This window comes from Dermacentor variabilis, chromosome 8, assembly GCF_050947875.1.
Source record: "Dermacentor variabilis isolate Ectoservices chromosome 8, ASM5094787v1, whole genome shotgun sequence".
In the NCBI taxonomy this organism is placed as follows: Eukaryota; Metazoa; Arthropoda; class Arachnida; order Ixodida; family Ixodidae; genus Dermacentor; species Dermacentor variabilis.
Window position 1 is genome coordinate 109,417,324 of NC_134575.1, and position 72,089 is coordinate 109,489,412.

The window sequence follows — 72,089 nt, forward strand, 5'->3', positions numbered from 1 at the left end:
CCTGTAAACAAAGCAAATTACCTGCTTTAACGAGAAAGTTAGGCAGACGGGGTGGGAATAGAACTTGGCGTGTGAAACAAGGACACTTCTGTGGTGCCACAATATCCATGTGCTTTTGAAAGTAATCGTTGCAGATGTAAACGCTACTGAGGGTGAGCTTTCGTCGCGCCAAGAACTAGGTCTTTAAAAATTGGTTGTCAGGTGTGCCTTCAAGGTGTGCCTACTGTATGTGTCCTATTGTGCACGTCACATTGCAGCCATCTGGTTCACTAAAGATGCTTTCACAATCCCACACGTAAGCAGTCTTAACGTGTCTCTGCCCTTTTATTGCAGGTACACCTAGGAAATGTATACATTGACGAGGAGTAGGACCTGCTCTAGTGCCATGGCTAGGACTCCCTGTTCTGCAAAGAACTGGTGAAACTGGTGTGGGGAGTTCTGGCACTCAGGATAGGAGCATCAAAGGGGCTTTTTGTTGGTGCCTCCTGAACGACCGCAATGTCATTGAGAAGCCTGCATTCATCATCATCATCATCAGCCTAGTTACGCGCACTGCAGGGCAAAGGCCTCTCCCATACTTCTCCAACTACCCCGGTCATGTACTAATTGTGGCCATGTTGTCCCTGCAAACGTCTTAATGTCATCCGCCCACCTAACTTTCTGCCGCCCCCTGCTACGCATCCCTTCCCTTGGAATCCAGTCCGTAACCCTTAGTGACCATCGGTTATCTTCCCTCCTCATTACATGTCCGGCCCATGCCCATTTCTTTTTCTTGATTTCAACTAAGATGTCGTTTACCCGCGTTTGTTGCCTCACCCAATCTGCTCTTTTCTTATCCCTTAACGTCACACCCATCATTCTTCTTTCCATAGCTCGTTGCGTCGTCCTCAATTTCAGCAGAACCCTTTTCGTAAGTCTCCAGGTTTCTGCCCCATATGTGAGTACTGGTAACACACAGCTGTTATACACTTTCCTTTTGAGGGATAGTGGCAACCTGCTGTTCATGATTTGAGAATGCCTCCCAAACGCACCCCAGCCCATTCTTATTCTTCTGGTTATTTCAGTCTCATGATCCGGATCCGTGGTCACTACCTGCCCTAAGTAGATGTAGTCCCTTACTCCTTCCAGTGCTTCGCTACCTATCGTAAACTACTGTTCTCTTCCGAGCCTGTTAAACATTACTTTAGTTTTCTGCAGATTAATTTTCAGACCCACCCTTCTGCTTTGCCTCTCCAGGTCAGTGAGCATGCATTGCAATTGGTCTCCTGAGTTACTAAGCAAGGCAATATCATCAGCGAATCGCAAGTTGCTAAGGTATTCTCCATCAACTTTTATCCCCAATTCTTCCCACTCCAGGCCTCTGAATACCTCCTGTAAACATGCTGTGAATAGCATTGGAGATATCGTATCTCCCTGTCTGACGCCTTTCTTTATAGGGATTTTGTTGCTTTCTTTGTGGAGGACTACGGTGGCTGTGGAGCCGCTATAGATATCTTCCAGTATCTTTACATATGGCTCATCTACACCCTGATTCCGTAATGCCTCCATGACTGCTGAGGTTTCGACTGAATCAAACGCTTTCTCGTAATCAATGAAAGCTATATATAAGGGTTGGTTATATTCTGCACATTTCTCTATCACTTGATTGATAGTGTGAATATGGTCTATTGTTGAGTAGCCTTTACGGAATCCTGCCTGGTCCTTTGGTTGACAGAAGTCTAAGGTGTTCCTGATTCTATTTGCGATTACCTTAGTAAATACTTTGTAGGCAACGGACAGTAAGCTGATCGGTCTATAATTTTTCAAGTCTTTGGCGTCCCCTTTCTTATGGATTAGGATTATGTTAGCGTTCTTCCAAGATTCCGGTACGCTCGAGGTTATGAGGCATTGCGTATACAGGGTGGCCAGTTTCTCTAGAACGATCTGACCACCATCCTTCAACAAATCTGCTGTTACCTGATCCTCCCCGGCTGCCTTCCCCCTTTGCATAGCTCCTAAGGCTTTCTTTACTTCTTCTGGCGTTACCTGTGGGATTTCAAATTCCTCTAGGCTATTCTCTCTTCCACTATCGTCGTGGGTGCCACTGGTACTGTATAAATCTCTATAGAACTCGTCAGCCACTTGAACTATCTCATCCATCTTAGTAACGATATTGCCGGCTTTGTCTCTTAACGCACACATCTGATTCTTGCCTATTCCTAGTTTCTTCTTCACTGTTTTTAGGCTTCCTCCGTTCCTGAGAGCCTGTTCAATTCTATCCATATTATAGTTCCTGATGTCCGCTGTCTTACGCTTGTTGATTAACTTAGAAAGTTCTGCCAGTTCTATTCTAGCTGTAGGGTTAGAGGCTTTCATACATTGGCGTTTCTTGATCAGATCTTTCGTCTCCTGCGATAGCTTACTGGTTTCCTGTCTAACGGAGTTACCACCGACTTCTATTGCGCACTCCTTAATGGTTCCCATGAGATAGTCGTTCATTGCTTCAACACTAAGGTCCTCTTCCTGAGTTAAAGCCGAATACCTGTTCTGTAGCTTGATCCGGAATTCCTCTAGTTTCCCTCTTACCGCTAATTCATTGATTGGCTTCTTGTGTACCAGTTTCTTCCGTTCCCTCTTCAAGTCTAGGCTAATTCGAGTTCTTACCATCCTATGGTCACTGCAGCGTACCTTGCCGAGTACGTCTACATCTTGTATGATGCCAGGGTTCGCGCAGAGTATGAAGTCGATTTCATTTCTAGTCTCACCATTCGGGCTCCTCCACGTCCACTTTCGACTAACCCGCTTGCGGAAAAAGGTGTTCATTATCCGCATATTATTCTGTTCTGCAAACTCTACTAATAATTCTCCTCTGCTATTCCTAGAGCCTATGCCATATTCCCCCACTGACTTGTCTCCAGCCTGCTTCTTGCCTACCCTGGCATTGAAGTCGCCCATCAGTATAGTGTATTTTGTTTTGACTTTACCCATCGCCGATTCCACGTCTTCATAAAAGCTTTCGACTTCCTGGTCATCGTGACTGCATGTCGGGGCATAGACTTGTACCACCTTCAATTTGTACCTCTTATTAAGTTTCACAACAAGACCTGCCACCCTCTCGTTAATGCTATAGAATTCCTGTATGTTACCAGCTATTTCCTTATTAATCAGGAATCCGACTCCTAGTTCTCGCCTCTCCGCTAAGCCCCGGTAACACAGTACATGCCCGCTTTTTAGCACTGTATATGCTTCTTTTGTCCTCCTAACCTCACTGAGCCCTATTATATCCCATTTACTACCCTCTAATTCCTCCAATAATACTGCTAGACTCGCCTCACTAGATAGCGTTCTAACGTTAAACGTTGCCAGGTTCAGATTCCAATGGCGGCCTGTCCGGAGCCAGGTATTCTTAGCACCCTCTGCTGCGTTACAGATCTGACCGCCGCCGTGGTCAGTTGCTTCGCGGCTGCTGGGGACTGAGGGCCGGGGTTGGATTGTTGTATTCATATAGGAGGTTGTGGCCAAGTACTGCACCAGGGTGGCCAATCCTGCTCTGGTGAGAGAGTGCGTTACCGGTTCTGGTCACCGGGATCAGGCCGCACTCCAGGCCTGTTTGTGCAATTTCTCAACACACGGTTTCTTTTTTCTTTTTTTTTGTATTTCCCGGAGGAGAATTGCGCGGCACCGGGATTTGAATCACGGTCCCCTTGCACTGGAGACGGATACGCTACCGTCCCCGCAGGAGTTAAATTAAAATTTGAATTATGGTGTTTTGCGTGACAAAAACCACTTTCTGATTATGCACGCCGTAGTGGAGGACTCCGAAAATTTCGACCACCTGGGGTTCTTTAACGTGCACCTAATTCTAAGTACACGGGTGTTTTCGCATTTCGCCCCCATCGAAATGCGGCCGCCGTGGCCGGGGTCCGATCCCGCGACCTCGTGCTCAGCAGTCTAACACCATGACCACTGAGCAACCACGGCGGGTCCTGCAGGAGTTGTACGCCTCATTTAACCTACAGTGGCGCCCTATTTGATCAGTCAAGGTGGACCAATCTGAGCTCGGTTATACCGCATGGATGGCACTCGGCTAGAGAACCTGGTATTTATGACCTGCACATGTGTGGCCACATATAATTGAGGATATAGAATTTTTTTTTTTTAGGAGGGTTTCCGTACTGTGATAAAAGGAAGGAAAATACATTTAAAAAAAACGGAACATAACATGTGATTTGAACTCGTGATCCTTCAATGTTGCCCGGAAAGGTAGCTCAGTTCGTTGGTTCGTCAAGCCAGCGGTTACTTTCAAGCGCTATAGCTCCTGCTCCGAGCCTCATACTTATGTGGAAAGGGGCTGGTGTTGTCCGCGACAGTCGATTGGAAGGCATAATTTCTTGGAAAAATGGCCGCCAGAGGAGCAGCGTGAACTCGAGCGGCTTTAGAGACTAGGAAAACTGCCTTAAGGTATTTAGAATTGAGGGGTAGTTTCGTTAACAAACTATAACACGGCAATCAGCACTTGAATATAACTATAACCCTAATAATAATTGTAAATATTCATCTCATCTATAGTATCTAAAGCGCGCGTTGTTTCTTGCCTCTGCGTGTAGTAGTTAAGAGAGCCAGTTTAAGGGCGGAGAAGAGGGAAGGAAAAGAAAGCAAACTTGCAGCGCCGTGGTTTTAAGGCGCAACCGTGGTAGAGAAACGGAAAGGCGATATAAGCATGCGTGGCCATGATACGCACACGACAAACTGCCTTACAATATTTAGACTTGAGGGGAAGCTTCGTTAACAAACTATAACACGGCAATGAGCACTCGAATACGACGAGAGAAATAATTGAGACGTGGAAAATTCCCTTGAAATAAATCTGGTTTGCGAGACAAATGCTTGTATGTATTGAATCTCTTAAAAGATGAGGGGGGAAATATGCGCTCACCGAGAGGGCATCGTCCGCACGAGACCACCGCCAGGCTCCTTACGGGGATGTGGAGAGCTTCGCGGCCGGAAAGAAGCCCCCCCTCTCCGCCGGCCAGGGGTGGAAAACGCGCTTTCCGATCGCTCAAGGTTGCGTAGGAATGGTATAGTTCTAGCGTCTAGGAAAAGATTTAACAGGTGCGAGGACGGCACGCATAGCGTGGGAAGCTAGCCGGCGGAATAGCTATCTTCGAGAGCTATTCTATATTATATTATATTATACTTCGAGAGCTATGACTGATGCTTTTCTATATATATGTATTCATCTCATCTATGCGATCGCATGCGCGTGCTGTTTCTTTGTCTCTGCGTGTAGTAGTTAAGAGAGTCAGTTTAAGGGCGGAGAAGAGGGAAGGAAAGGATATGCATCAAATGCATCTGGAAAATTAATCATTTCACTGTAATACATGTATTGTTACAAACATTACACAAACAAATTTGAAACAATGGCAATGATACGGTCCACAGCTTCCAATTTATGGAGGCTCAATGCAGGCTTCTTGCAAAACCACGGCGCTGCAAGAAGCCTGCATTGAGCCTCCATAAATTGGAAGCTGTGGACCGTATCATTGCCATTGTTTCAAATTTGTTTGTGTAATGTTTGTAACAATACATGTATTACAGTGAAATGATTAATTTTCCAGATGCATTTGATGCATATTTTTCGAGATGTAGTGCCCCTGAGGAGTACAAATCGCGGTGCTCAAAATGAACCGTAGCCTAGCAGGCATGCCGAGAGAAATTAAGTATGCGTGTAATTGTAAACATGTGCACATGCAGTAAACCTCGTTAAGTTGAAGTCGTGGGGGCCATGCGAAATGTCACGACTAAGCAAACGCAACCAAAATGGTTAAAATATATATTTATGTTCCGGCTTCCCACGGGAGCCTTGTTCACAATGAAACCAGCAGCAGAGTAGGTAGCATTCTTACGTGCAGCTTAAAATATGATTAAGGTACTTGGCATACATGGACATGGATGATTAGAGATTCAAGATAAAGACACGGAGAATGATTTCATTCATTAACAAGCAATATTTTCCCGAGCAAATTGTATATAACGTAGTTGGGCAGTGTTCGGCCAGGGCATTCGATGGAAAGTTTCGTTTCTGGACATCATTCCTGTGCTGTTTAAGTCTTTTTTTGGTGTTGCCGGTTTCTCCGATGTAGACATACCGACAGTTCGCACACCGAAGGGCCTACACTACGCCTGGGAGCTTGTCCTTTTCCGAACGGTCTTTCACATGCATGAGCTCGTGTTTATGTTTTGGAACGTGCACAGCCTGCACATCATACGACCACAACACATGCAAGGGTCTCGCTTATGCAGGGGACATATGGTATTGAAGCCCATTTTTGGGGGGTGCAGGGTGGGTGGGTACTGCGCAAGGCAGCTGGCACCCGACTGTGTCAATGGAGTACTCAGGGTATCCACAAGCCATCAATTCCCGCCGCACAAGTGCATTGTCTGCCATGTGGTCTTCTGCTGTTGTGCACACATTTTTCACCCGACGAAGGAGAGAGCAGACAACAGACCTCTTTTGCGAAGCAGGGTGCACCAATGTGTAGTTGGGGTAGCGCCCGGTGTGAGTTAGCTTCCTAAACACCTCGCATAACAGGCTTCGCCCTTTACGTTGCACGAGGCTGATGCCACTTCTATTGTGAACTCAATTGCTGTTTGCATCACTGTTTAGGGGAGCCGGGAAGAGGTGAAAAATCTCTTGTTGCAAAACTCTGACACAGTCGACATATCTGAAGAAGACTTAGGTGTCGATGTAAACGAGTTCACCTTGACTTAAACCTGGACGTCTTCACGGCTCACTTAAACAATATGCAAGCAAAATTAGGTTCACCATAGAAGTGGAAGTTCACCATAGAAGGTCAACTGCCATTCTTCGCGTGGCACAAACGCTTGTGCCACTTGAAGGGCCGAATCTGTTATTCAAAATGTTTAGGAAGCAAACTCATACTGATCGCTACCTCAACTACACATCGGTGCATCCTGCTTCGCAAAAGAGGTGTGTTGTCGGCTCTTCGTCGGGCAAAAAACGTGGGCATAACAGCGGGAGACCGCATTGCGGACAATGTACTTATGCGGCAGGAGTTGACGGCTTGGGGATACCCTGAGTACTTCATTAAATAAGTAGGGTGCCAGCTGGCTCACGCAGTATCCACCCACCCTGGACCCCCCAAAAAACGGACTTCGATACCGTACATCCGTGGCATAAGCGAGATCCTTGCTCATGTGGAAGAGCACCGCAGGAAGAACAAATCCTGACAGGCTCGCCAACTGTCACGAATTTCACCGCTCCAGGAATAGACAGAGACACAATGCGAATATGGTAAATATTATTTTCAAGACTCAATCATAACCCAAAACAAATGAACAGCAAGGTAAGTGCGCACAAAATGAATCCTGTACACAAAAGAGATATTCACAAACCTAGGTATATACATAATCAAAACAAATGAGATATTAGCTGCATAATGTTTATAGTCTGACTGGCCAAGTGACGCAGTCCCCAAGAATTTCATGTTCAGACTGTCAGAGTGGCAGTGAACGTCGGCACGGCGTGGTGCAAGATGTCAGCCTGCGTAGTTCCAACACGGCGTAGACATAGCCGTTCGTTGTGAGTGACGAGGTTGTAGCCCCCTTAAGAGATTTGCATTGCACCGGACGCGGTCTGGACTAGTCGGGCATTGTGTTGCTGACGTGGTCAGGTGATTGTGGCACTGGACAAGGCCGGTTATGGTAGCGTGGCGTTGGACCGAGGTCGCAGATCACAGCCATGGCGATGTAGTCAGGTCTTGGAAGCTGTTGCTGGCCAACTCTCGGATGTCCTCTCGACTGTCCGTACTCCCAAGCTGCTACTTCCCCTCTCCAAAGCAAATGCGACTGCCTTGCTTCTCATACATGTCAGCAATGCGCGCTCCTTGGCCTTCCTCCCCTTTTCCTTCAATTTTTCTCTGACACTTCGCATGCTTCCTCACCTCATGTATCCATTCTCTATTTCACTGCCCGATGTCGTCTGCTCCACATTATCGCACATGCTCTGCTGGTGACTCGTGACAGTGTGAAAAGGGAAAGCATGGCAGTAAACGTATCCACTTCTCAGTCAGCACTGTGTTTGTCTTTTGTTTTATCTCATCTGTTGGTACTGTTCCTTCACAAGGTGGTTTGTATTCAACATATGAAAAGAGTGCAGTGCAAACCGGAAAACAGATAGTACCCTGGCTTGAATGGAAGCATACTCCGTTGACTTCAGTTGCACAAATGGCCAGAAGTGCACACCTTCAGACACTCTAGTTTATGGCATTGTAGGTCTTGGAGGCCGTGGAATTGGCTAACATGGCTAACACTTTTCTGCATGCTTCACTTGATGATTCTCGTAAACCACAAGTGTTCTCAGCATTATGTTCAAATGCATGATGCCATTTTAATGTGATGTTTAACATGCCTCCCTTCTCTGCTACTAGTGCACTTTCTATTTCGTTGCTTATATGTACCTTTTATTTACTTATTAGTCATGTGCAATATCTGCAGTGTCATTGTTTTACAGCGACACTGTAACGAGGAGTTTCACAGTGGTTACAGTCTATATTCTTTATTTAATTATGTGCAAAATATGCAGTGCCCGTGAGGCTTCCAACACCTTAAGCGATACTGTTAAGTTACACTGAGGATGCGGCTACAGTAAATGTACATGTAACACTGGTTCGGATCCTTGAATTTTTTTGAAACGTAATTAAGAACAGTTATAAAATAAAAGTTACCTGCATATACCTTGTTTGAATGCATAGCTTGTTTGCACGATTTCTTAATAAGTAATTCATAATTTTTGTTTCTCACATTTTATTATACTGGCTTTGTGTTAAAAGTCAGCAAGAACCTTGTATCGCTGCTGCCGTAAAAGCAGATGCCAAGATGCTACTAGCCTGCATGCAGGTTAGCACTAATACAACCAGCCTTGGCCATGCTCGAGCGCAGCAGCACTTGGTGTGTGCAAGCAAGGCAGCGAGCCAGCAATTAGATCCCTTATTCCTCTAAATGGTGTGAGAAATCCCTTATAACAGTATTGTCAGATTGGCACACTTTTCTGAAAGATTTCTTTTACTTTTTATTCTTCCCAAGATATTATGGAATGAAGCTTCCAAAAGTTGTCATCTCAACTAGTCGACATGTTCATTTATGATGCAGTCTGCAGCACTGCCTGTTTTTTGCCTTTAATCATCAGAAGTGACCTCAGACGGTGGTTCTAAGGCTCTGTAAGCCTTCTTGCACCAGGAGCATTGTCCAGGTGGAATATCAGTAAGGAAGCTTGGATGATGGCCATCAGAAGCTCACTTCTCATTATTCTGCCCCTGTTGTTGCTGGTCTTCAGACTGCTTTTTTTCTTTTTCTTATTGTGTTAGGAAATTTAAGCATGATGTATGTTCGGAGCTAAGGGCTTGATCAACCGGCTTCAAATTTCCTAGAGTCAGTCTGTGCAGGAATTCTGATGGGGTGCTGCTATTAAGGGCATGTACTTTCACCCGCTCTTAAAATCGGGGTACAATACAATGAACATTTTACCATCCCTTACGACTCTCTCTTAGCCACTATGTTTGCCCTTCTGCAATATGGGCGAAAAAGCAAAGCTGAACCCTGCTTTATTTAGTCCACTCTGCCAGCTTGTTACAGTAAAAATGGCTCAGTTAATGCCTACCAAAACTTTCATTTTCCTAATCATTGAATTTTGAAGTGGAATAAGTGTTTTGGCGTCTTCTCAACTTTCTTCTGCTTTAACTGTTGCACATGTCAATATCAATGAGAAATGATGTCCTCTTTACTCTTTGCTTCACATTTTGTAGTACCACAGTCTAGATTTCTCAGAGAATGCACTGTTATAGCTATGTTATTTCTGCAATGACTGCATTGCACCTTGTTTAGGCACTTGTGGCTGATTTCCATGTATTTTTTATATGTACTTCATAAGGTCTTGGCTTAAACCTGTCGCTGGATGAGTTGCTTCTATTCTTACTGTTTGGTTTGTGCAGATAACACATGGGCATGAAAGAATCAACCAGTTGAGAGTTTGTGCTTGTGTCGTCCATTTCTTCCTTGCCTCTGCTTCTGCAATAAATTTATTTTCTACAAAGCACTACTTTGCTTACTTTTGTTTGCATCTTCCAGCTTGCAAACCAATATATTGTGCATTTCTCAGTATGGAAAATTAATATTGAAAATTTTTAAATTGGCATACTAGCCGAGTCATGTAAACAGATACTCCCATATGTTCCTGTAAAACCTCCATGATAAATGTAAAGAAAAACTATGGTACTTTGAAAAGCCTCCCTCGATTGTAAAAAAGTATTCCCATATTTCCCTACAAAAGCTCCGCAATGGAGGTAAACACATGCTCCCATGGTTCCCTGCAAAAGCTTTTTGATGGAGGTAAACATATACTCCCATAGTTCTCTACAAAAGCTCCACGATGGAGGTAAGCACGTGCTCCCTTAGTTCCCTACAAAAGCTCCGCGATGGAGGTAAACATGTGCTCCCATAGCTCTCGGCAAAAGCTCTTTGATGGAGGTAAACATGTACTCCCATAGTTCCCCGCAGAAGCTCCGCGATGGCAGTAAACATATACTGCCATAAGTACATTCACAACCTCCTTTCTGCAGCGGAGTAAATATTTTACTCCGCCTATCCGTGGTATATATACCTCCCATCAGGGAATGCGCTAGAAGACAAGTCATTTATTCCCATCTCGGATCATTTCTGCTAACAGTCCAAGCAAGAAATTTTTGTCGCACAAGCGAAACGAAAAAGAGGAATCTGCTGCGAAGACCACTATTATATCCACCACCTAAATGACCTTAAAACAATGCTAGCAGAAATGGTGACTGATGATAATGATAGAGAAAAGATGGCTACCAAGCAACGATACATACTAATAGAAATATTTTAAAGTATTTTATTGGGGAGCCATTATGATCAGATGCAGATGAACTTTTCAATTTTCCAAGTAAAGATGAAATACCGGCATCGCCAATTATTATTTCAGTCATTAATACAGGAAACAACATGAATGTTAGAGCATTTAGTAATATCCTAAAGAGTAAAAACTGATGAGAATGAATCATTTAATAACTTGGCGCATTCGGATTCAGGAACAGGAGAACCATTGGTATTAGCAAGAGTGACATCGGGGTGGTTGCTGGGATTTATGGTGTGCCAAAAACAGTGAGGGTTAGTTATTAGCTAAGATGGCAAACCACGAATGAATAGCGACGACGAGTAGTTTTTAAAAGCTGTTGATATTCCTTGTCACATATTTTATAGCGACACCACGCAGCCGATAATCTGTTTTTGTCTGCATTCTGAGCAGTCGTTTTTTTTAATTATTAAGTCGACGTAATTGCTGATTGAACCAAGGAGCAATGGTGCTTGTTTTGGTGGTCATAAGTGGAATATATTGGTAAATTAAGTTTGAAAGAGTATTTTTAAAAAGGTTGCCGTTATCTTTTATGGAACGTGACAAGTGGGCATATAAAAATGTCCCGAGAAATGCGATAATTCAATACTCGCCTCAAACTGAGCTCGCTTACAACACCTTATACACTTTCCAGTAACGCTCTTTTGTTAAGTGAAGAAGTTGAGCTTCCACTAATTATGTCATGATCAGAAAGACCACCGAGGTGGGCTATGTCAGTACACAGGTCAGGATGAGAAGTTAAAATTAGTTCACGAATGTTTGCGCATGTGGTTGAGCAACGTGTTGGTTTTTCGATAAGGTGGGACACCAAAAAATAAAGGCAAGAATCAAGAGATTCCTGTGTCTGGGTATTGTTGGCTGAAACAGAAAGTGTAGACGATTGACTATTGGGTAGTTGAAGTCTCCAAAGAATATAAGAACGAAATTGAGAAACCACCCGCATATTTCAATAGCGCGATGAAATTCGCTTTGGAATGACGCATTCATACTTGGGGGGCGATAAAGAAACACCAGCAATTAGATGAGTGGAACCAAGCCTCAGGAACACAAACACGCTTTCAATAAGTGAGTCAGAAAGTATAGGTAAAGAAATGAAATTTTCACAAGGTGCAGTAAGCACACCACCGCCCCTTTGATCCTTTCTAGCGCAGCGAAAAAGTTAAAATCTATGTGACTGAGAAGAATATTACTATTACGTGATGTAGCTATGCGCACGAGATGTCATGCGTCTATTGCTAGATGCTAGATGACCTGCTAGATGCATTCGCCACAGAAATAAAAAAAGAGATGTAGCCAAGGTTGAGGCTTCAAGTACTGATTTCCACACGGAACTTGGTGGCATTCGTAGCTCCATTGGGTTTATGAACGATAGTTTTGAATAATTTAAGAGGGATATTGAACGTTGCATGGAGGAACTTGCAGAAATGAAGGCTGAAGCTGCGGAATGTCGCGCGGCGAACGAAGAGTTGAAGGAGGAGCTTAAACAGGCAAGGAAGCAGATAATACGGTTGAAACAATATAGTAGAAGCATGAACCTTCAAATTCAAGGACTTCCGGTTGCAGCTAATGAGGACCTAGGCAAGGCTGTTGCAGACATTGCAATATGTCTGGGCACAAGTGTTACAGACCGTGACATTGATGTAGTTCATCGTGTGCCTTCGAAAGATAAGAAGAAACCTAATGTTGTGGTAAACTTCGTCTCAAGCACTGCTCGTGAAAAGTTGCTGTCAGCTGCTCGGAAGAAAACTCTGAAAGCAGATAGACTGGGATTTGACACAAGCAACCTCGTGTACATAAATGAGCATTTGTGTGTCGAGAACAAGATGCTGCTGGGTAAAGCTCGAAAGCTCAAAAAGCAGAAAAATTGGAAATACATGTGGGTATCACAAGGAAAGATTTCAATGCGCAAAAGTGAGAACTCTTCAATACTGCATGTTACCTGTGAGGCTGACCTGGCGAAGGTCACTTAAGTGTTTTTCTTATCAGCACATGGATCACTAAAATAGAATGTTACTTGACAAGTATAACAACTGGAAGCATATGAATATGACTTCTCTTGTTTGTGTTCTTCGGTATAAATATATTGACACTTTGACATTTAAAACAGCTATTTACTGCTTCGTGAACTTAACCCTTGTTCCTGCCAGCGACGCTAGACTAACCAATAATGAGGTTTGTAAATACCTGTGTGATGGCTGTACTAAGACAGTCTGTAGTGCCTTCTTCCTGGGCGTAGATTTAACATTTAGTGACTTTTATGCCGTGCCCTGTAAAGTGTACAACTTGTGCACAGACGTGGTGAAAAAATTTGTTTCTGAGCCATGCTATAAGTATGCCCATTGCAGTTTACATTGGCATTTCTTTTTCAAAGCTTCGTTCTTTAAACTATTTTGGCTTCTTCCTATGGCCATCGTTAATAAACTGCAACATACCGCTTCTCCGAGATCATGGCATCAATGAACGCTTCAAGTTATGATTTCTTGACACCTTACGAGCTGACCACACGTTATAAGACAAAAAGCGGTAATATTTCGTTTCTGCACCTGAATGCTCGATCAGCGCGAAACAAAAGCGATCATACATGTGCCTTTCTTTCCAGCTTTAGCTTTACGTTTTACGTTGTCATGATCTCTGAGACATGGTACGAAAGCCACTCTGCTGTTCTTAATCTGCCAGATTACTCCACATTTTTCCTTAACCGGAGCTCTAAGAGAGGTGAGGGCGTTGCGATGCTGTCGAAAGCGTTTTTAAAATGCGAATTACTTGACAATTTCTGTGTTGTAACCGATGACTACGAGGTTACAACACAGACCTACCAACCTACCCTACCCTAAAATCAAATTCCTTGCTTTTTACTGTGACCTACCGCCCACCCAGGGGAAGCAGTAACATAAATTTCTTCATTTTATGGACGAGTAGTTAAGCTGGGTAAATGATCATAAATACACACTAATATTGGGCGGGGAATTGAACATAAACTTGCTTGCAAAGTCAACACTTCAACAAGAGTTCTATACTATACTAGAGGTCCAACACATTCTTCAATATCATAAATCAACCAACACGCATTACGCCCGAAATATCAACGTTACTAGACGCCTTCATTACTAATGCGTGTGATGAATTTTCAATATCCGGTGCACTGGCAGCTGATCTTAGTGATCACCTACCAATTTATTTAATTAAATATCTCACAGTTCCCCCTAACAAACCTGCAACAAGGTTTGCTATGCGGGTTCAAGACATGAAGTAGACTACTTTACAGACGTTTTATGATAAACTGTCGCAAGTAAACTGGAGCAGCGTCTATAAGGAAACCAATGTTGATGAAGCTTATGGTACTTTTATTTCCACCTACAAGCAGCAGTATTGTGAGTCGTTTCCATAGAAAACAAGAGTGCGAGCTTCGAAGGCGCGTAAGCCGTGGATAACTAAGGAATGCCTAAAGGCTGTACGAAATGAAAGCATACTTTTTAAGTGCCGTCTGAAAACAAAAGATATTGACGATTTGAAGAAGTTTAAGGCTGCGAGAAATAAAGCTAACAGTATTAATCGGCAAGTCAAAAGAAAATATATGAGTAACCAATTTAACGACGAAGTAATAAAGCACTCCGATAATGTTTGGGGGAGGCTCAATAATTTGCTAAATTTAAAAGAGGAGACTGTAGTAAATGAAATAGTCACACATGGCACTTACTTGTCCGGTTCTCAGCTAGCAGATGCTTTCAATAATTTCTTTGTGTCCATTGCAGACGGCACGCAGCCCAACCAATACCGCAACAGCATGAGTCAAAAGGTTAGCGAAACCGCGTTTTTAACCCCTGGTACAACTAACGAAGTTCTGTCGGGTCCTAGAGTCGCTGCAAAATAGTAAAAGTAAAGATATTGACGACCTCCAAATATTGCCAGCGAAGTACGCATCGCACATACTTGCACCGATATTAGAATACATAATAAACTTGGTATTTTTCTCAGGAACTTTCCCGAAAGAGCTACAGGTTGCCAAGATTGCTATAATTTTTAAAGGAGGAGACGAAAATAATTTCTCAAACTACCGACCTATATCAATCTTGCCAGTTTTTTCGAAATGTTTTGAAAAGTTTTCACTAGTGCGCATTACAAGCTTTATTAACAAACACAAAGTCATATCAGCTTCCCAGTTTGGTTTTGTCGCAGGATAAATCAACAGAAACAGCATTATTAACCATGAAGGAAATTATATTAGAGTCATTTGAAGGGAAAGAACTAACTCTCGGGGTTTTCGTGGATTTTTCCAAAGCGTACGAGTCACTAAATCACAAAATATTATTCCTTAAACTTGAGCACTATGGATTTCGCGGCACATTCCTTCAGCTTTTAATAACATATTTAGAACACCGCCAGCAACAGGCAGTAATTAACAATTCTTCATCGCACCTTAGAACCATTCATTCTGGTGTGCCGCAAGGCAGTATTCTGGGACCTACACTCTTTAATATCTATATTAACGACATTGTGAACATTGACAACAGCGCTAAATGTATAATGTATGCAGATGATATCAGCATATTTTTAGGACTAACACACTTAATGACTTGACAATATACGTTAATGAAACTCTGCGCAAATTGGTCGAATGGAGTACTCAATCTTTATTGGAAATATAATGCTACCAAAAACTAAAGCTGTACTTTTTAGACCTAAGAACAAACCACTAGAACATTTACCTACACTAACGCTTGGTTTTCAAAGCATTCAAATAGCGGAGTCAGTAAAGTGTCTAGGTGTGACACTGCAGTGTAATCTCTCATGGGACATACACATCGACAACCTGGTTTAAAAACTTGCAAAATGCACAGGCATATTATACATAGTCCGCCTTCTATTACCTCTGAGTGTTCGACTTTTAGTTTATAATGCACTGTTCTTATCTAACCTTTCATATTGTCATCTGGTGTGGGGTACAACATGGTCAAATACGTATAGGTTACAGAAAATACACAAAAAGTCATTCGTAGCATTGCGAATGCCCCGTTTACTGCTCACACTCAACCTCTTTTCGCATCATTAAAAGTAACACCAATTAATGACCTATATATTTTAATGCTAAGTAAATGATATGAAAGAAAACGGAAAAATCATGACGCATTCTTTGATGACACAGCTAACTTACGGCCCAAAGCTAATTACTACCCAACACGTAATAATGACGTCAGGTATGTGCCATCCTTTCGTACTAATTACGGTCGTCAAATGCTTCGACATATGATTCCAACTCTCCTTAATCGGTGCAATGAGCACTGAGGACCTAACTATACGGTTTTCTTGTTGCTTTTTATTTTTACTGCAAGTATGCACCCCCTTTCTCGCTTTTTCTTTTCTTACTGTTATTCTTTGTTTTGCATTCTTTAGCGTTCCTGAGTGTTCCGTGTCAATTCTGCCGCCTTCATTTCTTTCATATTGCAAGAGGATGTTCACTAACTTTTATTGAATATGATGTGTAGTTATGCACTGCAGTCTTTTTTTATTGTTCTGTCCGTATTCTGTTGTTGCCAGCTTTTATTTACGAGGGTGCGCCCCTCTGTCAAGCCAGTCATAGGATTTTTGGGTGCACCCCTTACATCACTGATGTTGAAATAAAGGTATTTATATTTGTATTAGGCCCTCGTAAAGACCGTGCTTTTTTGTGGACACGATCAGACCTTGCTTTTCTGTCTTTTCGTTCTATTTTTATTATTGTTCTTTTAAGTCCTGCTTTTGCGAGGTGTTATCCATGTGTATTTATGTAGTATGCCATGACTCCATAGAAGCTTTGCCTAAGTACATCTGTATGTGTATGTGCATATATTGCACCGCTCAGGACGCTGTAGAGCCGCCACTCATATTGAAGCGTGGAGTAACACATCTATAACTTACCGACGATATTTTACTAACGACATACTGCTAATGCCGGTTGTGGTTTCAATACTGACTGCTATTTTTAACTTCTCTAAAGCATTTCACACGATTTCCCACGCTTTGCTTGCCCTAAAACTTAATGAGCAACAGCTTCACCAAACGCTATTTATTTTATTCACATTTTTCTGCAAGGTCATCCAGAACACGTAATCCCGTAGAATTATTTATCCTGATGTTCTCCTGTAACATTTGGGGCTCTACAAGAATTTGTTCTGGGCCACTAGTATTTTTTTTATTTTTATTGACGACTTCCCTGAGAGTGCTCAACTTTCTTCTCTTCAAAAATTTTAAGGAGATTATGTCATGCGCCACAAAATATTTAGCTGCGATGGCTCTTGTAAACTGCAAAGTAATCTTCACAGAATGTTTCGTGCTGTATACCCGGCGCATGAATCGAAATATTACCGATGTAAATCTACGCATGCATCTCGTCGTCTAAACAATCATAAGAACGCGCTTCTTTATGACATAAATGGTACCAGGTTAGAGTTTGTTGACCTATAGAAGTAACTTATGCTACAGTAAACTTACATGAAACGAAAATTTTGACTACGTGGTTAACAATGCCGATCGTGCATTAGAGTTCTACGCCATAGGTTTAAAACTCTACCGAGCGAAATTAAACTAACCTTTTGCAAGAAACTTGTTGCCTCTAGAGTATGCTTGGGTATTTCGGATCTTTCACAAACTAGTGTAGTACATATCTTTCAACGTGTTCAAAATCGCGCTGCTCGTTTTATCTTGCCTAAGTATCCACTTTACGCCAGTGCAACGTCCATAAACCTTACCTTTAATTTGCCTGAACTCTCATCCCGCGCAAATGCGTATGATTGTGCCATTGTCGTCAAACTTCTACGTGTTACAGGAGAAAGCGACTGCTTGCAAATGGAAGTACTTCATTCAACATGTAATTGTTTTCTGTTACGAATTACTGCCCTAGGAAAGTAATTGACGAGTTACTAAAAATTAATTCATTTATTACACTTTACTTTCCTCCTAGCTCTTAACCATCTTGCACAGATTCAGTAAACAAGAGGAACTGGCTTGACACTTTCACTGCGTCCCCTGCAGCCATTCACACAATTCTTACTTTTGCAAAGCATTGTTTTGAAAAATTGTGTTGGTCACCTCGTTTTTGTAATGAAGAAATCAGCAGTGACACAACTTTCTGGTTATGCGTGCTTGGGAGTAGAGCGTCGTTCTAACGTACGGACAACATGCACAGAATATTGTTGTTACAAAACATCTTGCTCCTCTATGAAACGCTGCGCCTTCCCAATTCTGAGAGTATGTAATTTATTGGCAATAACCTCTTCAGTGTCCATCGCCATAGAAAAAGTTTGGTCGACAAACTGGTTCAGTTTGTCGACCAACATCGGTGCAGCCATCATCAAGAGGAATCAAAGACTAAGCTCCCGGGTTTGCATGTCTGAACATGGGCATCGTGGCACTATTTCGAGCACTATGCTGTAGTTCCCAAGAAACTCGGGTTCTCGAAGCTGTGTCCAGCTGTTTCAGTCTGTCTCTTCAGTAGTGTAACTGCTTAAATGACATTGTAAGCAGTTGAAATACAGTGGGCATTACCGAGGTGAACATAGAAATTCGTAAAGTGCAAAATAGAAAAAGTACCCAAAAAATTTATTTACCTAAAAAGTAAACGAGAATATGTAATTCGTTAGGTGTGAGTTGTGTCATTTCAACTCCATTGTAACACGTACGTTGATGTGTTTAATCCTGTTTTGATTGGAACCTTAAAGGTGGTGTACCATCTTGTGGAACCAAAGCTGTTCCAGTATTCCTTTATTCCAAGCACAAGCCTAAATTGGAACCGCCTTCCTGCTTCCGTCGCACTATTCCGGACAACGCAAGCTTCAAAGCAGCCGTAAGCAACACGTTGTGTTGAAACTTCATTGCTGCGCATGTGTCTGATCATTGGGTATACCACTACTGGTGGGTATACCACTATGGCTGAATAAATAAATAGTAAACAATTAAATAAATAAACTTGTATAAAACAAATAAATCGCCTAACGCTAGTACCGCGGTGGAAGATCTATGTATCTCTGATTGTCAACAGCCTGGCCCCCAGATATTGCTTCCTTTAGATTTCCGGGTTCAAGCTACGCAAACGACGCCTAGGCGAGCTTAAAGAGACGCGTGGGCTTGGTGATCAGCAACTTCGAAGCTATGGCGATTGCTATTGGCAATGACGAAAAAATGCTGAAGCTCCGACTCCCACGTCAGTAATCTTCGATCTCGGATGACCCTTCGTCCTTCCGAGCATTCATCGGAAATCCTTTGAGACTAGCTTGGGGGTATGGACGAAACCATTACAGATTATTAGCCTTTCCGCAGTAAAAAACTCAAAGGAATACGATTGGCACAGGCCACACGGGACTCATTCTCTTTTGGCAATGCGACACTTCTTGGCATCGCGATGGGCGCACTGGGACCGCGGATTACCAGAGCATCTCACAGCATGCTGGTGTCAGTCGCGCCAATGGTTGCTAGCACTGTGGTTTCCGCATGGCCTGCCTCACTTCATTTCTGAGCTGATCTACGAAAGCCAGTTTCGTTCGAGCCTCCGGAGACTGCAGTTCGCGTAGCTACTTCGTTACTGCAGACCTGCGGAGTTCCCGCAGTGTGTCCAGATTATTCCCAGTGCACACTGAAAAGACATGTGCTGTTGCGGCGAATACGTCGCGGCGATGTTGCCAGGCCCATCGCTGGAGCGTCATTTTTCATCGTCACTGCTTCCGATTGAAACTCAAGAACGGTATTTGGCGGATTAGCTACGAGTCCCGTGAAAAGTTCTTGCTTTAGCCCACCCATAAAATGACGTACCCTTTTTTTTCCCCTCACGTTGAGGTTGGCGCTTGCTTACAAGACCGCACATGTCCATTATGTACAAGGCCATGCTCTCGTTCGTGTAGTGATGCCTTGACATAAGGGTAGTTTCTGGGAACTCCCCGAGGTCATTTTAGCATATCTGAACTACAGCTGCCGCAGAAATTCTTCTCAATAGGACAAAGAGGGCTCCTGGTTGTCATGCCACGTTCGCGCAATGACCTTTAAAGCAAAGTTCGCATTGCGCAGCTTGCGTTCTTCCTCATTTTGCTCTTCCTTGCCATTTTCTTTAAACGGCCCAATCACACTTCGGTGTATTCCAACGAGCCCCTGTGGAAGGCCCCGTTTTGCGATAAATTGGCTTAAGGGGAGTTGCACCAGTGTTACGTGACTGGTCATGGTGGCAGTGTCAGCTGCCTCTCGTGTTTCGAAGAGAATAGGTTTGAATGCTGCCCACCAATTTGCCCATTCGTGCACCGGTGTCAGTTCCTTGGTTTCCAATCGCCAAAGGACACGACAGCGCTGGCCTGCGCATGTGTGGCACTGCGAAGGATGCACAACACCTCCACCAGATATGTAGTGACTTTAGCCTACATGGCTTATAGAAATAACCTATGTAGGACCAACTAGTGCCTAGAACTAAAGAGCATTCCCTCCCGTGTGCAGAAAAGACAGACAGAGATCTCACCTGCCGCGTGCCACTGTGTTTCAACGCCGGCTTCGACGTGCCTTGAACAAGCTGCACGCGGTGGTTTCGCATTGGTAAGGATGCTCCTCCGTAGGAGTTCGTGCGCATGCAGGTCTGTCAAGCGCATTCGGGCTTCACGTGTAGAGTGGATGCTGTTGGTGTGTCTGTTTCTTGCTACGCTTGCCATATTAATATCGATCAGCGTGGTGGTTTAATGCGGGCTACGTGGCAATATGTCCTACGTTACAGATAAAAGAAACTTATCGATACAACTCGGTGATAACACACTCTAATAAATTATTTAGAGAGATTTGCCGACGGCTTAGTGTCTACTTGAATAAAATGGAATATTCTTCGAAAAATATTTATAGGAAGGAATGCACACGGACAATGGTGAGTCAACCCTTTCGTGGAAACCACATTAAAATCAATATCCTCTGATCTTATTTGTAATGTGCGGGTTTTTCTACCTAAGTCCCTATATTTCTTAGTCCAAATTACTTTGCTTTCTAATACGGGTTTATGGCTGAAATCACATTTACGCTACATCAAAAATAGCTGAAGTTTAAGGCAAAATACGAAGCATTGATGGCGAGGGCAAATTATTAGACAGCTGCACGAAGGTGATTAGTTTTTTTCGATTGTATAATTAAAGGCATCAATCGCTTACTAACTAAAATAGATGTATGGAGTCACGTGTGTACAGGCTAAACTACATACATACATACATACATACATACATACATACATACATACATACATACATACATACATACATACATACATACATACATACATACATACATACATACATACATACATACATACATACATACATACATACCATTATTTCTCTCGAAAATAGAATATGCCACGCTTATGTGGAACATGTCGGCTAAATTGAATTTACAAAATTCATGGAATTCAAAATAATGCCGCTCATTTTATCAGGGCAAGATATTCACATTTATATAGTACAACTGACATCAAACTTTCATTTAAACTGCCTACACTGGAGACGCGAAGGATAGCAGCATAAACTTAGTGCACCATGCTTTTAGGAAAAAATTGACGCAAAAGCTGCAACCAGAAAAGTGCCGCCATATACCTCATTTTTGCTAAGCTAAAATGCTCAAACTATAGTGCAATAGAAAGCCTTTACACGTACCTTGTACGTTTGGACAATGTAAGAAGTTCGTCCCGTATATTTTTCCGTAAGGTCCAATGGCTATTTCTAAAATTTCGATGGAAATTATACGGTGCATGGAACGGCGCGTTTGCGGGCACCTAAGCGAGGTTTTGTCGCCAAAATGAGGGAGGCTCTAGATCTGTGATTGCGCATCTCGTCTCAATAGCATCTCTTCATTGGTGCCGGCGTGTTTACACAGGGCAGCAACACGGAGGCGCCCTTGCGGTCAGGGCACGGGTGCTATGGGGGAGGTTTTCCTCTAGAGTTAGTGATAATAACTCAACGGCTGGTAGCGCTACTCTCCTACTGTCATTGGATTTAACAAAGTAATTCTTCGTTTTCATAAGCTCATACCAAACCAGTTCATCTCATTATCCAACGAATGAACCGTGGAATTATACTGCTGGCGATATTAACTCGCGCTAACTTCAGAGTTTCCCTCTTACCATTTTACCAAAATGGCGAGCTACCTCTGAGCCGCGCAATAGCCATTCATTTGTTAATTGATGGAAGCACCTGTACAACGTAGAGTTGTCAGCATATCTTATTCCACATCTTGTGCTGACTACTGTGATTTATGTTTATTGTAATATATTAATTGCATGGCATCCTTCAAGCTGATGTTGCACGTGAACATTTAGTGCCTCTCTAAATACTCACGATTACCTAGTGAGCTTAACCTCGTTGCACTGTCATTCGTCCCTGTGTAATGCCTGTTAGGGTCTTTAGGGTAAATGAAGGAATAAATATTTGGCATACTTATCTGCAGGCAACTCACCGGCATCGCTACCTCAAGCATAAAGAGGAAATTCCTCCATGAATGCACTGGAAGAAGCTGCCAGACTTTACTGAGGGAAAACTGTGGATTAAGAAGCGTGTGATATTGGATGTGCGCTAGTGTGCTGTTTGCGGTTAATCGGCTGTCAAATAATCACTACGATGACGGACATCGAATTGCAATCAGCAAGGCCGTGTACCCTAGTCCCATTTGCCCTGCATAGTTAGGCTCCGGATGTACTTTTACGCTGCTCCTACACGACTACTGTTCTGCTCGTATGAATCATCGTCAATCGTATTTGTACAATTCATTTCTATCTTTATGCATTCCCTTCAGCCGAAAATGTTTTGTAGCGTTACGAGCAATTTTCGGGCTACGGCAATATATGTTCTAATATAAAGTCACAAGCACAGTGCCGATTCCTCACATCGCTCTTCTTAGTCCCTTAGGTGCAATATTGTCACCTCGTAGTGACGGTAAAGAATACAGTAGCAATACTGTGAATGACGGAACTAAATTTTATTGCGCGAACCTGTGCCCACAAAACAGGCTACACCTAAAGCACAATAGCGGCGAAGACAGTCGGGCATCTTCAAAATCTCATCTGCCGGTCAAGCGCATCGGCTTTTATACACAAGCCATCGAACGTTCCGGAGTAATCACTGGTGCCTGCGTGTATTCCAGATAGTTCTACACCATTCCCGTCGCGCATACATGCAATCAGATTTGAAGTCAAAGTTGAGTTTATTTTCATCAGTAGTACAAACAGTAGTAAAAACATGTGAAGTATAATTGCACAATCGGAGGTGCCGAAGTAAAAACTGTCGGGGGGACCTCCTAAACAAGAAACAAATGGGGGTTCGTTCAATTGTGACAACAGTAGCAGGCTACATTATGCAAAGGGTGTGTTTGTCAGCAAAAACAAAAACAAGAAAACTGGATAGAAAGTAGGAGAAAAGGAAAAACAAAGCTTTTAATACAAAAGTGTGGTAGTAGTGTGTGCAACATGCAACGCGGAAAAGTCTTCATCGGTAAAAGAAAAAAAAACAGTGTTTCAATAGAGATTTAGGTGGTGGTAGCATAGGGAACCAGCAATGCTGTAAAGTATTGACAGGGACAAAAAAATAAAAAATATATAAAAAGAAAATAAGGAACAGAACAACCCAAATATAGTTAGTGATGTTTACAGCGCACAAATTATACTAGGAGTTTGGTAAAGAGTTAGTATAATACACGTTAGATTTGAGCTTGGAGACTTCAAATGCACATGATTTGATATCGGATGGAATCGAATTTCACAATGATATGCCTGAAAACTTGACAGTAAATTTCCCATAGTTAATTCGAATTTTAGGAAGGAGCAAATTGTGACGTGCGGAAAACCTTGTGTTATTATTATTAGTGAGGTCAGTATGGGTAAAACTTTCTATACCTAGCTCCGTATTTATGAGGCGGAACATTATTAGCAGCAGCTTATGATTGAATAACATACGCAAGGGGAGAAGGTTTAGGGAGGCAACGGGAGAAGGTTTAGATTGACGCAAAATTTCTGCAGAAAGCCGCAAGGTGGAGAAAAGTAGTTATTAAGGGAAAATTAGACGTCCTCCGAAAGGTAGCTAAGTGCTACAAAGGAAACCCATACGGGTTCCTCGAAAGAAAAGATTCGCTCTTGAGGAGAAATTCGTCCTGGTCAGGGAATCGAACCTGGGACAACCGCCTTTCCGGGGCAGCCGATCTACCAACTGACCTAACATGGAGGCTAGCAGATGGCAGGCGAAGTCAAATTTATCGATAACTCAGAAGCAAAGGCAACAGTTTGACGTAATAGTTCTGCAGAAACCAGCAAGGTGGAGAGGAGTAATTATTAAAGGAAAAAATGAGACATCCACCAAAACGTAGCTAAGTGCTACAAAGCTTCCTCGATGGTAAAGGAGGATCGCAATTGTGTTCCGTAATGGCGCTCTCAAAGCTCACTAGGCACTTGGGTGTGCTGCCTAAGGCGTTGCTGTTAATAGCACCAGACCTCAGAGGTTAGCCCACATATAGCTATTCAGATTATACGATAATGACTGCTGCAGATGTGCTGTTTGACGACTCTGTTCTCTTCCAAATTACGCAAAAAGCAAGAAGCCTTTCTGCGAAGTCCGCATTTCGACAAATAAGCACCTTCGTCGCACCATTCTTTAATAAAGTGAATTGTCAACTAGAAACTTTCGGCTTTTGGCTAACATTGAGCATCATTGTCAATTGTATCGGTGTAGTTCATTTTTATCTTTATGCATTGCCTTCAGGCCAACAATTCTTTGTATCCTTAATGATGATTTCTGGGCTTCTGCAGTAATGGTTTAATATGAAGTCACAAGCCCAGTGCCGATTCCTCACATCGCTCTTCTTGACCCAGTAGGTGCAGTATGTTCTAACTGGAAAACAAGAGGTAAAATAAGATCCCAATAAGTCATTAGCTTTGGCGCCATCTTGTAGTAAACATTCAAAGAAAAAAAAACGTTTTTTTGGTCCCTATTAGTTGCTACAGGGATGCCCGTGCCCACAGCGAGCCTGCACACAGGTAGGGAGCTTATATATAAACCAAACTGGCTCCTAATTGTTACTTATGTCCCTTATGTTGAGCCCAATAGCTGATGTGTTACCAAGCTGCCATATATAACTACCACATACGCCGTTATAAAAAAATTAGATCTGTTGTTAAGGTTGCAATCAGCGCTCCGGCGGAAGCAACGCAGACTCATTTTTCCCTGCAGATGCAGCAACAGGCAGCAGAGTTTCACCGTGACATATTTTACGACGTCGACCACTGGCCTGCATTATCATGACTTCGTACTTCCATTTTAGAACATGTTTTAATAACACGTTATGCTAGGGCCCCAAGACCTAGCAGGAACACGAGCAGCTCATTTCTAAAATGGGCCTCAGAAGTGTTGTTGCAGCTACAAAGAGGTCAAGTCTCGCGAACATTCGGTCAGCGCTGAAGGCGTCCGCGTCCTTCCGTAGAAAGCTATCACTGTGGGTTCTTTGATTCTTCGGAGATAAAAAAAACTTACAGGGTCTGTGTGCCTATTAACGGCGCTTTATCGCCAATTTTTTGAAGATCAAGGAAGCACTGGCTTATTCTATCAGGGATAATGAAGCATTCACCCGGTGCTCATGGCAAGTGGTGTGTTTTAGAAAGCTCAGACATTCACTTGCCCTAGCTCCAGTTCTCGGCTACTTCAAATAGAAGGCTGACACGGAGGCCCATTTGGATGTAAGTCGCATCAGCCTCTGCGCCTGATTTCTGTAAAGGCAGGGTTACGCCCAGATAGTAATCGCTTACGGAAGTCGCAGTTTGTCGCAACAGAGATGAACTGTACTACATTGGAAAATGATTCTATGGTAGTCGCATAGGTAATTGCTAAATGGCAGTATAAGCTGTTTTGATGCTGCTTTTTAATTTCAGGACATTACCATTCGTTGCACTGGTTTACAAACATGAGGGACCCTTGAGGGCGACTGGCATGGTAATGCTTCTGACTCCACGCCTACGATATGACCATAGTGTGCGAGTGCACGGTCTGCATGCGAACAAAGGACGGCGACATATTATTGATTACAACGAGGTCCGCATCCAATCTATAAAGAGTCATTTTGGTGAGACATTTTCATCCTCCTGCCTACGGCAGGGCTTTTCAAAGCGTACGCATTCTTGGACATGCTCCCCAGCCCTATCACGCGAAATGTGTAATGCCTTATGGCTGCACAAAATTGCGTAATTTGCAAAGGCAAGACATTCAACCTGTATGATAGTGTAAAAAATAGATTATCGGTAGTTTTTAAGCGATGAGCAAGAATCTAAAGGTAAAAATAAATAAGTTAAGAACCCTTCCTCGACGGGAAATGGGGATAAGCGCAGCTTGTCCGGCGTGCACCTGACCTTCGTCACGGTTAAGTAACCCATAGGAGACGGTGCCGGATTGCTTGCGGCTCCGGCTCCCTCAGCACGGCGAGTCCTTTCGCGTGCGAGTTCCCGCCGCTGCTCGTCGAACGCTGCCAGTTCCCCGAGGTAATACAGAATGCGTGGCCTTCCCGCGCGTTGTTTGATAATGTACTGAACGGAAAGAATGCTGGCGCAGTGCGCGCGACACCCTTTTCTGCCCTTTCCCTCCCTGGAAGAAGCGAAACGGCTCTGATTGGCTGGGGGCGTGGCGTGAGCGCGTGCTTATGTAGCTGAAATCCTTGACAGCGACTCACGCTCCGGCGTCGGCGCAGCTGTCCACTCATGAAGCTGCCGTTTGACGCAGCTGCTCTCCTATGGGAGATGCTCGGCTTTTTGCTTGACCAGACCGACACCGAAGCTCGTGAGGCAATACAAGCTCTGCTTGAAAAGAGAATGCCAATAGAGATACATACGGCTCTTCAGAAAATGCATGGTGAAGCTTCCTGTAGGCGAGGGCGTACATGTAATTTGGGTGTGCGCCAACTTGAGATTTTGGGGTGGCCGAATGTCTAATTGAGCGGTGAAGAGTGAATTTCGAGTTATGAACGCCTCGCGGGCAAAAGAGTGAGTTTTCCTCGGGTCTTACCGAGAGGCCGTGAGAAAGCAGGCCAGAGCATGCCTGGAGAAAGAATGTAGCATTACACAGGCTTGCGAGAGCGACGGCGAGGGTGACATGGCTCTGCGGGGATCCGCCCTGCCCTGACGCAGCGCCTCACGCGTTACTGCTTCAGCTGGTGTTCCCTTCTAACAGCTCTGTTCGGTCGAGTCGCGCTCGTGTCCGGCGTTCCGGCTCAATTGGTACGATTGTATTGAAAGGGCCGTATCTGGCGTGAAAATCTGACAATCTTATACTAAAGTCTAAGCATGCTTTGCCAACGGAAAGGCCATGGGTGCACATGCATGAGATAGGAAAAGCAAGTAGGCGAAAATTAACAAAAACGATGTCATAGCGGAGGCAAACAATGATCACGCGGTAGCAGACAATTCTCAGAAATTCTGTAGCTTTTATCGCAAAAATGATGTTGCGTTTTTGTCGGGCCGAGTGATCTACGTCGCGGATATTTGGTTTAGTGCCAGAATTCAATTCCTCCTACCTATTTGAGATTATCTATGACACTTGTACAAATATGACTCCTATACTACTGATCGGAGTTTGCCGCGTTTGGTAAATGCTCTATGCGACCTTTGCGCATCGTCCTTTGTGTGAGAAGCGCCAATTTTGCAAGGTACTCTGTTTTTGGCGACAGCTCTTTAAAGAAGCAGCCTAAAGCTCTTGTTTGTGATGATTATCTAAGACGAAAACAAGAGCTTCCGTCTGTTTTTTGTAGGATATGTCTGGCGACGTGATTTCGAGAGCAAGCTATTTTGTATGTGGGCCGGCAATGAACATCACAGCACAGCTACTCGTGTCCCGCGGGTACCGTGGCCTTGAACTGCAGTAGCAACGCTCTCCATGACAGAGAACCGTGACAATAGTTTCCGCTTAGTACACGCTCATGTTGGTGATTCATACAATCGTTTATCCGTTAAGAGAACCTCCAGAAGTGGATGTGTAGCGCTACCACTATCACTCTTACGCCAGGGAAAAAAGACAGATCCACAATTATCTTCATAAGTTGTAACAATCAAAGTCCGGAAATTCCATCTTTGAAACCTACTTCTTATCAAGCGCCCTGCTGCGGTTGTGGCTCCCATCTTCATGTTTTTCCAGAACGGCACATACGGTGCGTTTTATTACACTATACAAAATTTTAAAAATTGCCTGTGCCAGGCAACATATTTTAAGCGTTGAGCTGAACATCCGGAAGCAGTGAATATAACTTACCCGAGAAATGGGAGACACCGAAAGAGATGCAAATGAAAGAAAGGCAGGCAGGTTGACCAGAGTTGCCCTAAGCTAGGGGAAGGGAAAGGGGAAGTATGGACGGAAACAAAGAACGGGGACAAAAAGAAAGGCGTAAAAGCAAGGGACGGAATGGCATCATTATGGTCTTTCTAATAGGACATTGTCCCATAAAAAGGTCAACAAAGCCATGACTGACTTTTGGTGCGACGGCAGTTCATGTCAGCATTCCAAGACTGTCTGTTAGGAAAGCGGCCTGCAGTCAAGGCGTGCCAGCACGGCCGCTACTGATGGCTGGTGCGCGCTGTATCGAGGGCAGTGGCAAAGTACGTATTCCATAGTCTCCTCACCGCCCACGAGAAATCGTGATGCATAAATAACTAAGGAACAATATAATTAACTAGGCTAAAAAATACGCAGCTGTATACACGGGCCATTACCATCAGTTTTAAACACAAGATCCCTAATCGCCAATAAAAGAAAACAGTACTAATGGCCTATCAACATCTGTAAAGCTTGGTTGCTGTAAGATACGGCAAACTGAGCGCCTGTTGCCCTACTTCTTGCCAAGAATCTGTCACCATCGCAGCCGCATTCAAAGCTTTTCGACACGGCCACCCGAGCAACAGCCGGGTGCCTCCTGCCACTGCTTCGTGCCAGGAATGACTCAACGTTGCACTGCGACCGCTGTTCCTCAGCAACCTCTGCACGTGTGGTTTTTGGGTTGACCACCCGATAACTGTACGTGTCTTTGGGTAAGTGATCCGAACGTTGACCTCACACCGCTATTCGCCTTCCACGAGCCACCCAGAAAGCTGCAGGTCTGAAAGAACACGAAGAAGAGATGAAGCAGAAAGAACATGTAGAAGGAATGGCTGACCAAGAGATTAGAGAGCTACAGCTTGAAATTCAGAATGCGAGTGCGGTAATCACTGAAGTAGACCAAGTGATTTCAAATTATGTCGTATGGACTAGTGGATTCAACTACCCAAGGTTGGCGAGGACATCGCCTTGTCCTAAGTTCACTTAAAGAGAACTCGCAAGAGGTGTAACTTCACTCCAGGCACATGGTCGCAGGGGTTGGTGACTTCGCTAACATGTGCAGTCACAAAGCTCGAGGCGACTGAGGCGAGGAACTACGGGAAAAAAATCACCGCCGCTTTCTGTCCGTGAAGATGGTCGAACAGCGAAGCTGTGTTACACCGAGTTTTAAATCATGCAATTCAAACTTCGCAAGCAGTTTGGCTTGCATGTTATTACGCGAACGAAGGATTAAGAACCGGAGACTATTCATAAATTGTATTTACAAAGGATAACTGCAGCGCTGGCCAGTTCATCCGACAGCTCGAGAGCCAGAGAGTGTTCGTCGCCTTCGTCGGGGCGCCCGCGTGCATCGTCCACAAGCAACACGCAATATGCATGCCTCATTATCCCGGCGGCATATGCACCGTCCCTCTACGTCTCAATGTCGGTGATAAGAGGAGAATAATACGCTTTGAGGTGTGCGACATGCACACCTTCTCAATGGAATTCGGGGCATATGAGGCGCTGGTGCTGACTGGGTCGATGTCGCACGTAACGGGAGCCACGGCACACAGCACTTGGTATGGGCCTGTGTACCGATACAGGAGTTTTTCTGACAGGGAAACGTAACGAGTCGAGGACCACAGGAGTACCAGAAATCCAGGCGAAAAGTGGACGTATTTGGGTTGGCGTTCGTACAAATGCCGTTGCTTCTCTTGGGAGGTCACAAGGGGAGTGCGGGCGATTTCGCGTGCTTGGGCTGCCCTGTTCGTTGCGTCAAGTGCAAACTTACTGGTCTCTGCTGCGGCGGATGGAAGGGATGCGGGCAGCGGTAATGTGGGTTCTCGGCCGAACAACAGCAAGCACGGGGAATAACGGGCAGCGTAGTGATGCGAAGAATTATATGCAAAAGTGACATAGGGCAGGGCAAGGCCTCAATCAGTATGCTCGGATGACACATAGTTTGCTAGCATGTCTGTTAAGGCGCGATTCAGACGCCATGTGAGAGCATTAGTCTGTGAATAGTAAGACGTAGTCAGCTTGTGCTTGGTTAAGCAGGAGTGCAGGATGTCGGTGATGAATTCAGAAAGAAATGTGTGACCATGTTCAGTGAGCAGTTGCTGTGGAGCACCATGCGGCAGAATCACGTCGCGTAAAAGAAAATTAGCGACATCCGTGGTGCAGCATGTTGCAAGCGCTCTGGTGATGGCCTGGCGCGTGGCATAATCTGTCGCCACAGTGGCCCACTTGTTGCCATACGTGAATAGAGGAAAAGGGCCATGTAAATTGAAGCCAATGCGAAAGAACGGCTGCGAAGGAATTTCGAGCGGTTGAAGGCATCCGGCAGGGAGTGTCGATGGTAGTTTTGGCGCTGGCAGTTTTCGCACACCGTAACGTATTTCGGGACGGAGCGGGCAAGGCCTGGCCAGATGAAGCATCGGCGAATCCGGTAGTGGGTGCGGGAGAAACCATGGTGACCTGCCGTTGGTAAATTGTGAATTTCTTGGAGCTCACCGAATGTGCTTAGCAATGACGAGGAGAAGGGCAGGACCGTTGCGGCATACATTGTGGCGGTATAATACACTATTGCGGAGAACAAACAGGTGAAGGGACGAATGAGAAAACGAAGATTCCAAGCCATCAATGGTGGCGCGCAAGGTGGCATCACGCCGTTGCTCGTCGGCAACGTGTGGCAGCTGAGAAATGGAGAAAACGAAAGCGTCGGCATCGGGGTCATTGTCATCAGTAGGCTCGCCCAATGGATAGCGTGATAAACAGTTTGCTTCTTGATGTAATTCCCGACTTGTACACCACTACATAGGAATATTCTTGCAGCCGTAGAGCCCAGCGACTAAACCGGCCGGTACGATGCTCAATTAAAGAAAGCCAGCAGAGCACTTTGTGGTCCGTGATTGCCGAGAAGTGCGTGCCATGAATGTTCGGGCGAAATTTGGAAACCACCCAGAAGAGAGCTAGGCATTCACGATCTGTAATTGAATTGTTGCGCTCCGCTGCTGTGAGGAGGCGGCTATCGTAGGTGGTAACACGATTTTCTCCTTGTTGGTGCTGGGCTAAGACGGCTCCAATACCGCGACCACTGGCATCGGTGCGCACCTCTGTAATAGAGGACGGGTCAATGTGGGCCGTGGTGAGGATGTTGGTGATGTGGGCAAATGCGGCAGTTTGAGCGGGGCCCCACGAAAACGGCACGTCGTTCTTCAGAAGATCAGTAAGTGGTCGGGCAATCGCTGCGCAGTCTTCAACGAAACATCGGAAGCAGGAGCAGAGTGCTTCAAATCTTCGGAACTCTTTGACAGACTGAGGTATAGGAAACGACGTGACAGCACGACTTTTCTCCGGGTCTGGTTGAATACCGCAAGCTTCAACGAGCTAGCCCAGCACTGTAATCTGCTGACGACCAAAGTGACACTTCTAAGAATTTAGTTGCTGCCCAGCCTCGCGCAAGACTTGAAGAACAGCTGATAAGCGCTCAAGATGTGTCTCAAATGTAGGCGAAAATAAGAGAACGTTGTCTATGTATCAGCAGCGTTTTGACCATTTGAACCTCTTGAAGCAGAGTCCATCATACGTTCGATTGTCGCTGGAGTATTGCATAGACCGAATGGAACAACTTTCAATTGATATAGACCTTCAGGGGTGACGAACGTGCTCTTTACTTGGTCCTTTACATCCAGATAAGTTTGCCAATAACCAGACCGAAGGTCTATTGATGAATAGTAGTTGGCACCGTGGACACAATCGAGGGCGTTGTCAATGTGTGGCAAGGTGTAGACGTCTTCCTTGATAAATGGTTTAGATTACGATAATCTACGGAGAAGCGCCTTGCGCCATCTTTCTTTTTAACAAGCATCACAGACGACGCCCAAGGGCTCGTCTAAGTATAACAATGCCTTTGGTAAGCATCTCGTTTACTTCATCTTGAATAACCTTATACTCTGAAGCAGAAACTCCATATGGCCGGCGATGAATAGGACTGGCATAACCAGTATTTATGTGATTGTCCCGATCCGCCCGGGTTCATGAACAAGTGAGGGCTCGAGGCAGCCTCCGTTAGACGGATGCTCTGCAGGGTGTTGACAGACGATGACTGACCGCCGAGCAGCTGTGCTCGCCCGTGTTTATTGGTGCGGTGACCGATGTTGCCTAACTGATGCTGGCAGGCCACCGATCCTGGCGGACCAACGAACATTATGCGCGTGGGGGCGTCACATGCTTGCTACACCCCTCTGCCCCCAGTCTGTCGCCAACTAAAAAAACTCAATGTTCAAAAACTAAAAAAGTTCGATGTACGAGGCTCTCTCCCCGTCCTAGCCGGGTCGACGGTGCCTGCTATCTAGGCAGGTAACGGTCCGGTGGCCTCCGCCGTCGAGTACTCCGCCTGGGCACCGGTGTTGCTGGAGCGGGTGGGGCAACGCCGTGTGCTACTTGAGACAGCCCCGCTCCATTCTGAGGGTGCTAAGTGGTCGGCCTGGTCAGTGGTGACTGGCTCGACACTGGCCCAACGGGCTCCGCACCACTGGCAACGCTTACCGCCTCCGAGGTGCGCGGTGCTCCGCTGAAAGCCTCTGGTGCTGGCGCTAGTCCTCCTGCGGGCTGGAACTCAGAAGTGGCAGTCGAGGGTGCTGGCCACCTACGGAGGCGAGGCCTGACATGGTCGACGTGTCTGTGCCACGTGGCCCTGTGTGGCATGTGAACGAGCAGCGATGAGGCGCTGGCAGGAGACACAACCTGTCCGGTGGACCAGGGTGGGCCACGATGGAAGTTCCTGGCGAAAACTGGAGCTCGCGACTCCGGCAAACGCCCGTGACGGCATCCTTGGTCAGCGACAAGCGTCTGCTTCAGCTGGTTCAGGGGCACTAGGGGCACTGTGGATCGGAGGTCCGGATGCAACACCTCCAAGGACGTCTTGACCATCCGACCCTGCAGGAGCCCAAACGGGGCACGGCCAGTGACATCGTGGGGCATGGTCCGGTAATGTAACAGTATCCGAGCAATCCGCGTCCGGAAATCCCCAGCCTGGCTCTTCTTGAGCTCGTCCTCGGTGGTTTGCACCACCCTCTCTGCTGCACCACTCGAAGCAGGGTGGTACGGCGGAACAACAACCTGGAGGATTCCGTCCTTCGTCAGCCAGGCCAGGTACTCTGTGCTGGCGAAAGCAGGACCATTGTCGGACACGATGATGTCCGGCAACACATAGGCGCCGAATACCTGTCGTAGCGTCGCAATGGTCGCTCCTGCTGATGGAGTGGTGACAGGTAGAACCTCCACCCACTTCGAACAAGCATCAGGAACCACCAGGAAGTAATGGCCCTTGAAAGGTCCCCGAACATCCCCATGTAGGCGGGACCAGGGTCTCTGTGGGAACGGCCAGGGCTGTTTTCGACGTGACGTGAGGCCTGCTGATTATCCTGCGGATTTGGCAGCTCTGCACCATGAAAGCGGTGTCCTGGTCAAGGCCAAGCCACCAAACATGAACCGGGCCACCGGTGATCTTGGTCTTTTCCACGCCAGGATGACCCGCGTGCAGTAACTGCACGCGGGTCCTGCACGCGGACGCGACCTGGAGAGCACCTCCAGGTACGCGTCCTCCAGCATGAACACATCAGCAGATTCTGGAACAGCATCAGGCACCTCTGACAGGGACAGGCGGCTCAGGGCATCAGCAGGCCCGCGGTCCTTTCCGGGACGGTAAACCAGCTCGTAACTTTAAGGTGCCAGCCTGAAGGCCCAGCGTACCACTCGAGGTGTTGCCTGCACAGGAACTTCCTTGTCGGGCCCCAGCAGCCCCAGCAGCAGCTTGTGGTCCGTGACCACCTCGAACTTCCGGCCCCAAAGACGTGACGGGGTAGACGTGACGGGTAGACGTGACGGGTAGACGGGGTAGGTGAAAGCCTTCGTCACCGAACATGAAGGCGAAGCCTTCCTTGTGCAGCTGGCTGTAGCGTTGCTCTGCAGCATGGAGACGACGAGAAGCAAACGACACAGAGCGTTCCAGGCCATCCTTGTCCCGGTTCGCCAGGACGGCTCCCACGTCGCACGGCGATACACCTACGGTAAGGACGACATGATTGGCACCATCAAAGTGTACTAGCAATGGAGCCTTGGTGGGCTGGAAGGCCCGGTCCTGCTCCTTCCAGACGCATTGCTGGCCATCTCAAAGCAGAATATGGAGTGGCTGTAGATGCTCCGACAGGTTCGGCAGAAAGCTCCTGTAGAAGTTGATGAGGCCCAGGCTCCTTCAAGTTCCTTCTTGTTCTGGGGCTTAAGCGCCTTGAGCACAGCATCAAATTTGCGGGGAGCCGGGGCTAGGCCATCCTGCGAAATCACATGCCCCAAGTACTCAATACTGGGGGCCAGGGAAATGCACTTCTCAAGTTTGAGCTTGAGACCGGAGTCCTGCAGCCATGCCAGGACGTTTTGCAGGTGGCCCCTGTCGTCGCTGCCAGCAACCAGCATGTCGTCCAAGTACACCGTCACGAGCATCATGCCTCTGAAGAGATTGTCCATCTCCCTCTGAAATATGGCCGGGGCTGAGGCCATGCCAAACGGTAAGCGCGCGTACTGGAAGCGCCCCGAAGTTGTCGATACTGTGACATACTTCCGGGAGGCATCCTGAAGCACCAGCTGCTGATAAGCATCCCTGAGGTCGAGCTTGGTGAACTTCTATCCACCGGACAATGCTGACCAGATATCTTCAACCTTGACATCACCGCAGATCCTGACACTGCCATCTCGCTTGAGGACTGATACGATGGGAGCGCCCCATTCGGACGTTTTGACGGGTACCACGATGCCCTCTCGCTGTAGCCGTTGCAGCTCCTGGATGATCCCGTCCTTCAGGGGGAACGGTAGTGGGCGAGGCTTGAAAAGACGAGGCCGGGCTCTCTCGGGTACGTAGGTGGCAGCCGTCGTGCTGGCGAATGTGCCCCTGGCGGGAATAGGGACTTGAACTTGGTAAGGAGGCTGGGGAGGTCTTTCATCCAATTCAGTCTGTCTTCCTGGCACTCTGCCAGACAGACGCTCAATGCATGAATCCAGTTTCGGCCCAGCAGCGTCGGCGACGAACCATTGGTTAAGTAAACGGGAAGGGTTGCCTCCCTCTCGCCAAAGCGAAAGCTGACCTGTGCCTGACCCTGGACCTGGGAGAGCGGTCCGGAGTAGCTCCGCAGCATCATGCCTGAAGCCTTGACGGACACGTCGAGGAAGTCACGCTTAAAGAGTTTCCCGGACACTACTGACATGCTGGCCCCTGTGCCCAGCTCCATGGAAATGGGGTGCCTGCAGATTTCGACGGTCAGCATGTACGGCAGCACAGACGAAGGTACAATGCCTGTGTGCCACATGTCGAAAATTGGCGGTTCCTCGGCCGCGACCTGGAGCCTGGCCACGGAAGAACTCGAGCCTGCTGAAGCACGCCCCCGCTGCGTACCCTTGCGGCGGCTACCCTGGCCGCGGGCTTGTGTGGTACACAAGCTTGAACCAGGCTGCTGCCGCTGACCGCTGTTTGTCCTCCATTCGTCGCCGCTGAGGTCTGGATCAACGTGAAACTTGTGCCTGGTAATAACGCGCCACAGAAGAAGGAAGTGGAGGCATGTCGAACACCGACAACAAACGCCAGCAAGCCTCGAGCAACCGGGAAGCCGCTGAGCTCGTTTCAACCGCTGCGCTTGTCTCGAACGTCATCCACCTGTCAGAATTTTCGGAGTGGGACCCGACGGCGTAGTTTGTCCAAGTAGAGGCCCACTTCGAGCTTTCTCGAATAACGTCACAGACCCGTAAGTACCTCCTTGTGGTCGACGCGCTTCCTGCGGCCGTTATCGACGTAATTGCCGCTCTTCTTTCGTTCGTACATGCCCTCACAGGGTCATCTTATGATGCAATCAAGCGCGCTGTACTGGATCGTACAGCTTCACTGGAATGTACACGAATACAACAGCTACTTTCATTCGAACAGCTTTGCAAGCAATGCACAAGTGAGTTACTGCGCCGAATGCTTAACCTTCTCGGTCTCGCGCTTTCACCATAGACAGCGCCTCTTTACGTGAGCTATTTCTTCAGCGCTTGCCCACTCAGATCCAGATGGTGCTGGCCACTGCTTCAACCCAGCATCTGTCAGAGCTCGCTGCATTGGCCGTCAAGGAGATGGAAGTTGCCAATCTCCTTCGGCTGGTTGCAGCTGTGATGCCGGCGTCAGCGTCGCGCACTGCGCATTCTTTACCTCGAAACGGGCGAGAGACAGCATCGAGAGCATTTCCCGTGGCTAAGCTGTGTGATAGACTGGACGAGCTCGTAGTTACGACCACTCGTAGGAATGGTTCTTCTCGTTCGCGTCGTCATCGCCGATCTCCATCTCGTCAGCGGGGTACATCCAGCGAGCGCCAGCGCTCCCGTGCAGGAGATCAGCCAGCCGTCTACTGCTGTTGCGAGCGTTTTGGTGCGGAAGCAAGTCAGTGCTTTCTTCCTTGATCTTGGTCGGGAAACCGCCCGATGGACCGCTAATGCCGATGAACGGTCACGACCCCACCCCAAGTCACCTCTTCTACGTCATCGAAAAGTTCACTGGGCAACGCTTCCAGACCGACAAGGGGGCACATTCAGCATTCTATCTGCTTGCTACACGAGCGCATCGCACAGCTACTCCCCCTCTGTAGATACAAGTCATGAATGGAACTCGCATTCCGATATTTTGACAGTGCTCGCACACACATAACCTGGGCCTGCAAAGAGCGTTACGACGGTTCTTCATGGATGCCGACATCATGTCTGTCAATCTCGCTGATCATTTCCTCGCCGACCACGGCCTGATTATGCACGTCAAACGACCTCTCGATGTCTCAAACGAACACCAATCTCTCTGCAAGACACTGCTGTGCCCGAAACCCCAGATTTAGCGTTCTCTTGCGTTGTGGTTTCCAATCGACCCTTCTAGATTTGCTGCGATAATTGCCTCAACTCGCCGCATCGCCCTGCTGAAAAAGAAATGCCTGCCATGACGCGTGACATCAAATCTCTTCCAGACCTCCTGCATTCTTCCGGCCACGTCGACTTGCTCCGTACAAGCTCAAAGTCTGACGTGAAGAGTTTGGCCGCATGAATGAATTAGGCATAAATCGGCCGTCCACCAGTAAGTAGGCCGATCCACTCCACATGGTGCCTAAAAATCGGGCGATGGCAGACTGTGTAGAGACTACAAACGTCTCAATACTGAGACTATACTGGATCAGTACTCTTTACCCAACATGCAAGATTTTACCGTCGCTCCGCACAGCACCACTATTTTTTATTAAGGCAAAAGCCTTTCTAGGCTCATGTTGAAGTTTGTGTCAGTAGCCCTGACCGCCAGTGTATCCACCACAACGTCATCCCGCCAGATGAAGGCAGATTAAAGAAAGATTAAAGAATAAAAAATAATTGAGTGAGACAGTAGGTAATGATAACATTATAATAGGGATTGGTCGAGGTTAAGAACGAATAGTAATCGCTAATAATGGCTACTAGTGACTTGTAATGACCACTAATGACTTCGAATTCACCAATATGTCTAACGATGGCTTGTAATGACCACAATTGACTAGAAATGACTAAAATGTCTCATAATGAGTAGCAATGACTGAAATGAATACTAATGATTTGTAATGACTACTAAGCACTATGAAATGACCAATATGTCTAACGACGGCTTGTAATGACCACAATTGATTACAAATGCCGAAAAATGCTTACTAGTGAACAGTAATGACTAATAATGACTGAGATGACTTGTAATCACTAGTAATGATTATGAAATGACTGATATGTCTAACGACAACTTGTAGCGATCACAGCTGATAGTAAATGACTAAATACGTTTAGTAATGATCCGTAGTGACAAATAATGACTCAAATGACTTTTAATGACTAGTAATAACTACGAAATGACCAATACGTCTTACTACGTATTACAATGGCCACATTTGATTACTAATTGCTAAAAATGTTTAGTTTTGAGAAGTGATGACTAAGAGAAAGAAGAGTAAGAGAAGAGGCAGAGAGAAAGAGGCGAATGATCAGAGGAAGAAAAGTAGGCTTCACCTCTGCAGAGAGATATTAAGAGACCCTAAAGTTTTAAGATTCGCCTCCTAGAAAATTACGGTGGCTGAGGAAGACATACCTAAGACGCCCATTGCAACGGCATTCGAACTCTTCGAGTTTCTGCGAACGCCGTTTCGTCTCAGGAATGCCACCAAGTCTTTTCAACGTTTTATTCAAACGGTAAATTGTGGACTACCTTTCGCCTACGTCGACGACATGATTGCAGCGAGCAAATGCGTCAAAGAGCATTTTCAGCTTCTACGACTTTTGCTCCTACGACTATCTGAAGATGGCAGTGTCATTGACGTCTCCAAGAACAAGTTTGGTGTCGGCAAATTTCACCTCGATGCCAGTGGTATTCGCCCACTTTCACCAAAGATCTAAGTAGCAGAGAGGTTCCGCGAGGCCACAATGATCACAAAGCTTCGACAGCTCCTCGGTATGGTCAAATTTTACCGCCGATTCATCATGAATTGTGATGCTATAGCAGCGGCTCTGGATCGCCTCCTTACCAACAAAACCAAGATGTTTAAGGTGCATTGCGAGGCCGCCACTGAAGGCACCTTCATCAAGATCACGGCCGCACTCGCAAACGCTGTACTTCTCGCACATCCGAACTCCATAGCATCATTCGCCCCCATGACGGACCTGTCCCGCACAGCCATGGGACCGGTTCTTCAGCAGCGCATCGACCCTTCGTGGCAACCTCTAGCCTTATTCCCCGAGAAACTCGCGCCAACCCAAGCTCCACACAAAACTTTCGATTGGCAGTAGCTTGGAATTTACCTCGCCCTCCGGCCCCTTCGCAATATCGCCGACGACCGACCCTTCACCATCTTAACGGGTCACAAGACCTTGACGTATGCGCTTTACAGAGTATCGTTAACACATACAGCATGAGAAATCCGCCATCTCTCGTTTATTTCGGAATTCTCCAACGAGATTTGACATGTCAGTGGTGACCAGAATGCACCTGCTGACAACCTTAGCCTTGTGAATGCCGTGATGCCAACTGCTTGTCCTAGACCAGTAGATGTGCAGACACTCGGCCGCATATCAAGCTAATGATCCTGGGCTCCGTCAACTGCGCTCTTCGAAAAAAGAACTACGGCTGGTCTACAGGAACACCGATACCATTTGTCCCCAGCACGTTAAGCAAGTTGCTTTTCAACACAATGCACCAGCTCACTCACCCCGGTGTTCGTGCAACACAACGTTTTATTTCATTGCGCTCTGTAAGACCACGGATGAATGACAATGTAAGCGACTGGGTTCGTGCATGTGCACCCTGCCAACGTGCAAAAGTTCTTAGGTATCCTGTTTCCCCAGCACGTCAGATTCCCCAACCTGATCGTTCTGACGTTGTGCACATTGACATAGTTGGGCGGCTAACACCGTGCCAGGGATTTCGCTGCCTGGTCACTTCTATCGAGAGGTTTACCCGTTGGCAAGAAGGAACGCCTCTCGAAGACAACTCTGATGCAGTGATCACGGCAGCTCTTTTCACAGCATCGGTTAACCGCTTCGGATGGCCTACCGAAATTGTTACTGACAGAGGGCATCAATTCAAGTACGTGCTCCTTCAAGAGCTTCTGCGCTTGCTTGGCACGGATCGTCTGAGGACGTCCGCCTAACATACCCAAACCAACGGCCTCATGGAACACTTTCATGGTCATCTCAAGCCATCGCTGATTGCTCATGTAACACTGCCGCGTTGGGTTCAGCGTCTACCACTGGTTCTTCTGGCAACCGGTGTGCTTTGATATCGCACATCGGGCGCTCGAGCGCGGAGCTCCTCTACGGTACTAGGCTCTGTGGGCCCAACGCCTTCATTTCACCACAACTCCCTTCGGCTGCTCTGTCTTTTCAAGTATATGTGTCCCTTCTTCATGACCTCTTCCAGGATCTAAAACCCCGTCCGCCGCATCCAGTTCCAGCACGCTCACTTTTCGTTTCCACTGTCCTTGCTAACGCAACCCGCGTCCTACTTCATGAAGGACCCGTTCGGCCTGTTCTCTACCCAAACTATATTGTGCGCTTTTGTGTACTGGAGGGACAGTAGTTGACATACATCGTGGGCATTCATGGTAAACCTGGCACCACTGCACTCGACCGGCTGAAGCCAGCCTATCGCATGGCGACTCGCACACTCACATCCCTCGATTCAGCCCCCGACGTCTCCATTCCAGTCGGTGCTCACGCTACTTCAGTCCGCCGAGCTTCATGAAGCTCCTGATATAGTTCGCAAACCATACTGCTGCTCTCTAGTGGGGCAGGTATGTACCACCAGCAACATCGATGCGATTGCCTTTGGGAAGAAGACGAGGTCAGGCGAGGCCACGAGCGGCGAGGCAGCTTAGGGGCTGTTATCGAAACTTCAAGTTCGTCTGCCGAGCCTGATTTCTCGAAAATCTAATTCGTTGAAGGTAAAACTGATCTTTGACGGTATTTTTTCCAAAACACGCAAAACATCTTCCTGTGCGCATACTTGATCGTCTCCTCCAAGGTCGTATTATTCAATTTCCGTCTCACTTGATAATTTTAACTGACGCATCACATAATTTGGAGAAGGCCGGTGTTGACATCTTTTCAATTTAGCCTAACTGGTCTTTTGTTCTCCGTCTCGCCGATTACACTCCATTATTCCTTGTTGAATTCCTTGCGAAAAGTCTGGACATCCGAAAATTGGGTCCACAGATATCTATGATAATTGTGGTTGCAGACGCTGTTTCGGTCTGCACACATTTAACTTCCACAATTAGACACACCTGTTGAGCATATTTTGGACTTTTGTCCCAAACAATATGTCTGAAGTCCACGTTGCCTGGGTCCCCGGATATACTGTAATCTTTTTAAATGAATTAGCTGACCTGGTCACATTGTCATCCCTCAGTGGACTGACCTTAAATATTCTTCCTGATTTCTCTTTTATAGCAGGAGCCAGATTCAAATGCATTTTATTGTTGACTTGTAATGAATCACCGCTACTTTGCGCAGATGATGTTCAACATCTGAAATTTCAGTCTACCACTGGCAAATGCCTTTCACGCAAATGCTAGATGACGCTCACAAGTTTCCGTTTTTGAGGTCCCCGCGTGAATTTTTGCCTTCATAGATCTGGTCTATCCATAACTAACCTCTGCTCTTTTTGTAGTGAGCCATAAACTATTTACCATTTCTTTTTCTTGCCGTCACTTCCCCTCTTTTTGCAAAATGTTTCTCATATTTCAAACTAGAAAACCAGGTTTAGCACTTATACCACCAGACATTTTGTCTTTTTGTGTCTGTCAATAAGCCACAAGCCATGGTCCGAATATTAGTACTCTGCACAAGCTCATTCAAGCGTCCGGAGTGTTACGCTGCTAGGGTAGCGACCACGAGACATTTCATTTTATTGTTATTATTTTCATGTTTCTCAGTGTCATCTTACATTTATTTATTTAGTTCATGAATAGGTACTTACAAAATCGTTGTTATCAGCTATTTGCCAAATGGGTCGTTCTAAATGTTCGCCTTTAACCTATTTGTTATGCTGTTGGGTGTTCCTTTCAATATATCCGGTGTGGCCAATCCCCTTCGTGGGCATGAGCCATGTTTTGAAGCAACAGCAGCAGATTAACTGGCGCTGAGGACCAAAGTAACAAAAATTAGTTGAGTTTGAGCTTCGGTGCCGGTATTACGTCTCGTTGTGTCTCTCTTATGTGCTGTACATACTATTTGTACCTCTTTTCAAACCACTCGGCTCCATTGTTGTGAACACGGTCTGGACTTTGGAGAAGGAAGGGTGCAACCGGGAACCCGCTCTGAAGCCCGTCAGATTGCACCTCAGCTAAAGGAGAATTCGAAATCAGAAATGGCTGAAATTTATGAAGCTGTACCCGAAATAGAGCTTACGACAATTGAGGGAAAATCAAACAGAGTGATAGGGGAAGTTCCAATCGAGACAATACACGAATAACACTGACGTAAAACGTTTTTGCAATATTAATGCTCCGGATGTTTTAAGGATGTGAGAACTATGTAAGATCGTGTAATGCATTACTGCGAGTTGGGAAGCTGGGAGATAAAGGAAAAGAACCTTTGAAGCTGGTTTGAAGCTCCTGATCGTAGAGCCGTTCCGCCGGCTCGAAGCGATAGAATTGAGCCATTACCGCAGAGCAAGGATTGGTGCAAATATCTTTCGACGACGTTTTGTCCCGCGACAAAGTTTCCGGAGGCGACTCATTTGAAGTATCTGAACTCTGTCAAGATAGTCCACGCTCTACTTTCCAGGTCTGCGTGAATTGGCTTTCTGGTTGAAATTCAGGCTGATCAGGGGACGTTCTTTACGAGTGCCGTAACAACAGTACTGTTGGAGAATTGTGGCGTGCGGCTTATGCCCATATCCTCCTATCACCAGCAGTCAAACAGTGCTGAGAAGTTGCATTCAGTAGTTAGGAAAGTATTGCGCTTACTGTGCCATGGGCACAAGAAGGACTGGAAGGTTTGTGATCCCCACCACTGTTGCCATTGAGGACACTTCCATAGAAATCAACATTGTTCAGCCAAGCAGAGTACATGTAATGGAAAGCCCTGGGTTCTTCCTTCAAAATGTTGCGAAAACTGTAGGAAGGAACGGGCGAAAGCCAGTCGGTAGTAAGCTACGGATGAGCTTGCTGGACCTCTTGAATCTGTCACGTGAGCTAGTAATAAAATCTAAAGGATACCCAAGAAAGCAAGAAAAAGTGATACGACAGCAACATGCGTAGCTGAACTTTCAGGGTGAGGACGAAGTGATGATTCTAAAGCACTTGCGGGAAAAGAAACTAGAAGTGCAGTGGGAGGGTCCTGTCAAGGTTACATACAAGATCTCGCAATCTAACTACACCTTAAAATTTCCACGGAAGAATACAGTGAGCATTTACCACTGCAACTTATTGAAGCCCTATGTCGGAACGGAAGAGGTTGTGAAAAGAGTGCTCAATGCATCAGAGAAAGTAACGGCCGAAATTGCTGTTTTCGACAAGGAGACAAGCGCGGAACAACCCATAGATCACATATTGGATGTGGCTGTAAACCTGTTAGCCCTCACCACCGAGCAATTAAGAGACCTTCGGGAGCTCTTTGATTCGCTTCGCCAGTGTTTCAATAGCCGGGTAGGAACTCAACCCATGTTCTTAGTTCAACTCTGATGTTGAACTATCATCAGGTGGGCCAGTCAGGTCTAAACCGTATCGGGTCTTCCCTCGTCAGCGAGAAAACATTAGAGGAATAAATAAAACCGATGCTTGAACTCCGGGGTAATTAGGCCTACGGACAGTGGACATACTTCCTCCGTGATTATTGTAGAAGCGAGTGGAAAAAAAACTTCGTCCATGCGTGGGCTACAGCTGATTGGACGCGATCAAGAGATGCCTGATAGAAGGGGCTAGCCGAATAGCCGCAGAAAATAGGGCCATGGACTCAGAGCTTCACCCTCTGGGACTTCACTACAATATAACATGTTTTCTACTACTACTACTTCTACTACTACTACGAAGGGCCAAGTTTACCACAGACCAAACATAGAGCAGCGGGTAGAACGTGTGAGCGTCGCCAAGAAAATGACCATACATGATTTGGTACGAGGGTACCAGCAGGTCCCCTCCGGAATGACAGATTCGATCAACCATTGACCCTCAGTCCCCAGCAGCTGCGGAGCACCTGACAAAGGCGGCGGTTAGACCTCTTAGGCAGCAGAGGGTGCTAAGAATATGTACCGGCTGCCATTGGAAACTCACCTTCACAACGTATATCACCAGAACTCTCTCGAAAGAAGCTAGCTCAGCAGGGCTTTTTGAGGAGCTATAAGGCATTCTTTGGGATATCATTAACCTTAGTCAGGTTAGAAGAACTGGGGAGGGTTATACAGTTCAGACTAACGGCCATGTCCTTTGCTATGGGGGACTCCCCGATCAGAAGCTCTACGAAGTAGGATTCGTAACGATAAGGACACAGCAGGCCAGATTGCCAAGGTCTACAGCAATAACGAGCGGGTAGCAGTAGTCGTAATCAAACTTATTAATAGGTATTGAATAAAGACAGTACAGGCCTGTGCTCTAACATGCAGTCTCGACGATGAGGAAGTAGATCTGTTTTATGAAGTTGATTTAGCCATGAGAAAAGCGGAAACTCGCTATACAGTAGTAATGCGTGACTTCAATGCAAAACGTGCGCGAAATGGAGGCTGCTGTACAAGCAATTGGCCACTACGGCATCGCTTCTAGGAACACTAGAGGAGAGATGCTGGCACAATTCGCTGGAATAAATGAGCTGCGAATAATGGACACCTTCTTCAGGAAGAGGAATGGAGGAGGAGAAGGAAAGAAGGAAAGTTAGGGAGGTCAACGAGACGCACGTCCAGTTTGCTAACCTTCTTCAGGAAGCATAGCAAGAGAAAGTGGACCTAAAAAAGCCCTAAAGCTAAACAAGAAATCATCATCATCAGCCTGGTTACGCCCACTGCAGGGCAAAGGCCTCTCCCATACTTCTCCAACAACCCCGGTCATGTACTAATTGTGGCCATGCCGTCCCTGCAAACTTCTTAATCTCATCCGCCCACCTGACTTTCTGCAACCCCCTGCTACGCTTCCGTTCCCTTGGGATCCAGTCCGTAACCCTTAATGACCATCGGTTATCTTCCCTCCTCATTACATGTCCTGCCCATGCCCATTTCTTTTCCTTGATTTCAACTAAGATGTCATCAACTCGCGTTTGTTCCCTCACCCAATCTGCTCTTTTCTTATCCCTTAACGTTACACCATTCATTCTTCTTTCCATAGCTCGTTGTGCCGTCCTCAATTTGAGTAGAACCCTTTTCGTAAGCCTCCAGGTTTCTGCCCCGTAGGTGAGTACTGGTAAGACACCGCTATTATATACTTTTCTCTTGAGGGATAACGGCAACCTGCTGTTCATGATTTTGGAATGCCTGCCAAACGCACTCGAGCCCATTCTTATTCTTCTGATTATTTCCGTCTCATGATCCGGATCCGCCGTCACTACCTGCCCTAAGTAGATGTATTCCCTTACGACTTCCAGTGCCTCGCTGCCTATTGTAAATTGCTGTTCTCTCCCGAGACTGTTAAGCATTACTTTAGTTTTCTGCATATTAATTTTTAGACCCACTCTTCTGCTTTGCCTCTCCAGGTCAGTGAGCATGCATTGCAATTGGTCGCCTGAGTTACTAAGCAAGGCAATATCATCAGCGAATCGCAAGTTACTAAGGTATTCTCCGTTAACTTTTATCCCCAATTCTTCCCAATCCAGGTCTCTGAGTACCTCCTGTAAACACGCTGTGAATAGCATTGGAGATATCGTATCTCCCTGCCTGACGCCTTTCTTTATTGGGATTTTGTTGCTTGCTTTATGGAGGACTACGGTGGCTGTGGAGCCGCTATAGATATCTTCCAGTATTTTTATATGTGGCTCATCTACACCCTGATTCCGTAATGCCTCCATGACTGCTGAGGTTTCGACTGAATCAAACGCTTTCTCGTAATCAATGAAAGCTATATACAACGGTTGCTTATATTCTGCACATTTCTCTATCGCTTGATTGATAGTGTGAATATGGTCTATTGTTGGCTAGCCTTTACGGAATCCTGCCTGGTCCTTTGGTTGACAGAAGTCTAAGGTGTTCCTGATTCTATTTGCAATTACCTTAGTAAATACTTTGTAAGCAACGGACAGTAAGCTGATCGGTCTATAATTTTTCAAGTCTTTGGCGTCCCCTTTCTTATGGATTAGGATTATGTTAGGGTTCTTCCAAGATTCCGGTACGCTCGAGGTCATGAGGCATTGCGTATACAGGGTGGCCAGTTTCTCTAGAACAATCTGTCCACCATCCTTCAACAAATCTGCTGTTACCTGATCCTCCCCAGCTGCCTTCCCCCTTTGCATATCTCCTAAGGCTTTCTTTACTTCTTCCGGCGTTATCTTCGGGATTTCGAATTCCTCTAGACTATTTTCTCTTCCATTATCGTCGTGGGTGCCACTGGTACTGTATAAATCTCTATAGAACTCCTCAGCCACTTGAACTATCTCATCCATATTAGTAATGATATTGCCGGCTTTGTCTCTTAACGCATACATGTGATTCTTGCAAATTCCTAGTTTCTTCTTCACTGTTTTTAGGCTTCCTCCGCTCCTGAGAGCATGTTCAATTCTATCCATATTATACTTCCTTATGTCAGCTGTCTCACGCTTGTTGATTAACTTCGAAAGTTCGGCCAGTTCTATTCTAGCTGTAGGGTTAGATGCTTTCATACATTGGCGTTTCTTGATCAGATCTTTCGTCTTCTGCGATAGTTTGCTGGTATCCTGCCTAACGGAGTTACCACCGACTTCCATTGCACACTCCTTAATGATGCCCACAAGATTGTCGTTCATTGCTTTAACACTAAGGTCGTCTTCCTTAGTTAAAGCTGAATACCTGTTCTGTAGCTTGATCTGGAATTCCTCTATTTTCCCTCTTACCGCTAACTCATTGATCGGCTTCTTATGTACCAGTTTCTTCCGTTCTCTCCTCAGGTCTAGGCTAATTCGAGTTCTTACCATCCTGTGGTCACTTCAGCGCACCTTGCCGAGCGCGTCCACATCTTGTATGATGCCAGGTTTAGCGCAGAGTATGAAGTCTATTTCATTTCTAGTCTCGCCGTTCGGGCTCCTCCACGTCCACTTTCGGCTATCCCGCTTGCGGAAGAAGGTATTCACTATCCTCATATTATTCTGTTCCGCAAACTCTACTAATAACTCTCCCCTGCTATTCCTAGTGCCTATGGCATATTCCCCCACTGTCTTGTCTCCAGCCTGCTTCTTGCCTACCTTGGCATTAAAGTCGCCCATTAGTATAGTATATTTAGTTTTCACTCTCCCCACCCCCGATTCCACGTCTTCATAGAAGCTTTCGACTTCCTGGTCGTCATGACTGGATGTAGGGGCGTAGACCTGTACAATCTTCATTTTGTACCTCTTATTAAGTTTCACAACAAGACCTGCCACCAACAAGAAATTCAATAGATTTAATACTTGGTTCCTCGGTCCCACGGCCGGAATGTCTCCCCCGGCTCGATCAACCCCAGTGAGCTGACCCATGACCAGGCGCGAGGTCTCGCCAACTGCGCCGGTCCGCAGAGGATCGACCAAACCACGGACCAACTGTTTACTTTCCACGATATCACTGCTCACTACCAGCTGGGACGCAGGCAGTTTCCGGCTCCAGCCCCGAAGCTACGCAGACCCAGGCCTCGGTGCTGAGAATGCTGCAGACGGGCTCCTTTCCGTCTCGATCCAGGCTGAGCCACTACACTCCGGTTGTGGGTCCCCGCTGCCCCGACTGCGGCGAGGAATGCTCTACCTTGAACCACATGCTGCGGCAATGTTCTGCGTTGCGCCACTCGCCTTTCAACAGGCAAGAAGACTGGGAACAAGCCGTCAAGAGCGGCGACCTTGAAGTACAGCTTCGGGATGTCCAAAGGGCCTTCGACAGGGCTGAAGATCACGGTCTTCCGCGCCCGGCGCAGGTGCGGCCCGCGACTACGACAACGTAGTGCCTTAGGAGCAAATGAAGTTTCTTGTCTGTCTGTCTGTCTGTCTGTCTGTCTGTCTGTCTGTCTGTCTGTCTGTCTGTCTGTCTGTCTGTCTGTCTGTCTGTCTGTCTGTCTGTCTGTCTGTCTGTCTGTCTGTCTGTCTGTCTGTCTGTCTGTCTGTCTGTCTGTCTGTCTGTCTGTCTGTCTGTCTGTCTGTCTGTCTGTCTGTCTGTCTGTCATACTTTCTGTCGATCCCAGCACAGTGTGGGATGTAGACGTGTTAGGCAAGGTAAAGTGCAGTGATCATAGGTTAGTGATGTCTAGGATTCGAGTCAGTTTGAAGAGAGAAAGAGTAAAATTGGCCAGGAAGAAATAGACTAACTCAGACGCAGTAAGGGTAAAAGCAGACCAATTCACACTTGTACTTGGAAACAGATATGCAGCCTCAGAGAGAAGAGACGAAGAGGACATATAGTTGATTAATGAAAGCACAGCTAGGCTGGCTTCATAAGAAACAGTTAAACTGGGAGTTCAGAGCACTAAGGCAAACAGTAGGTAAGCTCTCCAAAGTAACAAAGAACCTGTTAGGAAAACAAAGAATGAAAGTGTCCAACTCAAGAGATAAGATGGAATTCGCGGAGCTATCAAAACAAATCAACACGGTCAAAATAAGGGATAATCAAAATTCTAACGTGAGAAAGACTGAGGAAGCGGTAAAAAATAGCCGCTGCATAAAATCAGTCAGAAGGAAACTTGGCAAAGCACAAACCAAGATGTACGCACTGATTCAGTAGAGATACCTTCAGTCATAGAGGCATTGCGTAATCAAGGAATACAGACTGCTTAAGTAAATATCTTGCAAAACATCTACACAGATTCCACAGCTACCCTAATTCCACACAAGAAGAGTTGGAAGATACCAGGAATCTCTCCAATGCGCTGCGTGGTTGAAAGAAGTATTCAAGCTATTAAACTGGGAAGACTTAAGAGTAAGGATCGACGGCGAATATCTCAGCAACCTTCGGTTTCCAGATGACATTATTCTATTCAGCAACACTGCAGACGAGCTACAACAAACGATTGAGGACCTTAACATAGAGAATGTAGGAATGGGGTTTAAGATTATTATGTAGGAGGCAAAGATAATGATATATAGCCCGGCAAGGGAACAAGAGTTCAGGATCGCCAGTCATCCTGTGGAGTCGGTGAACGAGTACGCATACCTAGGTCAATTAACCACAGGGAACCCTGACCATGGGAAATTCACAGCAAAATGAAAATGGGTTCGAGCCGATACAGCAGATATTCCCAGCTCCTGAATGGACGCTTACCTTTATCATTCAATAGGAAGGTGTACAATCGGTATATTTTGCCGGTGAGGGTATATTATACAGTATATAAACTGTATTTTTCCGGTATATGTTGACAGACGGGGCAGAGACTTGGAGACTGACAAAGAAGCTTGAGAACAAGTTAAGGACCGCGTAAAGAGCGATGGAAAGAAGCATGATTGGCATAACGTGAAGAGATAGAAAGAGAGTGGTTTGGATGAGAAAGCAAACGGGTATAGCCGATATTCTAATTCACATTAGGAGGAAAAAAATCGAACTGGGCAGGTCATGTATTCCGCAGGTTCGATAACCGTTGGATAATTAGGATTTGAGAATGGATGCCAAGAGAAAGGAAGCCCATTTGTGGACGGCAGAAGACTAGGTGGGGCGATGAAATTAGGATGTTGGCGGGCGGTAGTTGGAAGAAGTTGGCGCAGGACATGGGTAATTTGACATCGCAGGGAGAGGCCTTTGTCCTGCAGTGAACACGAAATAGGCTAGATGATGATGATGATTATGATGATGATGATGATGATGATAGTGATGACGAGTTTCAATTTTCAAGAGCACCAAATACACGGACTCCCAGGAGACATGTCGCATGTTTCTCAAGGGGCACGTGACTGCGGCTAGCCTCGCGATAATTCCCAAATCCTTCAACCACCATCATCGCCTACTCTGGTGCCCGGGCCACGCGGGGGTACAGGGGAACGAAAAGGCTAACGCGTTAGCTCGAGGGTTCACTAACCGAGCGACGGCGTCCTCTTCTAACCCCAACCACCCGCACTATCCCTCACAAAATTCCACCAATTTAAATGCCAAAGACATCCTTGCTCATCAGCGTGGAGTCCGCAGAAAATACCCGCCGCCCCACCCACAACTTAACGGGGAAGAGGCCGCCGATTGGCGTAAAATACAGACCGGGGTGTTCCCCCGTTTAAAATTGCTAAACGCCACGTATACCACTCGTTATAGGGCCAACTGTCCTTGGTGCGGTGGCATACCTACCCTAATACACATAACCTGGGAGTGCACTAAGCACCCTCATAGGCTAAATGCCAGTAGGACAATGGAGCAGTGGGAGGCACAGCTCGCCCGCTCCGACCTGGCAGGACAAAAGTCCTTAATTAGCCAGGTCAGGCAGGCGGCAGAGGCCAGTGGGGCCCTGGACTGAGAGGCTCCGACCACCCCTCCTTCAAATCTTTACAATTGCAATAAAGTTTCTCTCTCTCTCTCATAATCGAATACGAATAAGAACAGTTAAAATGTCATATGTGATTTGTTTTCGAACGTTCGAATATTCGCCCTACTTATTGAAAATAGAGCGAGTGCGTTGGTGCAATTTGTTCTTTAACAAAGTTTCGTGTGTACGATTGATGTTACGCTAAAGTGACAGCCAGCACGGAGAAAGAAGACGACCAAATACGCTTGTCTTTGAAGCGGTTCTGTGATGGCGCAGCAACCCTTGTGTCGAACACCAGCGTCTCAATTCTGTGACGAAAAAATGATGTGTATCCACTTCCCGTATCGATGATGTTACCGACTGTCTGGATTCCATATCCTGATCTTCATCTGTGGACCTCCGACCTGGTTACTGCTAGATATCCATGCATTCAGCCGAAAAAGACGAAATCGCTTTTGTGACACCAGAGGGTGTGTTTGAGTTCAGCGTCATGCCGTTTGATTTAAGAAACGCCCCTGTCATATTTGAAAGGTTTATGGCCACAATACCGTGCCGCCCGAAATAGTAGATGTGTTTATCTTGACGACGTCTTCATTTTTGGTCGCACTCTTCCACAGCACAATCATCGACTTCCCGTTCTTTTCATGTGTCTTGAACAAGCTGCCCTTACTACCAACTCAAGAAAATGTGAGTTGGGCCAAGGAGATGCGCTTGTACTTGGCAAGCATGGCGTGCGATCATACCCATAAATTGTCGCTGCCGTTAATGACTCTGAACGAACGCAGTCACAACGTGAGCTCGGGTGTTTCTTGGGTCTTTTCTCGTACTTACGAAATTTCTTGCCGAACTTTGCCCATACCATCAACCCCCTTACTTTGTTGCTGCGCAAGGATAAGCCTTTTACCTGTACAGCATATTGAGATTTCTCGTTTCGTCAGCTGAAGTTCCTGCTATCTCCTGTACTCAACGTCGTTGTTTTGACGCCACTGCCACAACAAAATCGCACACCGGAGCGAGCCAAATCGGTCTCCGCGCCATCCTCGTATAGCGTTTTTACGCCGCCGGGCACACCGTTGCTTACGCCAGCAATTCATTAAGCAAGGCCGAGCAGAACTACATCGTCACAGAGCCGAAGTGCCTCTGTGTCGTTTTCGCTGTCCATTAGTTCCGCCTGTATCTATAAGAAAGCCGTATAAGAAAGCACCACTAACTATGATGAGTGGTTGGACAACGTTATCCGTCTGGTCTCCTTGCTCGATGGGCGCTATGTTTTGAGAAATTTCACTTTGCAGTCCGTTACAACAGCGGCCGCCATCATAAGGACGCCGACTGTGTTTCGAAGCTTCCTATACCAATAACAGGATGTGACACTAATAATTTCGATGAGATTCTCACTGCCATCGACGACAGTCTTTTCCCCTGCCTAGCCACCTTCCGGGAAGAGCAGTACAACGAGCGCAGCCTGGATGCCCTCTTCACGCCAGCTGCTCAGCTGACCGGTAACAATGGCTTTGTTATCTAATATAGCCTGGTCTACAAAAAAGAATTACGTGATCGATGGCTCGCACCTCCTCTTAATAGTTCCTAAGAAGTTGAAAACACACACGGAAGATCACTGAACAGGCCCGTGTACGGCCCGGTCCACGAACTGACCTCTGGTCGGTTAGATTATCTAGTGCGGCCCTGGGCATCGATCAAACCTGTAATAGCCCCGGCTCTCCATGAAGCCAGTAATAGGGCGGTATGGCATCGGTAATTTTTCAAAACTGCCTACTATAGGTAGAAAACTTTATTTTGCCAGCGTCAGGCGGGGTAATTAGGCGTGGTATCTTCCGGTGCGACAGATGGCAGTGCATTGATGTTGCATGCCTACCTCCTCAGCTGATTCCATAGCATGGAGTTGGGTGTCCAGGCTAGAAGTGCGCACCACAACACCCCATGCTTCAGGTGAGGAAGAGGCCATGAGATTAGGAGAAGGTTTGTCCTCCTCGCAGTGCCATATCATGTTATTCAGAGTCGCTAGTTCCCCAGAGCATCTACAGAGTGGGCTCAGTCGCGTGGACAGCGATGTAGAGCCTGTGCTAAGGCGGAGGATGGGAAACACATCTCCTTCTCCCTCCCCCTAGGGCGCTTACTTTGCCCCTAATCCCGCTTGGCTATCTCTTGATCAGGTGACCTGCAACATCTGGCACGCTGGAGGACGGGCCAACAATTTGGCAAATGTACCACAGGTTTTCCTATCGTAGGTTAAGGCACGAGTATAATTGGTTAAATATATAATCTTTCTTTTCATTTTACCTGTTGATTTATCAGCACAATGGCAGACAAAGTACTGACACAGTCAGAACTATCTCTAGAAAATTTCCTGTGCCACGGATCGTATCTTCACAATTATGTTGTGCCTCTGTACTTGTCAGTTTCGCCGCGCGACCCCTTATCACCCGCAGACAAATGGTCTCGTCGAGCGCACCAAGAGAACTATGACAAGCATGTTTTCTATGTGAATACCAGGCACGAAAATTGCATTGACATCTTGCCTTTTACCGCATACGCCTACAATACTGCAAAGCATGAAACCATCGGCAACAGCGCCTTCTATCTTATTTATGGTATACAGTCCCACAGCTTCCTTGACACCATTCTCCCTTTTACTTCTCAGGCGGACTTTTACATCGCCAAGGAATTCCGCCACCCTGAGGAAGGACGTCGCATAGCTCAGCTCCGTACGCTGGCACCCCAGGACTGCCCCAAAATCCCCAACGGTTCACGGCATATGAATTTGTTGTACGCAAATGGGGACATAATATGAATATAGAAGCTGCTTCGCAAGCACTCCTCGTAGCACAAGTTCCTGACTCTTTACACTAGGTCTTTAGTCATCACCGATCGCTTAAGTGATTTGGCATGTTCCTTTGCGGCTCGTCTCGTGCCTCATTGCTACCGTTCTAAGACCCAGCTTGTTTATGTCGCCCTTCTGAAGCGCTGTCATCCCCGTGACTCGCAGTGCACGTAACAGTTAGTCACCCAGCGGTCTCCGTCTGTGCACAAAGGAGTGCTACGCTAGTGTGAAAGCAGGGACGGATGAAGAAACGGACGAAGTGCGCTTGTCTTTCGAGCGGATCGGTGTGGGCACGGCAACCATTGTCGCATAGTTAAATAAGCCCTTTCCAAAGCAAGATTACGATATGGACAGCACAAAAGACGCATAGTAGATGACACCTAGTGGGCCTATTAACTTTGATTCCGGAGAACTTCATAATGCACTACAATACTTGAGAACTGTATGCTATGTAAAGAACACACAGTGTCTCCATATACTATGTAGCTATCACAGCTTAACGTATCGTGAAGCAATTGCAACAGCGTTCTTCAGAATCTTGAATGCATTTTGTACTGTTATTAAGAATATATGCGTGCTAGATAATATTCTACATGTTCCTTGTGCGGCGCTCTTTAGTCATGTTTCTGGCAACTGCGTGTGAGAACAATCACTTATTAAAAAGTGTGTGATAAAAACTTTAAATTAGAAACAAGCCGGTGACTGCCATTCCTGTTTCAAGTGTCGTTATATTTGTTTTTTTTTTTTGGTGTATACACATACAGATCCTTTACAACATCGATATATGAGTGCTTGCTAAACTTTATATAAACACATTGCTGCCTTGTTTACTTACGTGTTGGTTGCGGCACATTACCAACAATAATGCAGTGTTTCGTAGCATACAAAACTTCGTATTTTGGGTTCACGTGTTTAGGTGGTGTTCGGCCCGCTTTGAAGGGTGGAGGAAGTGGGAGGAGGGGCAAGAAGCAGAGTTACTTTGCAGCTGTTAATAGCGTCACTGATGAACTGAAATAATTGCAGATAGCTAATACTTTATTTCCCGCACTTTCATGTATAGGGTAGTAATTGTCGATAGGAAGCAGCCCTGCGGTCTACACAAAACAGCAAGTGGAGTTACCTTTTAGCCAAGGACTACTCCTGAAATCTACACCTACCAAGCATGAATTGACACGTATTGACGGTGAAGAAGCAAACATCGCCGAAAGTGGCAGTTAGGAATATAGCTCTGCTTGCGATGGTGGTATAGTAGCTTTGGCGTTGGGCTGCAAAGACGGAGGCTCCGGATGGAAGCCTGTGCACGGCCGCCGCATTTTGATTGTGGTCAAAATGCAAACACTTGTAGTGTGCCTTGGGTGCAAGTTAAGAAAGCTAAGATGGTCCAGTTTATTCTGGCATCCCTTGCTACCGCGTGCCTCATACTCATGTTAGAGTTTTCGCATGTAAAACTCAAGATTATTTTTTTCGAGTGAACTCTTTACCGCGCAGAATTGTGAAGCAATGACAACACTGGAATCACAATGATAACACCAAGGACTGTTGCCGTTCGTTGAAACAAAACGTGACGGGTGAAGAGCATCCATTGTTTATGCAAATATCATCATACATTGGAGAGTTATCGCTGCTATTCCCGTTCATTCGAGAGTGAGCAGCATCAGCATTCATCAAGTCGTGTGCTAAGTCTTATATGACAAGGCTCTTTGACATATAATGGGTGACTACGTTAAAAAAATTTAGAATGAAGCACGCGCGCATTCGCGCCTGTCGATAACTTGATAATTCTAATAATCCTGTAGAAATAGTCAGCGGGAAAAAAAAAACATTGTACGCGCGACGTCGGGTGCCCGGGTCACCTGTGTCATTCCCGGCACATACACTCGACCAACTGTAGAACGCGTGTAGAACGCGTGTCAGGCTGTAGTAAAATTATGCTATTTCACTTTGCTACGCAAATGAACAGCTAGAGAAATGACACAAAGCGAAATAACGACGATCCATTCTGGCACAGCTTTTCCTTAGGAACATTGCGAGCCAGGTAAAGGCATTGTTGCCTTTAATTTTATATATATTTAGTTAAGCGCTTCGTATTTTCCCTCGTAATTTTCGCGGTCCTTAATATAGACTTTCCATATTGAGCAAACAATAATTTAGTGTTTAGTGTCATCAGACTAAAGACAATACGGCTTCAGGAATTGCTGAGAAGATTTACTGCCGCTGCGTAATTATCAAGAGGAGAGCGAAATGCTGCCGTACTTTCATACTTACGATTGATCTTTATATCAGCTGCCTTTCCTTTGTTGTGGATCTCGACCTCCAACGTAACATTACTTTGGCTGAAACATAGTGGGCAGAAGTAGCGCTTAGTGAAGACTGTCGCTTCACCGCCATTAGATGAAAAATCGACAGAGGTCACGACTCCGCACCTTAAGCCTTGCATACCAGACGTTCTTTAGCGGCATGAAACGAAAAAGAAATTTTACTATGGCTGCTAGCATAATTTCAGAAACTTAGCTAAATTATTCGATGATGTGGCGATTACTTCTACGAGAAATGCAAATGCTAAATTGAATTAACACATTTAACATTATTGGCTTTTACGTGCCAAAGCCACTTTCTGATTATGTGGCACGCCGTAGGTGAGGACTCCGGAAATTTTGAACACCTCGGGTTCTTTAACGTGCACGTAAATCTATACACACGGGTGTTTTCGCATTTTGCCCCCACAGCCCAACACGATAGCCACTGAGCAACCACGGCGGGTAATAAACATATTTGCACTAATAACATATTGAATTTGCTGTTTTCCGGAACACGTTTCAATTTACAAAGTGTAGCCCGTGAGTTCGCAACGTGTGTCGATGTAGAGCAGATTCTCAAGATTGTACCAGTCTCTAGATACTATTTTAGTATCTAGTAGTTTTTTTTCAAGATACCTGATGAAATGCATTGCCGTTCCGGTTACTTTTGTGTTGAAATGCATAAAGGGTTGTTTTGAAGAAATAAAATTTAACAACAGTGCATTTTTACCCCAACTTTGACGGCGCATATATCGAAACCAGTGCCATCCTCGAAATTCCTTCGAAGCGAATATGCCATGCAAACTCACTAGCTGCGTACGATTCTCAGATTGAAATTTGTGCCCTAAATTATTACCTAAAAGTCATTCTTGTATATACATTATTTATTCAATACGACGCTTCCATTTCTAATAGAAATATTTGTCGCCTCATCGAATAATTTAGCTCGGTGCTTACAATTATTACTCCCAAATTATCAAAAATTTGGGGCAACGAAAGAACGCAAAATATGCGATGTAACGTAACGTGCGGACAAGCATCACCAGGTTTCAGCAAATGCTGTGTCTAGTGTGACGCAAAAAAACGTTAAACTGCTGAAGTACTAGTGAAAATTAACAGAATTAAAGATACCAAACTTGGCCGGTCATAAATCCCACACGTTTTGGCCAGGTGAGGCGAGACAACAGGTTATTTTGTTAAGGTGCATGACCACTGTATTGTTGTCAGGGCCAACGTGGTCTCCTTTCAGAATAAAAAGTAATTCTCTGCGGCCATCTGAGAAAAGCCGTAAGGAGAAGTGATGGGAACCGTATAGCAGCACGTCAACCTTAGGTCAACGCAGTGTAATTATGATTGAATAGAAATGACGGGAGGCGACTCGTGCACAATTAAAATAACAGGATTCCGTAGGCATACCGCTTACAATCTTTTCAGCCTGCGTAAAGATTTTATGACTTTTTTCGTACAAAAGAACTGTCATTATCAGCGCAAGAGATAAAACATGTCTTGTTTCCGTCATTTTGATGCATGCTCACTTTGTAGGATCCTTGATCTAAAGCCATCCTCCTCTAGTTATGCCGAGAAGCTTTGGACAGGAAGCAGGTAAAAAAGTGAGAACATTACCTTTCCCATTCTTGACGCTAAATTACGAAACAAAATGATATATTGAAAGGTTCTGTAGAAGTATCCAGACATACGTACAGACAACCCTGAAAGACAAGAAAAGTTTTATTGTTACTCTTTGCCGCAAATGCACATATTCACTTGACCGAACAACATTCACTGCTCGGTCACCTAACGAATTTGTACTATCACTTGTACGTGATGTCTCACAAAAAGGGAAGCGGTGAAAAAAGCCGCTATCTTTTGAAGTTTATTTGTTACTGCTAAGCTGAGGACACTGTAGAACGTTGGTTTTAACATAGGGCGATGGGGCACTACACGCCTACTGCCAGTTATACGGTGAACACAGCTCCAGTGTTGCTGCCACATATACTTCAAATTAGTAGATTTCCTCTTTCGGGCCTGTAAACCTTGGCCTCTGGTTGCTACAGGCCGGGACAAGTTCTCTTGTACAGCGGGCGGAAACACTGTGTGGAGAAGCGCTATTTATACATTCTGTCCAAATAAATAACATCATTGCACGAATTAGTGCCCTTATTGCCATCCGTCAGTCCGTGGCCGCCTACACTACCCTCACTCACTTGTATCGTGTTGTGGCGATTCTGCGACAGACCCAATGTGAGACAAATAAAACTGTTGCCCTAAGGAAAAAAAATTGCTGATATTTACGTAATGTGTGGTAAGAGCGAAAAACGCCTCACTGTGTCGCCATTCCTAACTCGGAAAGCAACACTTTGTACATGGCGCTTTCAACGAGCGCGAACGGATGCTCTATAAGACTCGTACGGCTGCGTCCATCCAGGTGCCTAAGTTGGAAGTCGTTACATCTGGGATACCGACTATTTTAGACACTTTGCAATCTAAGACATAGCTAACACATCTCGTACGTGTTTGTTTACTGGAGAAAATATGCAGATATATAGTATTTGTGTTGTTTTAGTTGGCCATTTTAGTATTCTGAACGGCGCCGAGAGCATTTAAAATAATATTTCCTTACATAGGAATAATGTTAATTCACATTCGGATGTTTTCCCTCGGCCAAGTACTGCAGGATTTAACACGTGAAACAAGCAATGGCTAATTGCATTAAGTTTGTGATTGGAAGCGTCTTCAGAAATCATTCACAGCAGAAGGCCTTCGTGGCTGTGGCAGGAAACACTACTCATATATCTCTCCTGCGTCAGCCCTTCCCAAATAATTTGCAGACATGTTTTATCTTAACTGCCTGTGATAATATTGACCTCTGTAACCTTGTAGACTTACGCACAAGCTTATCGACCTTTCAGCATCTTCCATCTTGGCCATCGAATCTCACAGATTCGGGGATCCAGCGTTAGAGGTAGGATAAGACGTGCCCCACCTTGTTGACTTTAATTTGTATATGTTCATTTAGAATGAAGCTGTCTGTGTAACCTACGCCGCACTTGGGCCTGTTCTCAGGTCGTCAGGCTGTGCCGGTACCATCTCCGCTTCGATGACACCATCCCGCCTGTGCTTTTCCCCGCAGTGACGCAAGAACAGGGTAAGTCACATGACTGACAGCGGTAACTCGGTAGCTGACAGATCTCCAGTTTCTTAATCTGATTCTGTCAACGCGCAATGGAAAGGCAATCAGTGACGATATTCTGAATTCTAAAGACCAGCCTCTCCACAACCATATGTGTCACCATTGACATAAAACATTCAAAGAAGCACAGAATGAGTTATAACATGACTTCGCGCTCGGCATTATATTTTGTTCGAACATCTTCTGGTACCCACCTTTGCATATAGAATTAAAATGTACAACTGCAAGATTGCACATATATTTGTATGCATTGGAGGAAACTGCGGGGCGACTATATCTTTGAAGATGGTTGTTGTCCTCGTAGGCGACCAGCGAACATTTTAGGTGACAGCGGTCATCCCACGTTTCGGCTTTATTAAATTGTGCGGATTTCTCCGGGCCATTGAATCTTCGCCCAGCGCTTTCAGTGCTCAACCAACAAAGTGCTGCGCAGTCTATAATTTTGCAACAGCTACCTCGACGACGCGCTGTGCGAGAATAACGAGTCGCAAGCAAATTGCTGAAGCATTCCGATTATCCCCCAGCACCTAGTCTCTAAAAGACGTCTCGCAAATATCGGAAAGCCCTAATTTAACTGCCATATCTAACTTTCATGCGATAAACCCTTGATTTCTCCTTGATCCGCCTACTACAGTTTAATTTTTCGGCCAGCCGAGATTTTCCGCAGTCACCTGCACGACGCCAATGACGAGACTTCAATTGCATGCCAGTTTCTTACACTCAACAGAGCTCGCCTAGACAAACCGTTGGACGACCTCATGACGTCAGCTTGCCAGACAATTGACCTGTCGATAACCATATATCTGGCTTTTGCGATCTCGATTATTCATACAACCGCACAGTGAGCACGATTGACAGCACGAACATTTCTCCTCTCGCGAATAATTTTCCCAGAAAAGGGCTGCATCCCATCCACCAGAGATGGCTTGGCAGCTCCCCGAACAGTCCATTAATTCCGCCCCTTTCTCGATGTAAGCTGGTTCTGTATCCTCACCAATGACAAGATGTTTGTACATCAGACCTGCGATGGCTAAGTTGGTTATGTGCATTATCCTGAGCGCGCAGTCGGCGATAATGATTCACATTGGTGGTGATCATGTTTCGGTGCAAGAAAAGCGCCATGACGCTCATTTACAGGTTTCAGGTTCATGTAGAGAGCCGCACGTGACCAAAGTTACACTTCGGGTACCACTATTGCGTTCGTCATAACCCTCCATTTATTGTCATAATTGAAAAGAAGCTCAAAGTCAATTATGGGGCCAACAAATGGAACCACACACTGTGGGATACAAGTTACATAAACAAGGATGAAGTGCATCAAAAGGGTAGTCTACGTTTCGAAATGTGGACCATTGTAAAAGGAGTCGAATGGTAAACAGTTTACTCGGTTTTAGCACTGAAAAACAGAACCTGTTAACACCACACCAATTTGGTTTTCCTAAGAAAAAATCAGCCGAGTTATGATTAGTAGAGCAGAAAGAATATATATTAATAGAGTTTGAAAACAAATACATAGTTGTTGGTATTTTCGTAGACTTTTCTAAGGCTTTTGATTTAGTTCATCATAACATTTTATTGGAGAAACTAAACTCTTATGGAATATGAGGACAGGCATTATCTGTTATGAAATCCTACTTATCTAATAGAACACAAATTGTGAGAATCGACACCTTTACTTCTAAGGCTATAGCTGTCCATCGTCGAGTGCCACAGGGAAGTATTTTAGGGCTTTTGTTTTTTATTATCTATTTGAATGATATCGTCAGTATTAAATCTAAGGCGAGGTTTATTACTTATGCGGACGACATGAATATTTTTTTCGCTGGCAATAATATTCATGTCCTTGCACAACAATGTAACAATGCAATGAAATTTTTAGAGAAGTGGTCGAGAGTGAACTTAATGAAGGTAAATGCAAACAAAACAAAAGCAGTTACATTCAAACCGAAAAACAAGCAAATACCTCCCCATGAAGACAATGTAATAAACTCAAAGATTATTGAAATAGTCGAGACTTTCAAATGTCTGGGTGTCATCTTGTCAGTGAACATGTCATGGGACAATCATGAAAAATACGTTCTAAGAAAAATAAGTAGAATAAATGGTGTAGTAGGCCGTATGAGATACATTCTTTCCACACGTAGTAAACTCTTGCTGTGCAATTCAGCTTTCCAATCACATTGAAACTATTACCAATTAGTCTGGGGTAACACAACATCCACCAATCTAGAACATATTCAGCTGTTACAAATGAAGTATCTCCGCGACGCATATAACTCTTCCTACACAGCATCGACAATAACCTTCTTTAATAATTTTGGTGGGATCCCAGCTCACAATCTCTACAGATATCGTCTGATTCGTGCATATAAATTGGAAATCCATCGAATATCAGCCACCTGAGTGCTGTAGCCCAGCTTCAGAGAAAACCTACCAATTACGTTACAAGACACTTTGTGGATGGGTTAGTACCAACACCACATTCAAACTACGGCAAACGATGGCGTAAAGACATAATACCAACACTGCTAAATTTCTAGAATTCGGTCCGATTTGATCTTTTTACGTCATTATCCAAGAAACTGAAACTGAGGTATACGGTTTCGTTGTAATATCTGGTAGTGTTATCTATCTGTGTATTTGCATTTGTTTCTTGACATGAAGCAAAGTATGGGTGAGAAACATGTCAGTGAAGTTATGTATACAGCTACATATATCTATGTATACGTATATGCGCATATGTTATGCTGCCTCCTTGCAGAAACAGGGATTGTAGACACGTCAGGCTGTTGAAGGATAGCTTTGTTTCTACAGTCCCTCCATCTTTATGTGTGCAGGATGGCAAATACACAATTCCATTTCATAAATAAATATGACAGCTGACGAGAACTTTTCAGTGATGATGCGTGTGACTGTTTAGGTTAACATTCATCTGTTCCTCAGCTACTGGTGCCTTCAATAGTTTATATGGCTTAGCGCGAAATTTCAAACGGAGCATTCTTATTCAGTGAACCTTGTTTTGGGAAGAAATGATCGAACGACCGTGTCAATTGGAAAGTTAATTTACATTGATATTATTGTAGCTAAACGGCTTCATGGTGTTGCGCTTGTACAGGCAACACTTCAGGAAAAGGTTGCTCATACTGGTAACTAAAAAGGAACTTCCGCATTATCTTTGCCTGCCAAGATAAAGTATGGAAAATGACTTTTGTTGCAATAGACAGGAATACAATGCACAAAAAGCTGAATGAGTTTACCAGAAATAGGGGAAGTTTTTTTCAAGAAAAACATATAAGTTTAAAATGCAATAATGCCGTGGCTATAAAAATTCAGTGTTATGTTTCCACGTCTCTTAAAAGAGTTAGTTAGCCTCAAGCAAAATGCACGACAAGTGGGGCTTTTTAGGTATTTTGACTACGATTAACTAGGGTTTCTTTTAGTACTTTCTCAATGTTTTTTGCACTCCGAGGGACAGCAAGCAATTGCGAATACCAATAGGCAGTGCGCAATCTTCCATTCATATTGAAGACTTCGAAGACTAAGTGTATTTAAATAGTGTATACGTTCTGCTATCCCCTTTGGCTACCCAACATACAGACACCCAGCCTCTATTGCTTAGTTCTCTCTCTCTCTCTCTTGTGGTGTGCAGAAGTACACTCTACTTCTATCTCAATAGCACGTGAACAATTGTAGGAATTTTTACCGCTCTCAATTTATTCTTTCCTAATTAAGTATCAACTAATCTTACATTAACATGCACTGTACCTCAGGAGCTCCCATCTTCACACATGAGAACAGAGAAATTTGTTTTGCTGGCAAAAATATCACCGTTTCTCATGAGGTTTCTTGCATCTATAAGGAAAAGGTAAAATCTAGGGAATGCTAGAAGAATGCCCTTATTTAGGCGTTCAATTTTTTTTAACTACATGCTTAAGTTAGGACAATTGAAAAAAAATGTGCAGGAACCATCACAATAATTGTCAAATTAAGTTATTACCTTAACTCTTCAAGCAAACTTTTTGCCTAAATAAAGGAATGGTGTGCTAGACGACATATTTGTGGCACTTGGAATAGACAGGTCTCGTTTATTGTCTAATTGCGCAATTTCATAGGAAACATAGCCGTTATGCGGAGCATCTTTGGCGGTTGTACGGTTGGACAGCACGTGCCTCCGAAAGAGCTATGACAGTTGGCATTCGGCAACAAATCAGACGCCCTATGTGAGCGTACCCAATGTTTAATCTGTAAGCGACCTTAAGAAACTGTGTCCGTCGTTCTGTCGGTCCGTCCGCAACTCGTTAGAGGACGCGCGCTCCATAACAAAAGAAAAACAGAATAAATTCGAAAGGAAAAACCTGGCCGGTGGTGACTTTCGTACTTAGGAACATATGAACCTATAAAAATTTCTAACTTCCGCGCAAACAAACCGAGTACTTAACCTAGATATATTCACCTTCTGCAAGCGTTGATGTTTAGCCCACTTTCTAGAGATACTGTGCTAAACACCCAGACCTGCCGAAGGTGAATATATCTTAACCATATGAATGTGTCGTCACGGCTGTACAATCAATCAAAGAATCAATCAATCACTCACTCAATCAATCAATTAATCAATCAATCAATCAATCAATCAAACAAACATTTTTATTTAAGTATGAAAGACAATTGGTGGGTACAGACAAAAAGCCAATCATCAGGCTTGACGAGGTCTGCAACCCCGAATACTGGCCGACATGGCGCATAACAAATACAGCAGGCCAACATAAATAAACCGAACAGAGTACAGAAGTCAGGTGTGTATTTTATTTACGGTGTTAAATCAGCTGCTATTGTCATTAATACTAGTAAGAGAAGCAGAACAACAAATCATTGTGTATAAATAAATTGAATAAGAAAGAAATACACTCAAACACGCGACAGGGTCACATGAGTACATGAATACTGCATGAGATTACACATTCTATTGCGAAAGCAAAAAACACCGATATATACAACGTCACAGCAAAGGAAATAAAACAATTAGGTGTGGCATTGTGTTATATTTGGAAATCTGGATTATGAAGCAGCGCAGGTATCTGGTATCTTAACACCTGAGTACCGTACTTTGTACGTGTTCTAGGCACCTTCCAAAGCTCACGCATTCTCAATGTACGGACATGCGCAAGCCGGCGTAGTCCGGACAATTCAGTAAGAAATGAATTTTTATTTTTTACTTCCAATTTATAGCGTTTATTTAACATTATAGGGTAAAGCTCATTTACTGGTAATAAATTTAGGGCCTTAAAGATTGTTTCCGTATGTGTGTCGTGTGCAGCATTAACGATGTTGCGAAGGGCCTTCTTTTGAAGTTTATGTAGTTTCTGAGTGTTTGTTTGTGTTGGTCGTGCCCCAGACTAAATAGCAGTACGACAATTTCGACAAAAACAGGAATTTGTAAATTCGCAATTTCATATTCGGAGGAAAGATGTGGCGATATGTGCACAAAACGCCTATAGTTATTGAAAGCTTATTTAATGTTTCATTTACTTGAACTGTCCACGTCATGTCTTCTTCAAAAACGATGCCAAGGCTTTTATCTTCGCGCGATAATGGTATATCTGGTGACCCAGTTTTTAGACTGCTGGTTATGTTGAGTGCTTTGTGCTGGAGGGCGAAATCAAACTGCTTTCGTCTTTGCAGCATTAAAGTTTAATGAGTTAGCGACACTCCAAGCGTGAAATTTATTTATCACCACGTTGCCTTTCCCTATGAGGCTAGACGGATCACGCCCTGTTATGAAAATACTTGTATCGTCGGCGAATATAATAAATTTTGCGTATCTGTCTATGTTTACTATATCGTTCACATATATGTTGAAGAGTAATGGGCCTAAAATACTGCCTTGAGGCACACCAGCATGAATTGGTTTTACTTCAGATAGAAAACCGTTAACAGTGGTTTGCTGCCGACGATGTTGAAAATACGATGTGAGAAGTGTTAGGAAGGTGCCTCTAAATCTATAATGTTCCAGTTTCTCAGGTAAAGACTGGTGATTAATTGAGTCGAATGCTTTAGAGCAATCAACGAATATGCCTAGTGTGCATAGTCGATTTTCAAAGGACTGAAAAATGTGTTCTTTTTGGCTGAGAAGGTCCGTTTCGGTTGAGCAACCTCTCCCAAAACCGTACTGACATGGCGTGGTAATGCTGTGCTTTATTGTAAAGCTGGGCATGCGTTCATATATCAACTTTTCAATGCATTTTGAAAACACGGGAATAATTGAAATTGGCCTGTAATTAGAGAAGTCGTTAATATCACCGCCCTTGAATATCACTGACACTTCATGTCTCAAGTCCTTTGGGGAAAGTGCCGATGGATAACATAAGGTTGACTACATGTTCTAAGATAGGTGCGATTATATTGATGGCATATTTTTCAGGTTGTATCTGGAAGTCAACAGCATCGGTGCACATACTATTCCGCAGGGACATGACGGAACTTACGATTTCGTCCACCGTAGTGGGAAACAAAAATGCACTATCAATTATTCGTGTTGTTAAGTACTCAAGGCATTTAGGATCGTGCTTACTATTGACTAATGATGTGAAGTACTCGTTAAAGGAATCCGCTAATTGGGTATTTATTAATGTCTCGCCTCTATTGGTGATTGATAAAATTGCTTCCTCTTTGGTGTCGCGTTGCAGTACGGTGTTTAGTCGTCTCCAGACTAGGTGGGGTTTCCTACACAATTCTGGAGAAAAAAGATTGGTCATGTATATCCGTTTTGCTTCTTGGAGACGTTTGTTTAGATTGTTTCGGAAACACTTAAAAACCGGCAAGTCAGTCGGGTGTCTTGTTTTCATGAAACACTGGTAGAGCTTATCTTTTCTTTCATTCTCTGCAGGTGTTACCATGTGACCCATGGCTTACGGGCTTTCCGAGTTGGTTTTCTTAACTTACACGGGAAACTTTGGTCATACGCCACCTTAAAGACCCTTATGAACTCTGTATAGGATCCTTCTGGTTCAGTAGAATGTATGATTGGCTCCAATCAACGAGACGCACACTACAGCAAAATGATTCCAGTGTACAAGAATTTATCCGTCTGTAAATTTTGGCAGGCCGGGCTTTTAATATGTTCCATGGTTTAGCCTACTGCGTTAACAGAAAAATCGGGAAGGGATCGCTCATGTGAGAGCTGATGACACCAACACGGAGATGCTTGGAGGTAATATTGGTAATAAAGACGTCAAGCAGAGTCGATGAAGTTGGATGCACTCGCGTCGGTAGGCTAATTGCGTTGATGTAGTTTTTCGCATGCAGATTCTACAAAATTCGTTATGATTTGATGATTGTTGCAAGCAGTCGATGTTCATGTCACCTCCAAGGATCACACTGTCGGCCATATCGTTAAAATAGTTTAGGAAGGTTTCCGGAAATCTAAAGAAATTGGAGACATTCGCGTTGGGTGGACGATACATTACGCTGTACACTCTAGCACCACTTTTCATGGTGAGTATTTCGAAGTGAGGCGTATTTTTCGAAAATGCCTGTAAAATAACAGAGCTGATGTTACATTTATTTAGCATCATACCTCCGCCCCCATTTTAGAGCCGCGGTTTAAAAATTAAGAAGTATATCCTGGAATTTGCGACACCTCTGTAGCATCTCGATACCATGTCTCAGTCAGCATCACAACATCAAAGTGCAATGCACTACGGAAAAATAAGCATTGTATTTCTTCCTCTTTATTTCTAGCGGACTGGGTATTAATGTGAAGCAGAGAAGATGAGTATTTCTTGTTTTGCGACAACGTGCGCAATTCTGAAACCAATAAAAGGCGGTTGTCCATGTCGTTGAAATGAAAGGTGTACACGTGCGTAACTTACTTTATCTTATTAAGGTCGCTGATACGAAGAACACGTGGCGACTCAGCTTTTCTCATGAATATTTTCCCTTCTTTTGTCCAGCAGAAACGCCAGCTCTTCTCGTTTTTATGGGGGGGGGGGGGGCTACTGTCTTTCCAAGCAGCACTTTCAATGCAGGACAAAGGTGCTCGTGTATGTATATGGACTGAAAATTTTGCTGTCCGATGTCAGCGGTGGTAACGCGCTTTTTTCGTGCCTTTTCAAGCAGGGCATTCCGTTTACAACGGCTATGAAACTGGACAACAATATTCTGTCGCGAGGCGTCCCGAGTTGGTACACGGTGGCATATCTCAATGTCGTTCTCCGAAATTGGTTCGTTCATTGTATCTCCAATAGCCCTAAGTATGCTGTCGAGGATTTCGTTCGTTGCCTTAGGAATACCCTTAATCTCAATGTTCTTGTTTCTAGGGTATTGTTCCAGTTGAACGATACTCAGTTCATTTTGGGACACCTTATCCTTCAAGATGGTGCATTAACCAGAGAGGGAGCTGTTCTCGGCCTTCAATTTATTATTTTCTGTTTCAATTTCTTTCAGTCTTTTTGTCATATCTTCAAAGGTTTTGTTCATGAAATCAAGAGAAGCCTTGACCTCGCGGAGCTCTTTCCGCCGTTCCCTCTCGAGCGACTGGTGCATTCAGACAGGTCATGTTTTAGATCCTTTACAAGTTTGTTTTCTTGTGAGTGCGAAAAGCTCATGGCAAAAGCAACGACACCATACTTCAGTGGCAGCAGCAGCAGCCATGAAAACTATATATGCTAATAAATCGCGGTTACAAAAAATGCAAACCTGCAATCAGTAGAAGGACGAACGTGAGCGACACTGTAAGCTAGCTGCCGCTGCTGCCAAGTGAAGGATACAGGCCTCTTGTTCCTGTAGATATAGTGATGTCCCCTGGTGGCACAGTCGCTTCTCATAATGACGTCACAAATGACCATTGCCGATCACCAGAAAAATGAACCATGGTTCCACTGAGGCGAATTTCTTCACGGGCGTATCGGCGAGCAGTTTCTATGAAAGCTTTCCAGAAACGTTTGGTGATGGTGCAATAAAGGTCATCTTTCGCACAGCTTGTATAGCCAATTTAAAGAGTGGAAAACATCAGGCAAATTTCGGCTTTGCTAACATTTATTGTCGAACACGCCACATCAGCTGTGCGTTTACATAGACGCTGTACGCGCCTTCCATTGAGCGTTCCTTCACCGACCGTAATTCCACCGATTTCCGCGGACTCATGAGCTTCGCGTAGCGCTACAGAAACAGATCAAGTGTCAATGAGTTGATAAGGGTAATAAGGACTTATGAGGGGTTATATGGGTCTCATCACAGTAGAGAATGTTAGATGCGCATGGATCAAGTGTTCATTTATCCGTAATTATTAAGGAGGAAGACTTAGACAGCTCATGGGAGGAACATTTTACCGTCCAGCTTTATGGCTTCCAAATTCAGCGCCACAAAAATTGGAGGTTGAGCCCACCACTTTTCGTGGGAGTCGAAACCCTGACGTTTGGGGCTGATTACGGAAAAATTAATTCAGGCACGTACAGCTCCTTAGGATATTGTTAATTAGGTCACTAGAACTCATGACCTCTGATGGGAGTCCAGCACACTACCTTTGGTGTTAATTAAGGTGAAGGGAATCAGGGCACAGTTAAGATGGAGTTACTAATGGCACTCGAACCGTTGATCTTTCGTCCGTGTCTAACCAACTTGGGAATGTGGGCTAACCGGCGATAGCTCCAAGTTGGATTCCAATTGACATCGCGAAGGGTAAGAGTCGAACTTACGACCTTTGGTGGGAGTGGAACCCACGACCTTTAGTGTTAGTTAAGGCGAAGTTGAATAAGGCATGCGAACCCGCGGCAAAATATGGAGATATGGGCAAACCAGCTATATCTCCAAGTTGGATAACAATTGACATCGTGAAGGACGAGAATCGAACCCACTACGTCTTGTGTTAAGAGACGGTTAATTACGGCAGAGGTCATTAGGGCAATCGAACCCGATACCTTTAGTTGGAGTCGAAGCCGCGACTTTTGGTGTCAATTAGGCCGAAGTTGATAAGACACAGTTAATTGAGGCATTCTAACTCTTATACTCTGGTGAGAGTAAGCAATAGGAAGTGACGACGCACAAGAATGAAAATGTCAAGTAATGTCATGAACGTCTCGTCAGCGGGCAGCATTGCGACTTCATGCTCTTTAGCGCATGCTAAAGTGACTGTCAACTTTTTGGGACACATTCACTTTAACCAACATTAAAAAATAGAACGTGTACAGCATAAGATTGTACGAATTTTTAATCCATATGGTCGTAGGTCTGTCAGTGAGCTCATAGACGCGACGCAGTGGATTACCCCGGTGACTCTGCGCAAACGTGTCCGCTGTATAACGTTCCCCTTTAAACTTGTAAACGGTCAGTAAAACGGTTACATTTCCATGTTTTTATTTATTCATTAGGTTCTGTAAAGAGACGAAGGCATGCGCTAATAATAACCTTCTTAAGCGCATGAAATATTTCTTTCAAATATTATTTTCCCTTATGAAAATAACAGAGTGAAATAATCCTAATATTATTCCTGGCAATGGCCACCACATTTCTATAACGGTAAAATGCGAAAACATTCGTGTACTTAGATTTAAGTGCACATTAAAGAACCCCAGGTAGTCCTCATTTCCGGAGTCCTCCACTACGGCGTGCCTAATAATAAGATCGTAGCTTTGTCACGGAAAACCCTATAATAAAATTATTTTAATAAACCACCCTAATTACGATATTGTTACCTAGAATTTTGCAGCAGTTTTTGAGGAATGCTTGCTAATATAATGAATTCGTGTTTATGTGCTTGTGTGTCTTTATGTATTCTTTACAAGCTTGTATATGTATATGTATCCTTTACAAACTTGTATATATTGATTTAGGCCCCTCTGCTATAGTCTTATATGACATCGCTGTATCTATTATAAATAAATAATAAGGTTAAGGGCTTTGAATGCTCGGAAGAATTGCGATAACGTTGATAAGGGTTGATGAAAGTCGGGTCAAGTTCAGTAATGTTAATAAGCCCCGATAAGCGTTGTTAAGATTCGGGTCAACTGCGATAAGGCTGATAACGACCAATACGGGTTCATAAAAATCAGGTCAACTCCGCTGAGATCAGCTCGAATCAGATCGATTCGCTAATTCACCAATGTGCATCTAATTATTTTAGAGCATCGGAAAAAGGGCTGCGATTCTTGTGAATGTGTAAGGTTACATACTTGTATATTTCTATGCATGCACACTCTGCTATTACCTGGTATCAAGTCGCAGTATCTATCAATAAATAAATAAATAAATAAATAACAACAATATGGGCTTATAATGGTGGCAAGAATTCTGCAACGCTGATAAGGGTTGATTAATGTTGGTCAAGTCCGATAGTCTTTATAAGGAGCGAAAGAGGTTGATAAGGACTAGATTATTTCCAGTAAGGTTGATAAGAACAGGTAAAGGTTCTTAAGGATAAGATCAACAGTGATAAAGTAGATAAAGATCGGTAAGGGCTCATAAGAATCAGATCGAGTCCACTAAGGTTGATAACAATCGATGAGGGTTGGTAAGAGTCGGACCGAGTCCGGTAAGACTGATAACGAGCGACAAGGGTTTATGAGTGTTTACACTGTTCACATTGAATTGTATAAGATTGACAATAATGCTCATTCTACTTTCTATAGTTGCTTGCAACGTAACATCTTCGATGAAATACAACTAATTTCATTCAAATAGAGGAAGTGGTTGTCCCATAAAATAATGTCTGCGTTTTCCATATTTGCACAGGGAAATCAAAGTTGGCCCCGAGTTAAAACTTTCTTTCAGAATGTGTCTTTAAATGTCACAGCTTTTTGGGCAGTAACTGCTTGTTGTGACCTGCTATAATCGAACTGTGAATTTTGATCGAGGGCGGCATTTGGCAGCAGCCAACATTTCTATAATGGAAATTGTCTTCGTCAAGGCTCAGTCTTCGTTTGGGCTGTCCGCTTTCCATACCAAGGAAAAGCCATTCGTACAGTCCAATCGCACTTTGGTCGCAGGTCCTCTGAAAGCCATAGATTTAGTGGAGCTGGATAACTTTATTTGGAGGTGTACCGTTCCTTCCTGTCGTGTTGTATTTTATGTGTCGGCCTATTAAACTGAACCAAAAATTGGCGAAAACGTAAGGTTCAGCGATATTCCTTGTTAGACCACTGTTCGAAAATTCAAGCCTCCACTATATAGTGTGGACTTTTCGTTGTTCAAGTAACTCATTGTATTGTCTTCACCACCATTATCAGCCTATTTTTATTTCCACTTCAATGCAAAGTCATTTCCAAGCGATTTTTCATTACGCTTGTCCTGCGCTAAGTTATCCCAGTTCACGCCTGTTAATTTCCTCATTTCATCACTCCACCTAATTTTCTGCTGACCTAGACTGCGCTTGCCTTCTCTTTACACTCATTCCGTAAATTTGATGGTCCACCTGTTATTCACCCTACGCCTTACATGCTATGCCCAGCTGCACTTTTTTCTCCTAATGCCAACTGGAATATCAGCTATCCCCGTTTGTTTTCTAATCCCCACTGCTATCTTCCACTCTACTAACGTTACGCCCAACATTTATCGTCCCATCACTTTTTTCGCGGTCTTCATTTATTGTGTAGCTTCCTTGTGCACCCCCATGTTTATGCACTATATGTTAGCGCGACCACAATAAAATCGTTGTAAACTTTCTTTTCGGGGACTGTGGTAAGCTCCCAGTTAGGATTTGGTAATGTCTGTTGTATGCGCGCCAACCCATTTTTATTCTTCCGCAAATTTCCTTCTCATCATCAGGGTCCACTGCGAGTAATAGACCTAGGTAAACGTACTCCTGTACGTATTCTGTAGTATTTCCCTATAAAATGTTTCAGCGTCCCGGGCGTGGCGCAAAGTGTGCATCGTTTCTCAAAAGTGTGCGAATTATTTTCCGCCTTCAACATGTGTGTCTCTTATGGTATGGTTTCCTTGGCGTTCCTGGTACTCCAGACCTCGGGATGGGGAGTTCAACATTTTTAAATGGGCAATCATTTCTCTTACTTCTCAGCGACGAAACCCTTCCTTCCCTCCTATAAGACGATTCCCTATAAAGAAATAAATGTATAAAACGAAATAAATTCGAAGAGAAAAACGTACGTCCGGGTGTGCTTCGAACGGAAAAGCCCACGATCAGATGTCGAGTGTCTCATCAACTGGGCTAAAAATGCTGCCTTCTATAAGGTGAATCTAACTGTACCATATGAGCGTGTTGTATGGAGGGTACAAAAGAAATGCCAAAGGAGAAGAATTTGTATGAAGGCTGTCTTAAATGATTTGGCGATGGTGGAATAAAAGCCATCGCTGGGAGTACACGTAAAGACGGCTTGGGGCCTTCTATACATGAGTACATTTCCGACTTTGTGAAAAGCTAATAACAAACGATGACA

At 44.9% G+C, this 72,089-nt stretch overlaps 1 long non-coding RNA gene across 1 annotated transcript; it reads right to left on the reverse strand.

The window, feature by feature from the left end:
• Positions 1–23,501: 23,501 nt before the first annotated feature.
• On the reverse strand, positions 23,502–55,550 carry LOC142591223 (uncharacterized). Its single transcript, XR_012830396.1, has 3 exons — positions 55,483–55,550; positions 54,053–54,148; positions 23,502–24,789 (listed from the first exon to the last, which is right to left on the reverse strand). It is a non-coding gene; the product is annotated as an uncharacterized LOC142591223 (long non-coding RNA).
• Between the last annotated feature and the right edge of the window lie 16,539 nt (positions 55,551–72,089).